We start from the raw sequence: 59786 nt of genomic DNA on the forward strand, positions 1-59786 counted from the left end.
GAAATGTGTACGTTTCGATCTTTACCAGCTCTTATGGAAAATCCTTTTTAAAGGATTTCTACTATATTGTTTTTCTTCAAAGATGATATAAAAAATTTGTTTAAATGGTCCGGGTTTTTTCATGCTCTTTTTTACATTTCCTATGATATTTCATGAGCTTTCTGTGATCTTTAGCACATTCTTTTACGTATTTTTAGAGACCATGTAGATGAGCTTTCGCAATAGAATCAAAGTTGTGATAGCATGTTTATTACTTGCATTCTAAGGAAATAGTGCCATGAATAAATGAGATGTGCTAAACTTCACATGGCCAAGTTAAGAGCATTGTTTGAGTTGATGTTATAAAGTAAATGATCTCGTAGAAAAATAAAACATTTGGGCACTAAGACACATACTTTATAAAAATAAGTTCCTTTAGGAAACTAAAGGTTATTACAAATGAACTTCCTTTTGGTAGATTTATTCATCAATAAAGACATTATGTAAATCACAATCAATTAAGACTTTGCAAAAACAGTTGGAAGACCTTTCTACGTGTTTTCTTCCTTTTTGATTTTGCTTATAAAAGATGATAGTTTGTTAGGGGAACTCACCTAATAATATTTACATGATGCCAAATATCTAAGCTGTTCGATTGGGCGTTTCGAGTGCAATCAGATGAGATCCCACATTGTAAGGGACTACATTGGTCCTCTTCTGATCAAGACACCGTCGAGAGCTCCGATCCGCCGTGGCCCCTCCCTTTGTCCCGATGATGGCTCCGCCGCCGCCGGCCGGATACTCTGGCGCTGTACGTCTTGGTGGTGCCGAGCCGAGGCGATCGACTGCAGGGATCTGGAACGGCAAGCGGCCAAGCCTACCTCATCGCCCTGCCGCCGCTGCCCGCTGGAGTCGATGAAACCCATGGTTGAAGAGCGGGAAGGCGAGGTCCTACTACTCGACCGGCCGACCCCTCCCACCACTGAACTTTGGTTTGGATCAGAACTCAGGTGATCGCCCACTTCCATCTCTCCTATGTATTCCTTTTCCATTTGTTCCAATAAAACACTATTATTGAACTGAAACCATCTCCCAAACGAACTGAACAAATCTCCTAAGAAATCCAGCAAACAACGGTGCATTTGCATTCCATTACCCGTCATTCCGTTGTGTGTATGAAGTAATAATCCGTAGCAGGCCTCAGGTTTCCGAATGTCATATGTTCATTGACATCTTGGATAGCATAATTATCAAACGAACTATGTTCACTTTAATACAGATTCTAAATGGGGGAAAACATGTAGACATGCAGAAAGGTGCAGGAAATACTCCTGGTTTACAAGAAAATGATACAACACTTGCAACCTATGAGGCTATTACTGAATTCAAATACGATGGAAAAAGTATTGTAGCTATAACTCAAGAGTGGAGTAATTTAGACAATGGAATGATAAGATACTTCAATGATCATTAAGGAAGGAAATTTTATGACTTGAGATGGACCACCTTGAAATATTCTTCATAGTAGTCTGGCGAACCAAATTATGTAGTAACTCTACTAGCTCACGAGAATCCTCCACTGAATGTTTCACCTTTTGCTCAAAAAAAAGGGCATCATAAACCATGGGGACCTATCTTTGGGTAGAAGTACATGGATCAATTTTAAATTTTTATTTTCACTTATCTTTAATTTGCAGTTATTGCCTTGTGCTATGAAATTCAGGTGCTAAAAAATTTATTAATTTTAGAGTTAGTGTTAGAGTTTTATTTGTTTCTGTAAAGGTGAGGCCGATATCCCTAAAGGTACAACAACTTTATTTAACCAACTCTTTTTTTGCATAAAATGGGCGACAGTAGTCAGAGCAAGTGGTTGATCATCACATTTATTTAAAATTGCTGCTGAATCAGGCTGCAAGTAATCTGAATATTCCCCTGGACAAGCATTTCTCAGAAACAATTGCTTTGAGTGTTTCTCATCAAGTCTTCTCATTTTGTGTATGTAACCGTGGGTTGAGCTGCAGGTATTGGCTACTGACTGGATTTTTGTTGTCACCACTATTCTACTGCTAACATCTCGAGGGAAGGCAGACTTTACGATACTCCATTGATCTGACCTCATGCCATCAATTACGATGAAGTACCTGGAATATTTAGAAATGAGGATATAAAAGTTATCAAAGAGTTATTCTGCAACAACAGTAAACTAATGGGTCAAGGAAGAAAGAACAGTTTTCTTATTGGACTGCATTGAGCATCACATATATAACATATATATAATTTCTGTAGTTTAAAGGAATAACTGATGTTTACTGATATATGCTTTCAAAGAATAACATACATATGCTTTAAGTAGTGACATATTCACACTTGGAGTATATAATATGGCCCAAATTAGCAACTGATTTATGCAGTTCTTTCAGATCCCTTTAGTTTTCTTAGCTATTTCAGAAATTTCCTTCCGCTTATCATTCACCCAGTATAGGGAGCACATATTTCTACATGTCACTTCCCAAAGAGAAGTCTCCTTTTCTTTTCTCCTTATACTAGAAGTCTCAGACATTAGATTCAAAGTGTTTGTAGGTAGTTCAACTGAGTGCATGAATCTTTTCTGAATCCTCAACATGTTCTGTACGAGAAACTATCTGAATCTTTCATTTCTCATAGCCGATGTCTTTCCTGACTATCTATGTTTATGGAAAGAATTTCATTTCGATGATAACATTCAGTAATCAGACTAATGAGTAAAGTACTATTTTCATTTTGCTAAAGGATGGTAGACAGTTTCTACCTCTTGTTATTCAGGAAGTTGCAAAGATCAGCACTGTGTTAGGATCTGAACTGTAACTCTCATCGAGAGGATGGCACTAGGAAGAGTTGGGGCAATTTTCTGGATTTTCTTTCCACAATACCATGTCCAACCAAGGGTTGGGGATACATATTTATAGCTGGCCTGGCAGCCAACCAGCCAAGCATCAAGGCATATGCTAGTCTAAGATGCCTTTGATGCTGTCCTATCTAGTCTAAGATGCCTATGACTGTCTTACCCTAAAAGTAGTCAACAAAGTGGTGCTGCAGCAAGCATATGCTGCAGCCCCACTGTCCTCCAGTCAAAAACAGCTGCAGTCCCACAAGGACCAGCAGCACAAGACCAAGTACAGCAGCTGGTCCTTGAAGACCAGCAGGACTAGTACAGCAGCTGGTCCTTGAAGACCAGCAGGACCAGTACAGCAGCTGGTCCTTGAAGACCAGCAGCAAGACTTATCCAGCATTCTTCCCCTAAGTCTTGTGCGTCGTCTTGTGGGAAAGTTGGACCATCCCGGTCCTGGAACAGAGCTCAAGGAACTTGATCCTCCCAAGGGGCTTGGTGATTAGATCCGCAAGCTGATCCTTGGTGTTGATAGAGCTCGCCTTGATGCTTGCTTCCTCCAAACAGCCTCGGATGAAGTGATACCTCACCCGGATGTGCTTGCTCCGCTCATGAAAAACGGGGTTCTTTGCCAGGGCCAGAGCGAACTTGCTGTCCACCCTAAGCTCCACCGCTCTAGTGTCTCTGCCAAGGAGATCACCGAGCAGTCGGGCAAGCCAAAGCGCCTGAGTCGAAGCAATGGAGGCCGCTATGTACTTGGCCTCGCAGCTGGACAGCGCCACCACCTGCTGCTTGACCGACTGCCAGCTAATGAGGCACTTGCTGAGGAAGAAGAGAATCCCGCTCGTGCTCTTGCTAGTGTCGATGTCGCCGGCGTGGTCGCTGTCGCTGTACCCGACGAAGTGTGCCGCCCCGGGACACCTCGGGTAGAAGAGATCATGGTCGAGGGTCCCCGCAACATAGCGGACGATCCTCTTCACGGCCTACTGGTGCTCCATCGTCGGTCGCTGCATGAACCGACTGACGTAGCCGACGGAGAATGCCAAGTCCGGTCGTGTGTGGGCGAGGTAGTGAAGGCTCCGCACAAGATGCCAGTACTGCGTAGGATCTACCTCCTCCGTCGTGCTGTCGCGGCTCAGCTTCAGCCTCTCCTCCATCGGAGTGAGAGCTGGGTTGCAGTTGGTGAGCCCGGCTAGCTCCACGACGCGCTTGGCGTAGGCGGTCTGTCGAAGCGTGATCCCGGAATCATCCTGGTGCACCTCGATCCCCAGGTAGAAGGAGAGAGGCCCTAGATCACTCATCTGGGAGGTGGCCTTCATTTCTTCCTTGAACGCCGCCACCTCCGCATCCTTGGTGCCTATGATCACCAAGTCGTCGACGTAGACACCTACCAGCAAGGCATTTTCTCCAGTGCCCCGCCAGTAGATGGCCGCCTTGTGCGGGCTTTGCTCGAAGCCCATCCCTTTGAGCGTGGAATCCAACTTGGCATTCCACGCCCTCGATGCCTGCCGCAGGCCATAGAGGGCCTTGCGCAAGCGTAGCACCTTGCCTTCCTTGTTGGGGATCGCAAAACCCGGCAGCTGGTGCACGTAGACCTCCTCCTTCAAGTCGTCGTTAAGAAACGCCGACTTGACGTCCATATGATGAACGCGCCAGCCTTCCTGGGTGGCCATCGCAAGGAGGAGTCGCACGGACTCCATCCGTGCCACGGGGGCGAAAGCATCGTCGAAGTCGATCCCCTCTTGCTGCACGAACCCACGTGCTACCAAGCGAGCTTTCTGCTTGACGATGGCACCGGCTTCATCCCTCTTCAGCTTGAACACCCACTTAATCGCACGGTGGCCACGAGGGAGGTCAGCAAGCTCCCAGGTGCGGTTCTTCTCAACCACGTCCATCTCCGACTGCATCGCGGCGTGCCATGCCGCGTGTCTCTCGGCCTCCGCGAAAGATCGAGGCTCGCCATCATCGCACACAAGGTGCAACTGTGCCTCCAGGTTGTGAGGCACCAGTCCTGGCACCGGCTGGTCGCCGAGGAGATCTTCCATCGTACGGTACCGCAACTGCTCGCCGTCGTGGTACACGTCGATGCGCTCCTCGTCGTGAGAGAGCGGAGTAGCGAACTCCACCGGGCTGTGCTTGACATGAGCTGGTGTCGGAGTAAACGTGCCCGGAGGGATGGCCGTCAGTGCTGGAATACGTGGCGTCGCCGGCTGTGGTGGTGCCGGCGAGAATCTCGTCGCAGCCAAAGTCGCGGCTGGAGAGCGTGGCGCTGCCGGAGTAGCAGGCATCGGAGTCGGTGGAGGTTCAGGGATTGGGGTAGGCACACTCGGCGAAGAAGAGCTGCCTACTCCCCCAGCTTCCTCAAAGTGGATGTACTCGACACTGAAGTTGTCGTACGTCGGAGTCAAGCTGTCGTCCACCGCCTTGTCCCACGCCCATCCTCACCCTTCGTCGAACACAACATCGCGCGCTGTGCGCACACGCTGTGTCTCCGGGTCGAGAATGCGGTAGGCCTTCAAACCCTCCGCGTAGCCGATGAACACTCCTGGAGTGCTCCTGTTGTCAAGCTTGCCGATGTGGCCAAGCTCCTTGGCAAACGCGAGGCAACTGAAGACCCGCAGGTGGGACACCGCCGGCTTGGACCCATGCCAAGCCTCGTATGGCGTCCTGCCGTCGAGCACCTTGGTGGGTGAGCGGTTGAGGATATAGACAGCCGTCACCACCGTCTCTCCCCAGAGAACAGCCGGCATCCCTATCTGCTTGAGGAGGGCCTGAGTCATCCCGACAACCATCTGGTTGTGCTGCTCGACGATGCCATTCTGCTGCGGGCTGTACGGCACGGAGTAGTGGCGCTGAATGCCCTCATCAGCGTAGTACGACGCGAACTCAGCCGCCATGAATTCGCCGCCGTTGTCAGTGCGCAGCACGCGCAGCTTGCGGCCGCACTCCGCCTCCGCAGCAGCCTGCGTGCGCCTGATGGCGTTCGCAGCCTCCCCCTTGCTGCCAAGGACCATCACCCACATGTAGCGGGAGAGGTCGTCGACGAGCAGCAAGAAGTAGCGTCGTCCTCCGGGTGTGGCCGGTGTCACCGGGCCACACAAGTCCCCGTGCATAAGCTCGAGCCACTCCTTGGCTTGGAAGCTCGCGTGCTGGGGAAAGGGGAGCCGCCTCTGCTTTGTCAACACACAGACATCGCAGAACTGCTCCACGTGATCGAGACATGGTAGGCCTCGCACCATCTCCTTGGCATTGAGCCGCTTCAGGGCCTCGAAGTGAAGGTGCCCGAAGCGCTCGTGCCACTGCCACGCCTTGTCATCCTAATGAGTAGCGAGGCAGCAGGGTTGTGCCACCTGCACATTAAGGATGTAGAGTCGATTTGCGCCTCTGGTTACCTTGGCAAGAAGGCGACGACGACGGTCCCAAATCTTCATGACTCCGTCGTCGATCACCACGCATGAACCGTTCTCTTCCAGCTGTCCCAAGCTGATGATAGAGTTTCTCGGCGTGGGGATGTAGTACACTCCGGTGAGTAGCCTGTGCTCTCCAGACTCGACGGTGAAGATGACGGAGCCGACGCCCTTGATCTCTACGCCGGAGGCATCCCCAAACTTGACGGTGCCTCAGACGCTAGAGTCAAGCTCGGTGAAGAACTCCCGCCGACCAGTCATGTGCTGGGTAGCGCCGGTGTCGAGGCACCACCCCTCAGTCTTATCGTTGCTGGAGCCATCGCTGAGGAAGGCGTGTGCCCTCGGCTCGTCAAGGTGGAGGAGAACCGCTGCGGCCGATGCCGCTGGAGTTAGCTCGATGCTTGCATGTGCCAGGAGCAGAGCCGGCTCCTCCTCCTCCGCTAGTGCGACGTGAGCCTGGCCGCGTCTTGGCTATTGATAGTCCTTGGCCTAATGGCCAAGCTTGCCACAGTTGCGGCACGCGTCGTCTCGTGGCGGCGTGTGCTCGCCAGCGGCACCACCCGAGGCACCTCCTCGCACGCCGCCAGCACCACCCTAAGCGCGTCCTCGCGTGCCGCCCTCGGCGCCTCCTCGTGCCTTGGGCGCCTTGCGTGGCTTGCCGCGCCTGCAGCTGCCTGTCGAGAAAGAAGGCTCCCCCTTCGTCCTATCACCTTGGCGGGCCTCCCACTGCTCTTGAGTGCAATGGAGCTTCTCGCCAATGATGACAGGCCTTGAGGGAGGCTGTGACTCGTCGCTGTCGACGACCTTGAGGCGGCCTATCGCCTCCTCAATCGACATCCTGGAGAGGTCTAGCAGAGACTCGATCGAGCGAGCGATCTGCTTGTACTTCTCAGGTACGCAGCGGAGGAGCTTCTTGACAGCTCTCTATCCGTAGGTGTCGTCGCCGTACTGCACCATCTTCTACAACAGAGTGTTGAGATGAAGAGCAAAGCCATCAACGTCCTCACCTGGCTTGAAGGCCAGGTTCTCCCATTCCTTGCGAAGTGCCTGCAGTGTAGACTTGCGGGCGCGGTCGCTGCCGATGCGTGCCGCAGTGATAGCGTCCTAAGCCTCTTTGGCAGTCCGCTTCTGGGAAAGCAAGAACTGCATCTCGAGCGAGACTGCAGCGATGAGGGCATCCAGCGCCCGTCGATCCTCATCGTAGTCGACGTCACCGTACCGGACTGCCTCCCACATGTGCCGCACCTATAGCCTCACTCTCATCACCGCGACCCACTCGACGTAGTTGGTCTTGGTGAGGGTAGGCCACCCACCACGGGGCCGACTTCCCTGACAACAGCCTGGGCCCCGTGGCGACCATGACGGCGGTCCGGGACGGGAGAGCTGCGCTCCCTGTAAGGGCCGCGCTCTCCGTCGACCCGGCCGCCGCGCCGCCGATCGAACTCCATCTCAGCCTCCAGCTGGGCAGCCCTCTCCCGCAATCGCTGGGCCTCCAGTGCGAGATCGATGTGTGGGTCGCCCTGGGGGTCGCGGCCACCATGTCCGCCAGGAACACGGTCGTCGCACGCGCCCCCGCCGGGAGCGCCGCCGGCGCGTGCACGCCCATCTAGGCTGCCGCCGCCGCGCCCGCGTGGGTGCACGACTGCCCACTGCACCGCCCGTTCCTGCGTCGCCTCCCTTGCTAGCACGAGCTCTACGTCGGTATCGCCATCGGCAGAGGTAGCGCTGCTGATGCTACCACCACGTAGAGTCTCGAGCTCCGCTGCCGCCGCACGTGCGACATCTGCCGCCGCCGCCGCTTCCGCTTCCGCCCTCGCTGCAGCCAGCTCCGCTGCCACCAGCCTCGACGCCCTTGCCGCCACCACAGCGGTCTCTGCCGCCACTCGGGTACGCTCCTCTGCCGCAGCGAGCTCGGCCTCCTACCGACGCCGCGCGCTCGAGGCGACTGAGTGCTGAGACTGTCCTACGGACATGGCACGCCACCGGGGGGCTACGTGGGGAAGAGGCTACTTCCGAAGGAGCTGCTGCTCGTCTGCGTAGGAGGAGAGGAGTGAACAGGGACAACCGGTGTTTCTGCTACCGGCTGGGGACGAAGGGTGGCTGGGGAGGGATGTGAGCAGGAGATGTTCAAGTTACAGGATAGTACGGCTCTGATACCAGTTGTTAGGATCTGAACTGTAACTCTCATCGAGAGGATGGCACTAGGAAGAGTTGGGGCAATTTTCTGAGTTTTCTTTCCACAATACCATGTCCAACCAAGTGTTGAGGATACATATTTATAGCTGGCCTAGCAGCCAACCAGCCAAGCATCAAGGCATATACTAGTCTAAGATGCCTTTGATATTGTACTTTGATGCTGTCCTATCTAGTCTAAGATGTCTAGGACTGTCCTACCCTAAAAGTAGTCAACAAAGTGGTGCTGCAGCAAGCATATGCTGCAGCCCCATTGTCCTCCAGTCAAAAACAGCTGCACTCCCACAAGGACCAGCAGCACAAGACCAAGTACAGCAGCTGATCCTTGAAGACCAGCAGGACCAGTACAACAGCTGATCCTTGAAGACCAGCAGCAAGACTTATCCACCGCACTAAGCTGATTGACATTGGAGGTAACCAGATCTGGCTTGTTCAGTTGACGGAGTATCTCACTTAAGAGCTCCCCTGGATCCCCATGCGTCCCATAAACCCATGCCCTTTCCTCAAACTGCTTGCCAATCTCGCTGTTGTACAACTCCCGGGCAAGGATGGTCTTCCCCAATCCAGAGAACCCAACTATGGAGATCACCCTCAGCTGCTTAGGTTGACCCTCCGCTTCCGCCAACTGCTCCAGAAGCTCCTCCAGGGGAGCATCGATGCCAACCAGATCACCAGGAAGGACATGCTGATCCCAGGATGATTGTGCCAGCTGGATGAGGATGAATGGGACACTGAATACCTCTGCTGCCGCTGGAGTGCTTCCTCCAGTCTGTACCTAAGGTGCTGCATCTCTTCGCCTAACTAGGAACGTGATTTTCTCTTTCTCCCAGATTTCATATATTTAGAGTACCATGGTTGCTGATCCCAAGACGCATCATACATGATGTGGTCTATACAATCCTCCATTTCATGAGCTACATGACGCAATTCTTCAACCGATAAACGCAGTATGTGATCATCCTGCCCCAAGAGCTGCCCGTCAATGGCACTAGTGATCATGGGAAGCTCTCTCATCAGGAAAGTCACATCTCCTTCAAAGCCCTTGTACAGCTTGTATTTCTCCTCCACCAGCGAGAACAATCTCGACACGAGGTTGTCTACAAATGCACTCAACAGGCCAGGGTCCTCCATCGATCACAATGGTTGTTAGCTAGGCACTGACGGTTCCTACTTCCTAGTGAGGAGATAAAGTGCTCCCTGTCTTGCAATGTAACAATGGGGTGGATAAAACAGACATGGAGCACATGGACCTTAAGGAGCATCTTGTAGCAGGGGAGGAGACCACATCTGGCTTTTCCTCTGACAGTAAATTGCAGTTGTTAGCAGCACTTTTTACATTAAATATATCATAAGTATGAAGCCATATTAAATTAGTATTAAGTCCAGCACAGAAATGCAATGGTTATATGTAGTCAATACTTCCAATGATTTTATTACAGTGCCGATGCTTATGTAGAAACACTGATATTCACACTGTAACCCCTGAAAATAAAAATTGTACAGTGACAAGGATGGATCATTGCAGAAAAGCTATAGGGATCAAAACTACTATACTTTTCTAAAGATGCAGTAGTAAGGTGGAATAGTGCAGTGTGGAAGGGGGAGGAGAGCAGGATTTGTGGAGCTTAGTTGCAACTGTAAACTCCTAACTGCGATTCAGTGATTGCTTCAAAGCATGATGTAAATTTCTTCAAGCCAACGTCAAATATTGAAGAACTGGGGTTGTATTACAAGATATTTAAAATAAATCTATGGTGAACTAATCAAGTGAAAAAAATTTCTTCAATTTCTTGTGGAAAAAAATCAGCGCATTATTATTTCCTCGGAAAGATGCAAACCTACAGAAAATGACAGAGATTTCTTGGCAAATAAAAACTCTGATGACCAAATAATAAGCTTGAAGATCTGGATGTAGATGAACAGCACCGGGCACACCGCACACAGGCATAAGACTTTAGAAGAGAGTAGTACACCTTACTACCTCAGAGCTTTTCCAGAATTAGACTGGGAGTGTTTGGATCCATGGACTAATTTTTAGTTCAGGTCACATCGGATATTTGGATACCAATTAAAAAGACTAAACGTGATCTAATTATAAAACTAATTGCATAAGCCGTTGGTAATTCGCGAGATGTATCTATTAAGCCTAATTAATCCATAATTAGCACATATTTACTGTAACATCGCATGGTCAAATCATGAACTAATTAAACTTAACAGATTAATCTTGCGAATTAATCTTCATTTATGCAATTAGTTTTGTAAATAATCTATATTTAATACTAATTCTAATTAGTATCGTATTCGACGTGATACAGGGACTAAAGTATTGTTCGATGTGACACAGGGACTAAACAGTTTGTGCGGCCGGCTGCTGCTCGAGCTCGCTGGTGGGGGAAGACTTTGACCCGGACTTGGGAGAGATGCACTCATTTGTTTTCTTTTCTTAATTTTTTAACGAAAGACAACAATACCCCTGTCTTCTTTCTCTTTCCTATTTGTAGTCTGAACACAAGAAAACAAAGCGAAGTGTTTGGCATAAATTTTGTACGCGCATCAGACTTCAGCAATACCTGTCAAAGCTCGCTGGCACCAACCGCCTCCCTCGCCTCTGTCGTCACAATTTTTTGTCAAAGCTTGCTGGCACCAACGAGCCCCGGACCAGCGCTGGTGTCTGATTGCCTCCAGGCAGTTAAATACATTCAGAGTCCATTCCTGGAGGCTTCATGGAAGCTTCGTCCTTGGATTTCTCAATGCCAGCAACACGGTCTTGATGTGGATTTGCAGGTTACAAAAATTTCGAGGGTTCAAAACCAGGCAGCCCATCTTCTTGCTGTCAAAAAGCTAGGACTTCATCTTCTTATACACAGCTCAATCCTGTTTGTACAAAACCAAGACATGATCCTGCTTGTGCTGCTCTCTCAGCACTTCTTTCTGTACAATTGGGTCACCTGACCCTCACCCATGTACACTGCTTTTAGCTCTTGAATGAAGTTCTTTTTCAAAAAAAAAAAAAAAAAAAACGAGCCCTCTTTACCAGCCACAACTCCTCTACGGGCTCCACTATCTCCTCGGCCACCACCAGATCCATCAACAGCATCTGACGGCCATAGTGGCTCGAATTTATCATGCCAAGCATAACTCGCCCAATTCATGCCAAAGAGGCTGGCACACCAAGTGGAAACCTCATTACTGGAAAAAATAAAAGAAATTGAGGTGTGACCGTGGGAGGGGTTTTCTGGTCTTTTAGCAAGCTATCATTTTCATTATCTCTTCTACATTTATTTTAATTGGGCAACATAAAACAATGCCTCACGTCCAGGGGCGGATCCAGGGCCCGGGCTGCCCGGGCTGCAGCCCGGGGCGAGACCATGGAGTCCCTTTAACCTATGTGTTGTTTAGCCTAACAAAATGAGGTTTAGGAGACAAAATTAGACTATTTTAGGTGTGATTCAACAGCTCAGCCCGGGGCGCAACCCCGTTCTGAATCCGCCCCTGCTCACGTCGGTAGGGAATGGCCAAGGTTTGATTTCTTTCTTTTGTGGGTCTACCAGTCTCAGCCTTGCTTCTGTCTTTTTGTTACGTACATAATTATAATATTTTGTTTGGTAGCCATTATTGGAGTTTGGCCTAGTCACGAGATGGCATAGTCCAAATAATCAGACAGAACTTTGTCAACCCCAGAACTCTATAAGCAGAGCCACTTTTGTTTCTAATTCCCTAGTTTTGCATCTGTGGTGCCAATCCAAGGCTACATGATACGGAACGAAGAATAGATTAATAATAAAAAACAAGGAATGGAATAAAGTGGCAAGGAGCATCAAGGAACGGCTGGTTCACTGCATTATTGAGTTGCATCTCACTGCAGCCCTCCTCACACTGGTACGGTGAGCTCCGGCTGCAGCTGCAAGACGACTAGCAGGTGCGTACTTGCTTCTCTGAATTCCCGCTTAATTGAAAGACAAGGCTGAACTCTGAATTCCTTTCTCTGGGTATACATATGATCCTCCACAACTGCTTCAGTTTATTTCTTTTTTGTGAACGTCCTGTGAGGCTGTGAGATCTATCAAATCGGTTTGGCAACTTTCATCGCAGAGAGATCTGCTTCTACTGCCATGGCATCCCCAACATCCAGTATGGTTTCATCACAAAACTCTACTACTTTTGCATCTATTGGTAATTGGTTTCGTGTTTCTTTCTAATTTCGTTCTTTCTTTTTTTTTCAAAAGATTGATTTGATAGGAAGTGGTAGGAAACGAATTGAAGAGAAGGTTTTCTTGGTAGTACCTGTACAAGGCTGCTAGTCTTGATGTAGAAGAATAACGCCATGAAGGGTTGGACAGATGACCATCCAAGGAAGCTACAATACTCACTAGTTAAAGAGATTACAAATAATTTTGCAGATGAACTTGGACGCGGTACATTTGGACGTGTGTTTAAGGTACCCCTATTAAATTAAAAATCTCCTTTGTAATGTTCGTTGTAAAACATACGATGTTTTTAAATTTATTTACATTCATAATCTCTGACCTCCTTCTATCTCTTACAGTGATTGTGGGTAAACCTTTAAACTAAATATCTCTTCTTGCCAAGCTAACATTTGAACCAGGGTCATGGTATAATTAAAAGTGTAGTTTATAATCCAAAGCTCTATTTGTTGCATAGGTGTCCTTTGAGCCATGGGAATGTCTCCAGAAAAACATATGTGGAAAATATATCAAAGATGGTTTCTGTTTCTAGACCTTATCATTAGCAGTTTTAAATAAAAGAACAATTTGCAATGAGCTCATATCACAGAAAGTATTACAAAATATATCGCAAATGGTTTTTATGTCTAAACCTTGCCACAGATACTTAGTTTTGAAAGCAAAACAGTCATTGGTGGCCTTGAGACTATCTGTAGTAGTGAATGTTGGATGATATTGTTGTTTATTGTCTTAACATCGGTTATATGAGGATGTGTGCAAAAGGAACCGAGCTAATCGTATTCATTTTCATTTATAATTCTCTGTTACTATATATCAGCATAGAAAAAACAAAATTATTATGTGTAATTAAAGAAGGTGTTTAATAGGGGCTGCTTGATGATGGAGAAGAGGTTGCTGTGAAGCTGCTTCGTTATTTCACGCCTGAGATCAGTGACCAGCAGTTCCAAAATGAATTTGGAAACCTTAAGAAGCTCAAGCATCCTAATATTGTACAATTGTTGGGGTTCTGCGATGAACCTGAGGAAGAAATTATTGAGCACAAAGGAAAATTAATACTTTGCTATAGGATACGCAGGGCACTATGTCTTGAGTATGTGCCCAATGGAAGCCTTCGCAAGTTTCTTTCAGGTAAGGTGCTCATGTGTTATTGCGTAATATTATTTCGGACATGTGAATAAAAATATTCTTTGCATTATGTATATTGAGAATATTATGTTTGTTCTTGTAGGTGGATGTCTTAGCAAGAATTGGCCCATACGCTACAAAATAATTAAGGGAATCTGCGAGGGTCTACAGTACCTTCACAAGATTCCCATTTTCCATCTTGACTTAAAACCTGATAATATACTGCTAGATGAGAAGATGTTGCCAAAAATCGCCGATTTCGGTTTATCTAGGCTCATTGGTGAAGGGAACACCAAAAGGACAATGACGCCTCTAGGGACAGTGTAAGATTATTGTCTCATGTGAACTTTTGATCTGCTAAATTGTAGTTATTCCTTAGTCTCACTTTGCTATGTCATTTATGTTCTGCTGCAGTGGATACTTGCCTCCAGAGTTCATTGACAATCAAATAATCTCCAGGGAATATGACATATATAGTTTAGGTGTTATAATTATGCAGATAATCACTGGTGTTACAAGCTTCTCTGATTTTGCTGACATGGAGCCCCAAGAATTTATTGAACATGTAAGAATAATTTAATTAATCTTAATTTATAAGCCTCTTAGATACTAGAACATGTAAGAATAATTTAAATAATCTTAAGCGGGTTACGTATAATGGATCGATTGTTATTGCATTGAGCCTCTCGGCTGGTACATATTAAGTACAAGATTTGTGGGGCAAGACTCCTCCAGATACATATGGCAGTCTACAACACGTATATCTACAACTACCAAATATACTCTAACACTTCGTTTTGGAGATTCTTATTGTATATAAAGTTGGCAGCACGCCATGTTGATAGTCCTGTTGGAACAATATCCATGAATTTATCACCATTTAATAGCAGATGCATGCAAGTAGAGTGTCACTCCATCAGCTTTCAACCACTTTAGATTCAAGGGAGATCTTTCTGTAAATCACACTGTGGACTCTACATGTTGTGGTTATTATTTCACTCATCACATTTGGTCAGAACTCTAAAGTTCATTATAGTGCACGAGCCCATATAAACGTGACAGGTCATAACGATTTACTGTTACAATCAATTCCTATATTCAAAACAAAACAACATGTATTTGCAATAGGGCGGAGTACTAAATTCCATAATATTAACCGCCCTTGTACTTGTTTTACTCTGTGTTTTAACTTCAAAGGTACATGACAACTGGAAAAGAAGTCTAGAAGAGATCCCAGAGTATGCGTCACTTGAAGCGGATTGCAAACAAGTGAAAAGATGTATGGAAATTGCAATAAACTGCAAGAAGAAGAAGCGTCATGAAAGGCCTACAATGGAGGATATTATCAGCAAATTAGATGAGATGGAAACTGTTAAAATTGACACGCAGTTGTCAATTAAAAAGGTACAACCTATCATTCATCTTATATATGTAAAAAATATAAAACCCATAGTTTATTTGTCCCTAAATATTACCAGTGGTCGAAAATATATACTTGGCTCTTTATACGTCCACATGGCAACTTTCACTATGTTTTTAAATATTTAAGTTGTAAACAGGGAAAATAAATTGCTTGATTTGTGTCGGAAATATGCATATATCGGATATAAAAGTGAGCAAAATACTCATATGACTCTCAGTATATTAATGTCTCTGTTTCTTGCCACTGTTAATTTTGTGTATGCTGTAATTCTAACTAGAGGTGTGTGCGCGCGTTAGAACTGCAGTTTAATTTCCCAACCAAACAGCACCTTAGTTTTCTGATATAAAATAAGTCTACAACAGATCCCAGAGTATGCCATCATGTGAATTCATACCGACACAAGTCGATGAGATATCAGCCACGGCCCTTGCAATCGTAGAATACAAGACGAAAACAGTAAGGTTCTGTTGGGATACAGTATGAGTATGTTAAAGTTTAACGAGGTGTTAAAGTTTAACACATGTGGGATGTTTGGATGGTCTGTTAAATTTTAACACCAAAGGTTGGAATTGACACCATTGCCCCTCAATTACTCCTCCTTTCTCTTCTCTTCTTTGCCCCTCCTCAACTTCTTCCTTTACCGCCGAATCCCCCGGCCCCGCGGCTCCCGCACGGCCAAGCGCTGCCGATGCCGCACGGCCAGATCCCGGTGGAGCTCCTCAATGGCCGCCGCACCGCCGCTCCTCCGCCGTGGTGGCCCCCCGCGTGTGGCGCGTCGACCCAATGTTCGCCGCGGTGGGCAACCGCGTCGTCGCGCTTGGCGGCGCGTGCCGCCTCCCGCTGGCCGAGGGTGAGGACGAAGTGGTAGTGGAGGTCCACGAGGGCGGTGGGTGGACGGCCTGCGACCCCATGCCCGACGCGCTCAGGGACTCGGCGTCCGCGACGTGGCTCTCAGCGGCGGCCACAGACCAGCAGGTGTATCTGGTGGAGAGGGCCACCGGATGGGCATGGCCGGGTGGAGGTGGCGGGGCCTGGCGGAGGAGCTGAATCAGGGGCCGCCAGATCGGAGAGGGACCTGAGCATGGCGGCCTTGACTGCCATGCTAGAGAAGGAGGCCTCGCGCATGACGCGCGCCATGGACGGGTCGTCGAGGATGGCGAGCACGAGGTGAGGCATGCCGACGCGGAGGAGCTGAATCGGGGGCCGTCGGATCGGAGAGGAACCTGAGCATGGCGGCCTTGACTGTTGTGCTGGAGAAGGAGGCCTCGCACATGACGCGTGTCACGGACGGGTCGTCGAGGATGGCGAGCACGAGGTGAGGCACGCCGACGCGGAGGCGGCGGGGCCAGGCGGAGGAGTCGGGGCCGGCGGAGGAGATGCGGATGGGGATGGTGCCGGGAGGGGAGAAAGGGCTAGCGGGGATGGGAGGACTTGTGGGCGGTGATGGCGGCCGGGAAGGATGGACGGCTGGGGGAGCTGGCGGCAGGAGGGGAGGATGCAATGCGGGAGTAGCTGGCGGCAGGACAGACGCGATGGGGCGACCAGGGAATTGGGGGCAGCGGAGGAGATAGAGAGGGGCAACCAAGGAATTGAGGGTATTAAAACTCACTAGGGGATCACTTTTAACAGTTTAACATCCTCTTTATAAAATTGGGAGTGTTAAAGTTTAACAAACTCTTTTAACACATCTGTTTGGATGGGCATATGTTAAAAAAGTGTTAAAAGTGGAGCATTAAACTTTAACACCCCTATCCAAACAGGGCTTAAGTTAAGCAGCCATGCACAGCCTGTGCAGATATAAACGAGAGGCCGACGTCTCTGGAATTAGCCACCGTCTCCTATGCGAAGGAATGAACCACGACGAAACATGATTAGATCAGTAGACGTCCGTCTGTGCAAAATCACTAACAATGTGCCAAAATTAAATTAATTAGCTTTAGGATCCGTGCTATTTTTTTTAAAGGAGCGCCGGAGCAAAATCCACAATGTAATTTTTACTATATTTCGTAGGATGAGCAAACACCATTTTCCTAAGATTTGCCAATTGTTTTTATTGACAGGGTTACTTTGAAGAATCCAGATTCTTATCTAGTGGCATCCTGGGCAGGCCATATCAATGTTAGTAATGTTACATTTTTTTAGATCCCTTCATTTACTAAATATTTAATTTATTTTTATTGAAGTTTGATATTGATATAATGTAGCATGCTGTGTGTTGGTGTAATTGTGTTGTTCAGTACAATCGGCTGGAGCGGTAATCCTTGCTGTCACGAAGATTGGTTCCATTTTAGGAGATGAAACCTCCAAGGTTGTTATAAATAAGCTGTCTGAAAAAGTTCAAGCTCTGAAGGAACTGCCACGGAAAGTCGATCAAATAAGGATGAAATTGACATCAATGAGTGATACTATACAAGAGATCGGCACAGACTACCTCACAGATGAGCCTGTCAATAATTGGATCGGGGAGGTCCGGAAGGTGGCTTACCGTGTTGAAGATGTAGTAGACAAATACTCATACCATGTTTTTCAACTGATGCAAGAAGGGTTCCTGAAGAAGTACTTCATCAAGGGCACCCATTATGCCATTGTTTTCAGCGCAATTACAGATGAGATAGCTGATATAGAAGAGGAGATTAACCAAGTTATTCTGATGAAGGATCAGTGGTTGCAGCATTCCCAGCTTGTTCCTGACAAACTTGCCGTGATTGAAAGGCAGCGGTCCCAAGATGGTTTCCAAGATTTTGTCAAAGATGAAGAACTAGTAGGAATTGTAAAAAATAGAAAATTGCTGTCTGGATGGCTGTACTCGGATGAGCTGGATAGCACCGTGATAACAGTTTCGGGTATGGGTGGGTTGGGAAAATCTACCCTGGTAACAAATCTTTATGAACGAGAAAAGGTCAACTTCCCTGTGCATGCTTGGATTGTTGTGTCACAGATCTGCCCGGCAGACGCTCTGTTGAGAAAGCTACTCTGGAAGATTGAGGACATGGTACCACCAGTACCATCAGAAATTGACAAAATGGATGTACACGACTTGAAGGCAGAAATAAAGAAAAAACTCCAAAATAGAAAATGTTTGATTGTATTAGATGATGTCTGGGAGCAAGAGGTATACTTCAAAATACATGATGCTTTCCAGAATCACCAAGCAAGTCGTATTATCATTACTACACGAAAGGATCATGTTGGAGCCATCGCTTCATTGGACCACCACCTTGAGCTAGAACCATTGGATGGCCCTGATGCATTTGACCTTTTCTGCAGAAGGGCTTTTCACAACAAGAAGGACCACAAATGCCCCAAGGAGTTTGAGAAAATTGCTAAATCTATAGTGGATAGGTGTCATGGCCTGCCGCTGGCAATTGTTACTATAGGCAGCTTTTTGTCATCAAGACCACGAATAAACATTTGGAATCAAACATATAATCAGCTAAGGAGTGAGTTGTCAGCAAATGATCATGTCAGAGCAATATTAAACCTAAGCTATCATGCTCTATCTGGAGACCTCAGAAATTGCTTTTTGTACTGCAGCTTGTTCCCTGAAGACTACCCCATGTCACGAGAAAGCCTCGTGCGGCTGTGGGTTGCAGAAGGCTTTGTTCTGAGCAGAGAAAAGAATACACCAGAGGAGGTGGCTGAGGTAAATCTCATGGAACTGATTCACCGCAATATGCTTGAAGTTGTGGACTATGATGAGCTCGGAAGGGTTAGCACTTGCAAGATGCATGGTCTTATGCGGGATCTGGCACTCTCCGTTGCCAAAGAAGAAAAGTTTGGTTCTGCAAATGATTATGAAGCAATAATACAGGTGGACCCACATGTTCGCCGATTGTCATTATGTAGGTGGAAAGTTAATATTTCACTTAAGGTTAAATTTCCACGTCTTAGAAGCCTTGTGGCTCATGGAATGATTTCGTCCACCCCTTATTTGTTATCCTCAATTTTGTGTGAATCAAAGCACTTGACTGTTCTAGAGCTGCAAGATTCTAATATCACCGAGGTGCCCACATTTATAGGGAATCTCTTTAATCTGCGGTACATTGGGTTAAGGCGCACCAATGTCAAGTCACTCCCAGAGTCCATTGAGAAGCTCTCCAATCTCCACACTCTGGACATCAAGCAAACCCAAATAGAGAAACTACCACGAGGTATTGTTAATGTTAAGAAGTTGAGGCACCTTTTGGCTGACAGGTTAGTTGACGAAAAGCAGTCAGATTTCAGATATTTTATCGGAGTCGAATCACCTAAAGGGCTGTCGAACCTGGAAGAACTGCAGACTCTAGAGACAGTGCAAGTGAGCAAAGACTTGTTTGTGCAGCTGAAGAAACTGATGCAGCTCAGAAGCATATGGATAGACAATGTAAGTGTTTCTGATTGTGCAAACCTTTTTGCGACCCTATCGACGATGCCACTTCTTTCCAGCCTGCTTATCTCTGCAAGAGATCTGAACGAGACACTCTGCCTCCAAGCCCTTGATCCGATTTCCACAAAGCTCCACAGGTTAATTGTAAGGGGCCAGTGGACTTCTGGGACACTGAGGTATCCGATATTTCGCAATCATGGGGAACATCTCAAATATTTAGCGTTAAGCTGGTGTCAGCTTGGAGAAGATCCACTGGGTGTGCTCGCTCCACACGTGCCAAATCTCACCTATTTAAGTCTTAACAGGGTGAATAGTGCAAGCACTTTGGTTCTTTCTGCTGGGTGCTTTCCTCACCTGAAGAAGCTCGTCTTGAAGCGAATGCCGGATGTCAAGCAGATGGAAATCGAAGATGGTGCTCTTCCACGTATTGAAGGTCTTTACATTGTGTCCCTAGCACAGCTGGATAAGGTTCCTCAAGGCATCGAGTTGCTTCTTTCTCTGAAGAGGCTTTGGCTGCTGTACCTGCACGATGAGTTTAAAACTCTGTGGCAAACCAGTGGGATGCACCAGAAGATGCAGCATGTTCCAGAGATTCGTATCTAGGAAACCTAGATGGTAAATTCTCCATTGGCATGCTTGTATGACGTGTCTGCTCAGAACTGTATTTGTTGGGCACTTTATCCCTTTTTATTCCAATAAGCCATGAATTCTTCCTTTTGATTTTTTTTATTGTACATTGAAACACCCATGCATGTGCTGTGTGTTGGTTCAGTTGCTTTAGGAATACTACTTTTGTTCAAGAACACTTCCCTTTTGTATTTAACTTTTATATTTCCCATGATATTTCCTGAGCTTTCTGTGACCTTTAGCACATTCTTTACGTCTTTTTAGAGACCATGTAGATGAGCTTCCGCAATAGAATCAAAGTTGTGATAGCATGTTTATTACTTGCATTCTAAGGAAATAGTGCCATGAATAAATGAGATGTGCTAACTTCAAATGGCCAAGTTAAGAGAATTGTTTGAGTTCATGTTATAAAGTAAATGATCTCGTAGAAGAATAAAACATTTGGGCACTAAAACACATACTTTATAAAAAAATAAGTTCCTTTTGGTAGATTTATTCATCAATAAAGACATTATGTAAATCACAATCAATTAAGACTTTGCAAAAACAGTTGGAAGACCTTTCTACGTGTTGTCTTCCTTTTTGTTTTTCTTATAAAAGATGATGGTTTGTTAGGGGAACTCTCGTAATAATATTTACATGACGCCAAATATCTAAGCCGTTTGATTGGGCGTTTCGGGTGCAATCAGATGAGATCCCACATTGTAAGGGACTACATTGGTCCTCTTCTGATCAAGACGCCGTCGATCGCTCCGATCCGCTGTGGCCCCTCCCTTTGTCCCGATGATGGCTCCGCCGCCGCCGGCCGGAAACTCTGGCGTTGTACGTCCTGGTGGTGCGGAGCCGATGCGATCGACTGCAGGGATCTGGAACGGCAAGCGGCCAAGCATACCTCATCGCGCCGCCGCCGCTGCCCGCTGGAGTCGATGAAACCCATGGTTGAAGAGCGGGAAGGCGAGGTCCTACTACTCGACCGGCCGACCCCTCCCACCACTGAACTTTGGTTTGGATCAGAACTCAGGTGATCGCCCACTTCCATCTCCCTCTGTGTATTCCTTTTGCGTTTTTTCCAATCAAACGCTATTATTGAACTGAAACCATCTCCCAAACGAACTGAACAAATCTCCTAAGAAATCCGTTGACGTACCAGCAAACAACAGTGCATTTGCATTCCATTACCCGTCATTACGTTGTGTGTATGAAGTAATAATCCGTAGTAGGCCTCAGGTTTCCAAATGTCATATGTTCATTGACATCTTGGATAGCATAATTATCAAACGAACTATGTTCACTTTAATACAGATTCTAAATGGGGGAAAACATGTAGACATACAGAAAGGTGCAGGAAAGAATCCTGGTTTACAAGAAAATGATACAACACTTGCAACCTATGAGGCTATGACTGAATTCAAATACGATGGAAAAAGTATTGTATCTATAACTCAAGAGTGGAGTAATTTAGACAATGGAATGATAAGATACTTCAATGATCATTAAGGAAGGAAATTTTATGACTTGAGATTGACCGCCTTGAAATATTCTTCACAGTAGTCTGACGAACCAAATTATGTAGTAACTCTACCAACTGACAAGAATCCTCCACTGAATGCTTCAGCTTTTGCTGCAAAAAAAAAAGGGCATCATAAACCATGGCGACCTATCTTTGGGTAGAGGTACGTGGATCAATTTTAAATTTTTATTTTCACTTATCTTTAATTTGCAGTTATTGCCTTGTGCTAATTCAGGTAGCTGCAAAAATTTACTAATTTTAGAGTTAGGACCTGTTTGGCAGAGCTCCACGTAGCTCCAGATCCTCAAAAACAGCTCTTCTCCTAATTTTTTCAGCCAAACAGTTTTAGCTCCAGCAACTCCACCGTAGAGCTGCTCCACGAAAACGGTAGATCTACCCCCAGATCCATGGATTTGGTGGAGTTGGAGAAAATTACCCACCACTGCCACTCATTAGTGGAAAATAACCGGTTCGTTCAATTTCCTTTTCTTCTTCTCCGTGCGACACGCTGCCGTCCTTCTCTTCCGTCGTTGTCCGCCCCTGCCCGCGGGAGCGCCGCCCGCCCCTGCCCGCCAGAGCTGCCGCCAGCCCCTGCTCGCCCCCGCTCGCCATGCTCGCTCCGCCCGCCATGCTCGCTCCGCCCGCCCAGAGCCCCGCTCGCCTCTGCTCGCCCCGCCACCAGAGCCCCGCCCGCCAATGCTCGCCCCGCCCGCCATGCTCGCTCCGCCCGCCAGAAGCCCCGCCCGCCAGAGCCCCGCTCGCCTCTGCTCGCCCCGCCCGCCATGCTCGCTCTGCCCGCCAGAGCCCCGCTCGCCTCTGCTCGCCCCGCCCGCTAGAGCCCCGTCTGCCCCTGCTCGCGTCTGCCCGCCCCTGCCACTGGAGCCCCGCCCGCCCCTACCACCGGAGCCCGCCTCGCCGGAGCCCCACCCGCCCTTGCCGCTGGAGCCCCACCCGCCCCTGCCGCCAGAGCTCGCCCCGCCGTTGCCCCGCCCGCCCCTACCGTCGTAGCCCGCCCCGTCGTAGCCCCGCCCGCCCCTGCTCGCCCTTGCCGCCGGAGCGCAGGAGGGCGGCGGGTCCACAGGCGCGGCAGGGAAGGTAGCGGAGGTGTGGGGAGGTCACACTCGCCGCGAAGAAGACGTTTTTTCTTTTTTTTTAATTCTGATGCATGGGTCCAAATTGCCAGTGAGACAAAGACAAGAGTGGAGCTGTACCAACCGTTTTTTGAGATTTCAGATTACGGTGGAGCAGCTCTATGGTATTACGGTGGAGCAGCTCTATGGTGGAGCTAGCTGGATCTGGAGCTGTTTTTTCCGAGCTGGAGCTCTGCCAAACAGGTACTTAGTGTTAGTGTTTTATTTGTTTCTGTAAAGGTGAGGCCGATATCCCTAAAGGTACAAAAACTTTATGATAAATGAATTGCACGAATCCTATGTGAAGTTGGGCATAGTTGGTCACACAATATTGCAAGCACTAAATGTGTGCACTTTGCAGCCCTATGGCTGGTTGGTATCTGCATGTGGCATGCTACGAAAGTACCTCTGACATCTGAACAGAGCAAATTCGAGCTAAGTACCGTAAAATAGGTACGTCGATAGATGTATATGAGAGAACTGACCCGATTAACTTTGCAAAAGATAGTATATTAGATATTTCTGGAGGGAAATTGGCTGCACATGAGAATAAAAAGAGAAGGGAAAGAAAGCTGACCGTCATGCTCCCACAAGGATCAGAATCCTTGTCATGCATGTATGAAATGAAGAACTACGAAGCCACTCGGCCATTGTTAGCAATGGATGAACCAGTTAAAGCGGCACAAACCACTTGCTGTCCCATATTATTGAAAGCAGAATCTGTTTCGTCGTGTGGCATTTGGGTGTGAGTCTCCTGTACCTGTTCCTCTGACAGAACAGAACAATCTACAATCTCATTCTCAGTTTTCCCTGCTGCAGTGGAATCTCCTCCATGATCTACCTTAGGTGGTATAGCCCTTTTGAGGACAACTATTGGCCTGTTGGGATGTTCCTTAGCCGCCCTCACCCAGTTTGCTTTAGTACCATCAGTGACTCTACAATCAAGCATTACTTCGCTCAGTCGTGTGAAACCATTGATCTGGATTCCACAGAGGCCATTCATATCTTTACAGAGCAGCTGAAGAGATTTAAGAAATGGCAAAGCACCTTTTTCAACCTTTGGAAATGTTGGACGCTGCAGCACAAAACATAGGCCGAGCAGCCTTGGCAATGCCTTGTCCTTAATGTGGATCTCTTCAAGTTCATCTGCAATAAGCTTAAGGTACTGCAGATGCGTCAAATTGGTCAAAGCTGTGAGAAGATCAGCTGTCATTTTAGTTGATTGAAGGTACAGCTCCCTGAGTCGGCGCAGTGCCGTGACAAACCCAGGAAGTTCTAGTAACCTGCCCTGTAATTTCAGTGACCTAAGATAGCAGGGAGCCTTTAAATCTTTCAAAAAATCCTCAGAGCATCCATCAAAATAGAGTGACAATGAACGAGGGTCATTGCTTGCATCCTTTTCATCATGAATGAACTCTTGTATGGCCTTCTGAAGAGTAGTCAATTTAGTACTAGTCGCAGATGACTCACACCAGATCTTGACCTTTCGCATTTTTTTCATATACCCCATAAGTTCTGCAAATCCTTCACTTTCATCTACGAGAAATCCTCCTAGTGTCTGCAACTTACATTTTCCTGAAGCCAGAAATTTCTGCAGTTCATCTTGCATGGCTTTATCTCGAAGCTTAAATTTTCCAAACAGGTGAATTAAATAGGGAAGTTGAATAACTTCTGTTGGAAGGATCTTTACATTCGTTCTCCTTAGGTCGAGCGTCTCCAAAAGCTTCAATTGTTTTATCTCTTTGGGAAGGCTGGTAACATTGCCCCCTAGGCTCAGATATTTAAGAAGCAATAGGTTGCATACTTCTCTGAGATGATCGTTTTGCAAGTCTGTACAGTCTTCAAGATCCAAGACTCTCAGCAGTTGGTACTTGTTGAAATTCAACATATCTTTACCTGCCTTGCCAAATACTATCAGAGACCTGACAAGAGATAGATCAATGTTGAAACTGGCTTCATCTGTAATACCGTTATGATGGAGAGAAATGCGACGGGCATGGTTAGGTTGGAGCTCCCCTCCATCAAACAAAGTAATGAAGTTTTCACAGAGAGACTTGAGCGTAATGAACTCGTGCATCATGCCATAAGTTTTGCAAGTTTTCACTTTGGTATTGATGCTTACATTAATGGGTTGGATGATGTTCTGATTCATTAGCTTCTCAAAATTTTCAGCAGCTGGATCATTGCATAAATTTGTTGGCTGCAGAAATCCCTCAGCTATCCATTGGCTCTTTATCCTTTTCGCCCTGACTGGATGATTACTAGGGAACATAGCAAAATATAGAAAGCATGCTTTGAGGGCATGGCTTGGAAGGCTGGCATAGTCATGGGTCAACACCTGATGCATCCTGTCCAAGGTATCGTCACCGCTCTGCAGATCATAGAAACGAGCCTTGTTGCACACATCCTCGCAGTCTTGTCCTGTCGGCCAACTCTTTTTTCGCATAAAATGGCCGACAGTAGTCAGAGCAAGTGGTTGACCATCACATTTATTTAAAATTGCTGCTGAATCAGGCTGCAAGTAATCTGAATATTCCCCTGGACAAGCATTTCTCAGAAACAATTGCTTTGAGTGTTTCTCATCAAGTCTTCTCATTTTGTGTATGTAACCGTGGGTAGAGCTGCAGGTATTGGCTACTGACTGAATTTTTGTTGTCACCACTATTCTACTGCTAACATCTCGAGGGAAGGCAGACTTTACAATACTCCATTGATCTGACCTCATGCCATCAATTACGATGAAGTACCTGGAATATTTAGAAATGAGGATATAAAAGTTATCAAAGAGTTATTCTGCAACAACAGTAAACTAATGGGTCAAGGAAGAAAGAACAGTTTTCTTATTGGACTGCATTGAGCATCACATATATAACATATATATAATTTCTGTAGTTTAAAGGAATAACTGATGTTTACTGATATATGCTTTCAAAGAATAACATACATATGCTTTAAGTATTGACATATTCACACGTGGAGTATACAATATGGCCCAAATTAGCAACTGATTTGCAGTTCTTGCGGATCCCTTTAGTTTTCTTAGCTATTTTAGAACTTTCTTTCGGCTTATCATTCACCCAGTATAGGGAGCACATATTTCTACATGTCACTTCCCAAAGAGAAGTCTCCTTTTCTTTTCTCCTTATACTACAAGTCTCAGACATTAGATTCGAAGTGTTTTGTAGGTAGTTCAACTGAGTCATGAATCTTTTCTGAATCCTCAACATATTCTGTACGAGAAACTATCTGAATCTTTCATTTCTCATAGCTGATGTCTTTCCTGACTATCTATGTTTGCCATTTACGGAAAGAATTTCATTTCGATGATAACATTCAGTAATCAGAGCAATGAGTAGAGTACTATTTTCATTTTACTAAAGGATGGTAGACAGTTTCTACCTCTTGTTATTCAGGAAGTTGCAAAGGTCAGCACTAAGCTGGTTGACATTGGAGGTAACCAGATCTGGCTTGTTCAGTTGACGGAGTATCTCACTTAAGAGCTCCCCTGGATCCCCATGCGTCCCAGAAACCCATGCCCTTTCCTCAAACTGCTTGCCAATCTCGCTGTTGTACAACTCCCGGGCAAGGATGGTCTTCCCCAATCCGCAGAACCCAACTATGGAGATCACCCTCAGCTGCTTAGGTTGACCCTCCGCTTCCGCCAACTGCTCCAGAAGCTCCTCCAGGGGAGCATCGATGCCAACCAGATCATCAGGAAGGACATGCTGATCCCAGGATGATTGTGCCAGCTGGGATGAGGATGAATGGGACACTGAATACCTCTGCTGCCGCTGGAGTGCTTCCTCCAGTCTGTACCTAAGGTGCTGCATCTCTTCGCCTAACTGGGAGCGTGATTTTCTCTTTCTCCCAGATTTCATATATTTACAGTACCATGGTTGCTGATCCCAAGACGCATCATACATGATGTGGTCTATACAATCCTCCATTTCATGAGCTACATGACGCAATTCTTCAACCGATAAACGCAGTATGTGATCATCCTGCCCCAAGAGCTGCCCGTCAATGGCACTAGTGATCATGGGAAGCTCTCTCATCAGGAAAGTCACATCTCCTTCAAAGCCCTTGTACAGCTTGTATTTCTCCTCCACCAGCGAGAACAATCTCGACACGAGGTTGTCTACAAATGCACTCAACAGGCCAGGGTCCTTCATCGATCACAATGGTTGTTAGCTAGGCACTGACGGTTCCTACTTCCTAGTGAGGAGATAAAATGCTCCCTGTGTTGCAATGTAACAATTGGGTGGATAAAACAGACATGGAGCACATGGACCTTAAGGAGCATCTTGTAGCAGGAGAGGAGACCACATCTGGCTTTTCATCTGACAGTAAATTGCAGTTGTTAGCAGCACCTTTTACATTAAATATATCATAAGTATGAAGCCATATTAAATTAGTATTAAGTCCAGCACAGAAATGCAATGGTTATATGTAGCGAATACTTCCAATGATTTTATTACAGTACCGATGCTTATGTACAAACACTGATATTCACACTGTAACCCCTGAAAATAAAAATTGTACAGTGACAAGGATGGATCATCGCAAAAAAGCTCTGGGGATCAAAACTACTATACTTTTCTAAAGATGCAGTAGTAAGGATGGAATAGTGCAGTGTGGAAGGGGGAGGAGAGCAGGATTTGTGGAGCTTAGTTGCAACTGTGAACTCCTAACTGCGATTCAGTGATTGCTTCAAAGCTTGATGTAACTTTCTTCAAGCCAACGTCAAATATTGAAGAACAGGGGTTGTATTACAAGATCTTTAAATAAAATCTATGGTGAACTAATCAAGTGAAAAAAATTTCTTCAATTTCTTTTGTGGAAAAAAATCAAGGCATTATTAGTTCCTCGGAAAGATGCAAACCTATGGAAAATGACAGAGATTTCTTGCCAAATAGAAACTCTGATGACCAAATAATGAGCTTGAAGATCTGGATGTAGATGAACGGTCTGGGCACACCGCACACAGGCATAAGACTCCAGAAGAGAGTAGTACACCTCACTACCTCAGATATTTTCCAGAATCAGACTAGGACAAACTAAACAAGCATATGAAGTAATTCACCCTGGACGGGCTAGCTACATATGAATACATGATGTTTAGTTAAGCCTGGTCGATTGAAAGGGTCCGCTATTACGCACCTGATTGTTGTGCGGCCGGCTGCTGCTCGAGCTCGCTGGTGAGGGGAGACTTTGACCCGGACTTGGGAGAGATGCACTCATTTATTTTCTTTTCTTAATTTTTTAACGAAAGACAACAATACCCCTGTCTTCTTTCTCTTTCCTATTTGTAGTCTGAACACAAGAAAACAAAGCGCAGTTTTTGGCACAAATTTTGTACACAAGCATCAGACTTAGCCCTTGTTTACTTCACTCCCAACTCTCTACTTTGACACTACGCAAAAAGAAGATTTCCCATCACATCAAACTTGCGGTACATGCATGGAGTACTAAATGTAGATGAAATTAAAAACTAATTGCACAGTTTTATTGTACTTTGCGAGACGAATCTTTTGAGCCTAATTAGTCAATGTTTGGACAATAATTCACAAATACAAACGAAACGCTACAGTGCGCTACAGTGCCAGCACAGTAATTTTGGCACTCCCAATTTTGACAACTAAACAAGGCCTTAGCAATACCTGTGAGAGTAACTCCAAGAGTTTCCCAAAAAATTCTTCCCCAAAATTACGTATTGGGATTCTTCCAAAAAGTTTTTTCCCCTAAAAACATATCAACCTATAGCAGATCGCTAATAACTAGCCTCAATATTTCAAAACAGACTACGTCATCGAAATTGGGCCCAACCCGGCGCCTCCCTACTCTCTCCTTATCTCATTCTTTCTTCTTCATCATCCAGCAACCTGAGCCAAACACCCTTCAACCACAGAACTCTGTAAGCAGAGCCACTTTTGTTTCTAATTCCCCAAGCCTTGTTTAGTTGCTAAAGTTTGGAGGTGACAAATTACTGTTACAGCACTGTAGCACACTGTAGCGTTTCGTTTGTATTTGTGAATTATTGTCCAAACATTGACTAATTAGGCTCAAAAGATTCGTCTCGTAAAGTACAACAAAACTGTGCAATTAGTTTTTAATTTCGTCTACATTTAGTACTCCATGCATGTACCGCAAGTTTGATGTGATGGGGAATCTTCTTTTTGCATAGTGCTAAAGTTGGGAGTTGAGGGTAAACTAAACAAGGGCCTAGTTTTCCTTTCCTCTCAGAGATATTTTTCAACGAGTCCTCTCTCAGATTTGCATCTGTGGTGTCAATCCAAGGCTAGATGGTGTGGATTAGATAATTACGCCGCCTCTCGATGCCTTGGTTTCCTCCCCATGAAACATGGAGGTTCAGATGTTCAGTTCTTCTCTGGGCGCCATGGGCTCCCTTCTTGGGAAGCTTCGTTCTTTGTTGGTCTCTCCCGGGGATCAGCTGCCAGAGCCATTGAAGCCACAGGACAAGCTCGAGCTCCTCAAACAAGATCTAGAAGAAATACATACCTTGCTTATGGATCTTTCAAGGGTGGAAGCTCCCAAGACCATGGCCAAACTCTGGATGAACCAGGTGCGTGAACTGTCTTATGACATCGAGGATTGCATTGACAAGATGATGCACCCCCCTTCCAATACTGGCGAGGAGAACCGATTTGATGTCGAAGAATTTAATACTCTAATGAAGCAGGCAAGCGACGCCCGCAAACGATACCACAGGTATGATCTTGGGCGTTGGGCATCCAATCCTACCTTTAGGGTCGTCAACAGGCAAGTTTGGGTTCCAACCATGGACCTCGTTGGTATTGGTGATTCGAGGGCCAATCTTATCAATTTGCTTAGCAACGAAGCAGAAAAGTTGATGAAAGTAATATCTGTACTTGGACCTGTGGGTGTTGGTAAGACTACACTTGCCAAAGAAGTGTACCGTCAAATGAGAGGACAATTCAAGTGTCGAGCTTTTGTGCGAGCCTCAAAGACGCCTGATACAAGGAGGCTTCTCCGGAGCATCATCTCGCAGATCCAGCGCCATCAACAACCTCCTCATGGTCTCCCCGTGCAAGAGCTTATTGATTACATAAGAAAACATCTGCAACAGAAGAGGTATATATGTTACACCCTAGTGCTCCATCCTATATATCCAAAAGCAAGTAGTAACCCTTTCGGACAATCTGTGTGATGCAATTGATTGAGGGTCACTGAATTTACTAAAAATCTAGATGTACTAGTCGTTTTCCATATGTATATAATCTCAAGTTCAGCTTTCTATTTATGAGTAGCAAAAATGGGAAATTTGAAAACTTTTATATTGAAAGGGAAATATGTTTATTAACAAAGACAGATATTACTACAGACAACAAAAAATTTTTGCTTCTTCGAAGGCACTTGGGCTTGTAGTTGAATCTTTTAAAGTTTGATAAAGTAAATACCAATATTTTGGAGCTTACAAACTCCATTGCATGCAAAGATTGTGAGACCAAATAGATTGAAGTGAGTCTTTCAGAGATTGTGAGACCAAATAGATTGTGAGCCAATATTCCTTCAAAGTCATAATTTCTAATTTGAATTATCAATTGTCCTGGCACAACATATTTCTAACATCTTAAATTATCTGGCAGGTATTTTATTATAATTGATGGATTATGGGAAACAATTTCTTGGGATATTGTTAATGGTGCTTTTCCAGAGGGTATTGATTGTAGTAGAATATTAATAACGACTGACTTTGAGGAGGTAGCTCTCGAGTGTTCTGATTATCAATCTGATTGTATTTTTAAGATGGAGCCACTAAGTAGAAATAATTCAAGAGAATTGTTCCTCAATAGATTGTTCGGCTCCAAGCATGAATGCACTGAACAACTTAAGGATGTTTCAGAAAAAATTATTGAAAAATGTGGTGGTCTGCCACTAGCAACAATTTGCATAGCTAGTATTCTAGTAAGCCAATCGGACAACTCAGAGCTATGGCTGCATGTCAATGAATGCTTATCTAGCTTTATAAGAAAGAATCTTACTTCAGAAGGCATGCTCAGCGAAATAGTAGGGATGAGCTACAATAGTCTTTCGGACCATTTGAAGACATGCCTACTATATCTTAGTATGTACCCTGAGGGGTACACATTCTTGAAGACCGATTTGGTGAAGCAATGGATGGCCGAAGGTTTTATCAGTGCAGTAGAAGGAAAAGATACAGGCGAAGTTGCAGAGTTTTATTTTGATGAGCTTGTCTGCAGGGGACTCATTCTGCCAAACTGTATAGGTTTCTCAGATGAGGATATCTTCTATACAGTGCACTCCACAGTATTTGAAGTTATTAGGTGCAAGTCAATGGAGGAGAATTTTGCTACTGTTATAGACTACTCTGAAGCCATTACAAAGCTTTCTGCGAAGGTTCGTCGCCTGTCACTCACTTTCAGCAGTGCAAAGTATGCAACGAAACCCGATGGCATCGCACTATCAGAACTACGATCTCTCACCTTCTATGGGCTTGTCAACTGTCTGCCTTCAATTATGGAGTTTAAGCTACTTCGAGTTCTAATCCTTGAATTTTGGGGTGACAAAGAAGAGTTAGACATCATTGGAATCAATAAATTGTTTCAGCTGAGGTACTTGCGGATTAGAACAGATATGACAGTAAAACTACCAGCTAGTATGCAGGAACTTCTATGTTTGGAAACACTCGAAATGTATGCAAGAGTAACGACATTCCCATCAGATGCTTTTGTTCTCCCGAGATTGTTGCATCTATGTCTCCACGATGTGATAAATGTGCCTGAAGGTATTGGACACATGAGATCTCTTCGTACACTTCAATGTTTTGACCTTAGCAGAATCTCCAATGGCATTGTATGGAGCCTTAATGAGATGACTAACCTGCGCGATCTTCGGCTTACCTGCACTACAGCATCGCGTGAGCATCATCTAAAGAGCAACTTGATAGCTCTGATATCTTGCCTTGAGAAACTTGGCAACCTAAAAACTATGATTCTTGCTCCTTCTGCTTCTTGCACGAGCATTAACTTGTGTTGCTCAGGCATTGTATCTTCTCTGCCCATTTCTCTTGGGAGACTTGAGTTGTTACCACCCATTTGTATCTTTTCAAGACTGCCCTTATGTATGGGACAGCTCCAAAAGCTACGGATTTTGAAAATTGTTCTTGGGGAATTGACGGGAAGTGATATTTACAGCATCGGCAGACTACAGGAACTCACAATTCTCTCTTTGTATGTCAGACAACCAACTGGAGAACTCATTGTCGTCAACCGTGCAGCATTTCCAGTTCTAAAGTGTTTCAAATTAAGATGTGCTATTATGCGCCTTGCTTTTCAGGCAGATGCAATGCCTGGTCTTCAGAGTCTGAAGCTCGAATTCAATGCGCACAGTGGAGAGCAAAATGGCAATATGCTTGCTGGCATTGAACACTTGTTAAACCTCCAAGAGGTCACTGGCCGAATTGGGGCAGCACCAGGTGCAGAGGAATCGGATAGAGTGGGTGCAGAGTCTGTGTTCAAGGATGCCATTAGCAAGCATTCAAGACTTATAAGCTTCAACCTACGAATTGTCCATTCCGTCGACCAAGAGTATGGGGCTTTCTTCTTGAATTTTCATTGGACCATTACAATATTCTGTTGCCCGCTACTTTCATTGATTGTGCAGTGGCTTGGTGGTTTGCCCATCCTGCTTTCAAATTCCAGACTTTTGACTGAGAGTTCAAAAAATCAAAATCAGGGATGGCAAGATGCAATTGATATTTAATACCTTGCTTGATCATGTTTAATCCATTGGCTTTAATCATGGTGCCGGTTCTTGAGTTCCACCTATTTGCCGATATGTGTGCGGGAAACCAGTTTTCTTAACAAATCTGATAATAGTTTGTTCCGCTACTGCTTTACTCCCAACGCAATATGAATCACTTCTTTTAAGATAAACTATAAAAATAGACCAACTACTCCATTCATTATTTCATTTTTTTTCATGCTTTCTATTTTTAACCATTAATCTTTTAGTTTTTTAGTCACGATTATAAAGTTTTCGTGGCGCGCATGCAATCTAGTTCTTGTGATATGTGTGGTGTGAGATCTGTACTCGGGTTGGACCATATCCGGTCCCAATGTATATTTTTCTCTATCTTAATGAAATAACAAGCCGTCTCCTACGTTGTTCGGAAAAAAAGCAGATTAGCTCAAGTAATAGCAGGAGTAAACCAATGTTTGTTATTGTTTGGTCATATAATTCTAGTTGGTATGTTAGAAATTTTGATTAAAGTTACCATCAATTCTAATGTCTGTGGCTAAATATATATGTGATGTGTATATGTGACACATCCAATGTATATACAGAATTATAATATAGCACTACCGAAATAAGTATACTTCTATAATATGAATACTTAAGCTACTGTGTGATATATTTATTTGTTTCGTAATCTGTTGTCTCTTCTTGTTCTAACATAGTGGACGTTGTTGTTGTCAGGATTCCCCAATTTGCTGATACTCCAGAAAGCTGTTCTGGTTCAGGTAATAAAATTTCATTCAACTTACGAACTTTTTGTTATTTTTCATTGGAAAATACATTTGACGTACCAGATTATTAATGATTATGTGCAAAAGTATTAAGAAGATATATATTTAAAAATGGTAAATAAACTCACAACTGTGGTTTTCTTCTACCTTTGGTTTTCGTTTTCAACTTCCCACAGAATGTCAAGAATCCTGATGAATTTTTCAATGGTCATTTTTATTTGCGGTCCTTTTTTACAATTCCCCTCAAAATGTCAAAAGGTTTTGTAATCTAGATCGGGGATTTGATTATTAAGTCTTATTTACTAGATGTCCAATGGTGTCGTTCGTTTGTCAAGAATTATCAGTGTTTTTTTGTTGCTAATTTGTTTTCCCTGGCCCAACATAAAATTAAATACCCCGGCCTATGCAACTTAAGGAAATTTGTTAAGGATAACAAAACCATCCGCCACTTACAAACTAATTAACGAGGGAATTTCTCTGTTTTCTTTTTAAGAAAAACAGTAATTATTACAAAAGTTAAATAACTTGGACATAAGAAATTGCTTATAAGTCTCATGTTTGTCACTTTTGTTTTCAATATATTATAACTGCGAACCTTGAATACCTTGAACATCGGTTTGCCCACAATTAAAATAGTGGTATTGTAATCTAATTTCACATAAAGGTTCTGTTTCACAACTGGGACATTTTACTTTGGTTAGAAACCTAAAATATATTTTATATATAATGGGAGATACACAATTACGAGTTACTGTATTTGAGATTAGTAAAAAGTGTCCCACCATGAATTACCGTGTCTTTCTTAGTAACCATTAAGTGTAGGTGAAAGGGCCTCTAGTGAAGTGGTTAGACCACCTGAGTAATATTTAGCAGGTCTGGGTTCAACTTCCTGTAGGAACAAATTAAACAGATTTAAAATAAAAAATTATAAAAAGTAGGTTGCACTTCCCCTACTGACTTCAATCAAAAAAGACTATCAAGTGTAGAATAGTATTGTACACAATGTATTAAAGAATGAAACCATATGAACTCAACTATTTTATGTTTACATAGTTATAAAAATTAACTTTTAAGCAAGGAAAAGCTAATAATGCTCCTTCCAATAAAAGAAAATTGAATATCTAATTATTTTTTTGTTTTTCCAGACGAGACACTCAATTGTTCGTCGATATCTGATGGCATCAATGAGGTACACGAGGTAGATACTGTTCAAGAATTGTTGCCATTCAACAATGCAAGTTCAACGGATAATATAGTATTGTTACCGAAATATCAGGTATATCCTTAAATCCATACTGAATAGTGTAGTCATAGACTCCAAGGAAATTTTCACATTAATCTGATAAAAATAAAAACATCTAGCCATTTATTTAATGAGAAATTTTAGAGTGCTTGAAAAAAATGAGAACCATCCATCCGGCGAACTCGAACGGTGAAAACAAAGAAAGTACCGTGAAGTACCTAAAGAGAAGTACCAATTTTGTGAGAGCAAGTACAAAAATAGTGAGAAATTACTATGATGTCATTTTAATTATGTGTAAATCTATTTAATTCTTTTTTAAACAAAATAAGAAAGGTACCTGCAAGGACCACTGGTATTTCAGGTACTTTCCTTTCTTACCCTTTTTACCAAAAAAATTAAATAGATTTACACATAATTAAAAGGGCATCATAGTAATTTCTCACTATTTTTGATACTTGGTCATACCAAATTGGTACTCTTAGTACTTCTCTTTAGGTATTTCATGGTACTTCCTTTGTTTCCACCATTCGATTTCGCTGGATAGACGGCTCTCGTTCTTTTTCAAGCACTAAAAAATTTCTCATGTTTGAAATGTTAAAACCAATTGAGCACCGCTAATTTTAGATTATCTTTAGGGATGTGCATCCTCACGGTCGTTCCCCATATGGTTACACAATTTTTTTTTTGCGCAATAAGTATCCATATACCGGTGAGGTATCGATGATGGTTGCCTTGGTTGGTATATCAGGGGCCAGCATAGATAGGCATGTAGGTATGGTCTGAGTAAGAGCTTTTCAGTATTAAGGATAAACCATCTTTACACGAGGCTTAAATAGGCATTTAACCAACTGCATGTACAAGTGCGCAAACAACGGTCTTTGGAAATCGTTTCTACAAGTGATTGTCTTAAAACAACCAAGTCTAAAAATGTATTTCAGCAAAAAAAAAAAGAAAAAAGTTAAGATTTGTCAAGCACCTATACCCGGCCGTGCATCACAAGTCACGCATCTTTTCGCTAGAGGTATATAGGATTCAAACTTAGGACCTATCTGATAAAATTTCATATTCATTTTGTATCGTCAGACAGCTTAATCTGGATCCCACAGGAGACGCCAAATTTCTATGAACAAGATATTTGACCATTGCCATTCACTATCAACACCCTATAATAACAAATGCGAGAAACAGCAAATAGTAATGGGACGTCAAAGATACGCTAAACACTACTATAGATATGGTGACGGTAGTGCCTCAGGCACTACTGTGTTTCTCGGCGAACTTAATTTGACGAGCAATTCGCGAGGGAAAGCCGTCGGCCACTACATTTCCCGAGAGGAAGCAAAGGTGTCCGATGGTTTTTAACCGTCAACAAAAATGGTGGCAGATCTAGTAGTGAAAGGTTAAGTGAAGTACTCCCCTGTCCTAAATTATAAATTATAGATCGTTTCGGCATATTTAAATTTATAACTTTTACTATATATCTTAACATAGTGTATATCTAGATAGATAGTAATGGAGTGAATAGTTAACTAGAAGTCACATTCTATCCTAACAGAAGGAAATTTATGCACCATTTTTGACTTGTCGTTGCAGATGGCGCCTGTGGGCGAAAAGGCCGCGACATCAACGACCCTCCCGCAACCGATTCCTCCAGGCTACGGATGTCAGGAGCAGCCATCGGACGGCAACACGGCAGCCTTCAGCGTGCCGTTCCAGATGACCTCGTCGGACGTGACGACGGCGATAGCACCGCATCATGTTGTTGGGAGCAACACGCTATCGGAGTGCCGGTCATCGGACGACGGCTACAGCTGGCGCAAGTACGGGCAGAAGCTGGTGAAGGGGATCCGTGAGCACCCGAGAAGCTACTACAGGTGCACCTTCCCTAACTGTCCCACCAAGAAGAGGGTGGAGAGGTCGGCGCTGGACGGCCAGATCATAGAGATCGTGTACAATGGCACGCACAACCATGACAAGCCACAGAACACAAGCAGGGGAGGATCTAGCATGGCTGCGCAGCCGATGCAGAGCGGCGGCAGCGAGGCGTTCGAGGGAAAGTTTGGCGGAATGTCGGGCAGGAACGACGAGGTTGGGGTGAGCTCGTCGCGGGCCGGAAACTCCGAGTTTGACGAGCACGAGGAAGATTTCAAGAGATTGTGAGTGCTTTGGTCACAAATTGATAAGAGTATATGGGAAAAGTTCCGATACCTAGCTTGAATAATTAATACACTGTTTATCCCTTCGCAGGAGAAAAGACAATGAGGGCGAGGGGATCTCAATGTCCGGCAGCCGGACGACGATGGTGCACGAGCCGAGAGTCGCTTTGGTAACCAGGAGCGCCATCGACATCCTCGATGATGGCTTCCGCTGGAGGAAGTACGGGAAGAAGATGGTTAAGGAGAACCCATATCCGAGGTAAAACACCCCAAAAAGAGTGCATTCTTTTAGCCCCCCTGGAAGCTGGAAAGCTTGCATAAAGTTGCACTTATCGTAAATGTTGCATGGTGACCACAGGAGCTACTACAAGTGCCTGATGGCGGGCTGCTCGGTGCGCAAGCACGTGGAGCGCTCGTCCCGCGACCCGAGCACCGTGATCACCACGTACAAGGGCAAGCACAACCACGGCCCGCTATATCCACCGCCGGCTATGGCAAATCAGAGCAGCGGCGCTGGACAACAACAACATGCCCATGGATTCGGGGGCCAGGGCTGGAAGGGCGTGAGCGGCAGCGCGTCGGGGCAGGGCACCGTGGGTGGCAGCTTCGTGGCATCCACGCCCGACGGCGTCGAACTTGAGCTAACTCCACGCGCCTTGGCCAAGGAGGAGCCCAAAGAGGATGCGCTTTCTCGGTGCTCACCGTCCATTCTCGAACATGAGGAAAATCAAGGCAAGTAGCTATGCTTACTTATCCTACTTTTCTAAATGAATTTGTTACTATGTATAGCTATAGGATGCATGTGGGTTATCTATCTTATTACATTATTAGAACATATTCCTTGCTTTGTTATCATATACCTTGTCGCTCGAGTAGTATGGGTAATAATGAATTGATCTTGTTAATTATTTAGCCATGCTTAGACATAGAATGATCACTTTGGTAAGGAAAATGATTATAGGTTAATCAACACCGATTCTAATATGACTCTCTAATGTTGTTGAATAAACGAACATGATGGTTAATTGGATACGAGATTTGAGCGGTGTGTACGGTCACGAGAATGGAGTCTCAGTGACAGACCGCTTGAGTCGATTAAGGACCGTCCATTGTTGATGTTGGTTTGAGCACCCTTTTTCGTGCTACCACATGTTCCTGAATGGGATGAATAAGCCTAATACCTTACTCGCTCTATGAGGTACGGTTCTAGATGTGTGCTCCTATACAACACGATTGCATTACCATCTGTCCTTACAATCAACTCATTAAGCAAACAGCCAGCACAAAAAAATGCATACAGTCTCACTAAAATTTAGGAACGTCACTCCCTTTTATCATGTTCAAATGTCCAGATTTCATTCAGGAAACAACAGGTAAAACAAGGACACTTTTTTTTTCTGAATCTGAATGCAATACAGAACATCCGTTGCACTAAGCGAGCCAGCCGCTATTGCAAAATAAAGCACATGATTCAGACTTCCTCACCTCTCGATGGTAGCACCAGTGAGCCATCATCCGCGAATCATCTTATGATCCAGCACAAGCCAGCTGTCCTCCTCGCCGTACCCGTCGCCGGTGTGCTGAATGATCGATTTTCAAACCTACACCAACGCCGGCCAGTCGGCGGTCCTCTGCGCCAGAGTCATGGGTGTTCAGAGTCGGCGGTGCGGCGCGGAGCGCAGGCAGCGGCTCCCCTCACGGCACCGCTTGCGGTCAGCGGATTGAAGGGGGGGCGAGCGCGAAGGAACGGAGGGAGGGAGTGGACTCACCTGTCAGCCTATTGCCATGGGGATCCTTGAGAACAACCAAATAAAATTTTATCTCAAATACCCTTATATCGGTAGAATCTAGAGTTTATTCTATTTCCCTGCGGTGCTAATTTAACATGCTATATGAAATTTCAGGTCCCCCCCTTCCTAGCGTCCATGAAACATGGTCTTTCCAAAGAGAAATCGATGTCCAAGATGAAGTCAAACCTGCTGTATGATCTGTAGACGGCACTAATTTTCTTCAGAACTAATTGAGATCCTTCGTTAAATTTCTCTCTTACTGGCAACAATGTACACTGTATCATCGGAGTACTTTTGCCTCTGTTGATCTCATCTTAAAGTAGAATTTATGTACCTCAAATGTTTTCAGATTGCGCGTGTGCATATTCCCCTGCTCCAAAATCGCAGTATATTCTCAAATGTCTAGATCAAATGTGATCAGTTGATTAGGCATTTAGGGAATCTTTGAGGAGGTTGAAGCCAGAATTTTCTTCCATTATCTAAAAAATGGCATTTGGGGAATTAACAACTCACCTTGAAGAGTGATCAAAGCGTCAGTAGATGAGCCGAGTGCGTCTGGCTGTCTGCGGTGCATTCGGGATACTTTTAGCCCCAATGTCGCCGAACAAAGCTTGCCTCGGTCAAATCAGAATGGCTTGTTGAACTCACAGAAGGCGGCGCAAAGCTCCCAGATGTCTGCTAATACTTGGCGTTAAGGAGCTCCTATATGTAGCTGCCGCCCTTTGACAATTGTGTTCCCTGTTCCTGCTCCTTTTTAGTCTGTGGATGTAGGAAGAGCACGTAGAGGGCGGAGGAATGATTGTTTGGGAATGAAGATGAATTCAGTTACAAATTTGTTGCCCTCTCCTTCGGTAGACATAGTTCAGCTAGTACATTGACTAGTTAACTACGATTGGGCTTAAGCCCGCTGTGGGTTTGACACTCTAGTGATCACTTGGCCAGCCTGCGAACCAGCAATCCTATATAACTTTGTATTTTTTTTTCTTATTCGGATTCCATTGTTCGAGATTTGTGTAGGCAACCTCATCCGTCAGATGCTAATCCATCTTCCTTCAGCCCTAGCACTGAAAAGTATGGCTACTTGGCTAGCTGGCCCCTGCCGCCCCGCGTGCCTGCCCACTTGTGATGATGAGTCGTCCAACTGCAAGCATCGGAAACAGCGCCCGCAGAACGTGTGGCTGGCCCCCTCCTGGCCTACTGTTTGTTGCTGCAGCCGCCTGCAGACAGCCGACGACTTTGCCAAGTCTTCGGACTCCAATTCCAGAATCTTTTTTATGAGGTTGGAAGCGACAACGAAGCACGACCAGACCCAGAAAAACAAAGAGGAATAAATAGTAATAATAATAAAGGCATAACGCAGGAAGGAGCCATCCATGATCCATCCACCAGCATAGCTGGCCCATTATTGGCATTGCATATTTGCATCTCCTCCCTCCCACATCATCCAGGTCAAGGTCTCCAATCTACCTACCGTCACCCTCTCTCCAGCGGGCTCAACCTCCATTGCTGCAAGCAGGTGCGTGCATGTTTCTTCCTTGTTTTAGCTCGCAAACATGAGCCGCGTTTCGATCAGATTGTTCTTCTTTCGAGCGGAAACCGTTTTGGATCGATTCCCCCAGCCGAATCAGGTTGCCATGCTGCTCTGTCTGATCTGAGGTGTGTTCGATCAGAGCTAGACTCCCCTCTGAAAGCCCTGTCTGTGCCCTTAGAGGCTACCACAGCCTCTGCGCGTATATCCATGAACCCAAGTGATGTTTCCCCCCTGACCATATTTCCTTTCTTCATCTGCTGGAGAAGATGATTATTTTTTTGACGTTTGTTACCATATCTTAGAAGAAGGAATCATGGTTCGACCGATTCGATTTGCATTTCACGCTAGTTAGTAGAAGCTAGTTAACTTGCAATTACAAAATCAGAGATCCACGCGAGATTTGTTTTTCTTGGCCCTGTGATCCCTCTCTACCCTTGTGCATGGTTCCAAGTGTTCTACCGCCTTTCTTACGTGATCGTGTTGGCGTGAGATTTTATTAAGTCTGAAAGCGCAAAGAAAGCCCCTATGAAAAAGAAATGTTTAACCCAAACACATTTCCTATGTACATACGGTTCTAGCTCTACAAATCATTGGAGATTTCTTGTACATTTATACCTCAAAATTATATCCACCTAAGGTGTGTGCATGTTAATTTGGTAGAGTTCGAGCTCCAACTCGAAATCCCTTCTAACTAGGTATTGTAGTCAGAGAGGAAAACCAACAATTTCTGGAGTGGAACGATAGTAACTTTCACTGATTAGTTTTTCGGGCTTTCATCTGGACTGGGCTGGGCCGTGCTCACCTCCCCGATGAGCCCACAATGCCGACCCTTCCTCTTCCCCCTCGAACGGACATCTCTTGCGCGTTGCGCCGCAGGCGATACTGCACCCCGCGGTCGAGAGGCCAGCCTCATGCCGGCGGCGAGCTGGTAGAGATGGGCAGCCTGCACTCCCGTGGCGCGCCTGCGGGATGCGCAGGGATGGCCAGTTAGTTACTGTAACAGACCCTGAAATGGATCCCGGCTAATTAGATTTCATCCGATTCTTGCCCCTTTGTTTTCTTTATTGGCTACAATCTCTTCTGTAATCACTCCGTCTTCAATCTTCATGCTTCCTCGGTTGCATTTTCATCCGTCCTTACTTGATGCTGCAGAGTTTTGCTGACCTGAGTGCCCGGACTGAAGGCCCCTTCGTAGTCCGCCAGGGAGTCTCCAGCAGGTGAGCTCTAGATCTATTCTACGCATCTACATTTACGACAGTAATTGAATTGAACCTTCAGATCCTAGCTTCGTGCCTTGTTTACCGGATGGATTTCTTGGGCAGTTGCAGCCGTGTTCCAAGTGTTTATACATGCCTATTGACTGACGATAGTTCATTTCTTAATGCCTGTTGATATTATTGTTCACTTGAATCTTCCCTCCGTGGGATGAATCGCGTGTCTTTAGTCACATCTTGTATCAAATAAAAGGATTTTGATTTTAGTGTTTCCCTATGCGATAGTTGAAGTCGGCCAACGCCTGTGCAATTAGACTGGCCTAGGCGGCATCTAGAGGAACCCTTTATGGTAGAATCAAGAGTGAAGTTTCAGAAAATAAATGTTATTTCATTTAAAAGAGAAACTGCCTACCAACTATTGTGACATTAAGATGCAGTTCTGCTCTCATTGCAGTGTGGAGCAAGTTGTGTGGTCTGCATTCAGTGCTTGCTTCACATTTAAATTTATTGAATATAGTTTCATTTCTACTGGTTATTTGTAATAAAAACTATAGATGAACTCCTGCATTGGATTAGGAAAAATAAAAAAATGACTTACGTAATGATGCAGAGTGTATCACATGATTGCCACTGATCCATGCATTTCCCGATATCATAGCTACTTTTCCTGTTTAGTTAACAGTTTCACTTCATTGACAATTCCACCAAACTGTTTTGCACATATATTTCCCATGTTTAAAGAGATGCTAACAATCCATTGACTTTATGACTGGGCACTACACTTTGTTAGTCAACTTGGCACTGTGTTTGAATAAGCTTTGAGCTTGCAAGTTACGCTATCCTGATTGGATTGGTGTAACCAGGTGTGACAATTGGGTACGAAGATATATGCCCTATATGATGCCACAAAAGTAGCAAAACCTGGATTAGAGAATTCAGGAGATACGGTGATAGTTTCGTCCATCTTTTTAACGCGTGCCTGACTGTTATTTCATTTCTCTCAAAGATATTTTGACCTGAACATTTTATGTGATACAATTTTTTTAGTGATATTATGGCTGTTAGCTAAACCCCTCGTATCTTCCTTAATTTGTTAATTTGTCTGTTTTGATTTTCAGTAAAAATTACATTAGCCACTCAGTGAAAGAGGCCGCATTAGATAATTGCATTAGGTACTCGTACTTAATATTGCCTGTTAGATCTCAAGATGATGAAGTTTGGTTATACAGTTTCTGCTGTACTGACACTCTACTTTGTTGATTGATATGATTCTTTTCAGCATCACCATTCCTTGAGTTTTTGTAAAACAAAGAAAGGGAACAAGCTACACATTCACACACTAACTATTAAAATTGAATATCAAAGAAACCATAAATTATTAGAGAAAACTAGCAATTATAAATGGCACCATTCAAGAAAAATGCTGCCTGGACTTTCAAGTTAACTTACATCTCAACGAATGTTTTCTTTATATGTTGTAACGTGAATGGTTTCACTTTTTCAGCAGAGATGGCAGAAGCTGTGCTCCTTGCTCTCGCAAAGATTGGTAGTGTTTTAGCAGATGAAACTGCCAAGGCCATGCTGGCCAAACTATGTGAAAAGGTTAATAATTTGAGGGACCTGGAAGCCAAGATCGAGCAAATAAGGATGCAACTGTCAGCCATGAACAGTGTTATACGAAAGATTGGTACGGTATACCTAACTGATGAAGTTGTCAGGGGTTGGATTGGGGAAGTCCGAAAGCTGGCCTACCGTGTTGAGGATGTAATGGACAAGTACTCATATCACACACTTCAAATGGAGGAAGAATGGTTCCTGAAGAAGTATTTCATTAAGGGATCACATTATGTCTTAGTTTTTAGTCAAATAGCAGAGGAGGTGGTCAAGATCGAGAAGGAGATCCAGAATGTTATAGAACTTAAAAAGGAGTGGTTGCATCATTCACAGCTTGCTCCTGACCAGTTTATGGAGATGGAAAGACAACGGTCCCAAGACAGCTTCCCCCTACTCGTCAGAGATGAAGATCTTGTGGGGATTGAAGATAACAGGAAAACACTCACAGAATGGCTGTATTCTGATGAGCTTGACAGCACGGTGATAACTATATCAGGTATGGGCGGACTTGGAAAAACTACCCTTGTTACAAATGTTTATGAACGTGAAAAAATCAACTTTCCTGCTTCTGCATGGATGGTTGTGTCCCAGACCTACACTATGGATGCTCTGCTTAGGAAGTTACTCATGAAGCTTGGTGGTGAACAGCAGGTGTCACCTAATATTGACAAATTGGACGTGTATGATTTGAAAGAAAACATAAAGCAAAGGCTCAAAAATAGGAAATGTTTAATTGTATTGGATGATGTCTGGGATCAGGAGGTGTACCTCCAAATGTCTGATTCATTCCAAAATCTCCAGGCAAGTCGCATCATCATCACAACAAGGAAGAATCATGTGGCTGCTCTTGCTGACCCAACACGTCGCCTTGATCTCCAGCCTCTGAGCAACACTCATGCATTTGATCTCTTCTGCAGGAGAACATTCTATAACAAGAAGGACCACACATGCCCCACTGATCTTGTGAAGGTTGCTACTTCTATAGTAGATAGGTGCCAGGGCTTGCCACTAGCAATTGTATCGATAGCTAGCCTATTATCTTCGAGGCCACGGACATATTACATTTGGAATCAAATGTACAATCAGCTTCGAAGTGAGCTATCAAACAATGATCATGTCCGAGCAATTTTAAACCTGAGCTACCATGATCTATCTGGAGACCTCAGAAATTGCTTCTTGTACTGCAGCCTCTTCCCTGAAGATTACCCTATCTCACGTGAGAGCCTTGTGAGGCTTTGGGTTGCAGAAGGCTTTGTGGTTAGCAAAGAAAACAACACATCGGAGGAGGTGGCTGAGGGAAACCTCACGGAACTAATCCACCGCAATATGCTGGTAATAGTGGAAACTGATGAGCAGGGAAGGGTGAGTACTTGTACAATGCATGATATCGTGCGAGATCTTGCCCTTGCTGTTGCAAAAGAGGAGAGGTTTGGCACTGCAAATGACTATAGAGCAATGATACTTATGGATAAGGATAAGGATGTTCGACGCCTATCATCTTATGGATGGAAAGATAATACATCACTAAAAGTTAAACTTCCACGTCTTCGAACTCTAGTGTCACTTGGAACTATTTCATCCTCCCCAGACACGTTATTGTCAATTTTGACTCAATCCAGCTACCTAACTGTTCTTGAGCTACAAGATTCTGAAATTACTGAAGTGCCAGCATCTATAGGAGCTCTGTTCAACCTACGTTACATTGGCCTGCGCCGTACCAAGGTCAGATCACTCCCTGATTCTGTTGAGAAGCTCTTGAACCTCCAGACTCTAGACATCAAACAAACAAAAATAGAGAAACTGCCACGAGGGATCTCTAAGGTTAAGAAGCTACGGCACCTTTTAGCTGACAGATATGCTGATGAGAAGCAGACAGCATTCCGGTACTTTATTGGAATGCAAGCACCTAAAGATCTGTCGAACTTGGTAGAACTTCAGACTCTTGAGACTGTGGAAGCCACCAAGGACTTGGCTGAACAGCTGAAGAAACTGTTGCAGCTAAGGACTGTGTGGATTGACAACATTAGTGCTGCTGATTGTGCAAATATTTTTGCCTCCCTATCAAATATGCCACTCCTTTCCAGCTTGCTTCTTTCTGCAAAGGATGAAAATGAGGCACTTTGCTTTGAGGCTCTCAAACCTAAGTCGACAGAACTTCATAGGTTGATTATCAGAGGGCAATGGGCTAAGGGAACCCTGCAGTGCCCGATATTTCGAGGCCACGGGAGACATCTCAGGTATTTAGCTCTAAGCTGGTGTCAACTTGGGGAAGATCCATTGGAGATGCTCGCTCCACACTTGCCAAACCTCACAAATCTGAGACTTAACAACATTCATAGTGCAAAGACTTTAGTTCTTCCTGAAGGATCATTTCCCAACCTGAAGATGCTTGTCTTAAGGCAAATGCCTAATGTCAACCAGCTGGTGATAGGAAAAGGTGCCCTCCCATGTATTGAAGGCCTGTACATTGTGTCACTGGTGGATCTGGATCAGGTCCCTCATGGCATCGAATCGCTTCACTCCCTGAAGAAGCTCTGGCTGGTGAACCTGCACAGGGGCTTTCTAACTCAGTGGAACAAGAGTGGGATGCACCACAAGATGCAGCATGTTGTAGAGATTCGTGTTTAGGCTGCATTACTATTCTTCTATGCATGTAGTACTTGCAACCATCTCCAACATATTGTTACTCAGTCATTCACATCGTCGGCAGTGCTCCACACTTCAATCTGAATCATATTAATGGTGACAGTAGCACAACTTAATAATTGTGAAATGTTTTTGTTCAATGTCTTGGGAAGCTGGCCTGAATATTTGTGCTGCCTATTCAGTTGCTCTCTGCTTGATTTTATTGTAAGAACAAGTGCCATATGAATTCAACTTGTTTTTGTCAATAATGCATTCAATATTTTTCATCTCCGTTGCTTTGGGAAATCTCTCAATCTGTTGCTTCTACACCATCCCATGTCAAATTTGACTACATTATCCTTTTTCGGTAATTCTTTTGTGCGTCGTACAGATGTTTAGATACTCAATTCTGACCAATAGAATTTGACTATCATTGCTATCATTAAACTTTAGGGGGCAGATAGATATAGTAAGAAGTTACTATATCTCTCAATCTGTTGGCCAAGCAAGCTGCGAGTGTTCAATCCAAATTTTGCAATCTCTGGTCTTCCCGACTTATATAGGTGAGATACCATTCACATATCGTGCAGAGGACATGGATCCTATGAAGTATTGCACTCTGCAGTTGAGTTCATACGCGTGGGTTCGGGACCACACATCAAGAATGCAGAACCGCAACTGCAGACGAGCCCTGTCCCACGCAGCGCGAAGTGGTAGAGCGCGCCTAAAGGATTGCAATGGATACATGTGCGGTTAGATGTTGCAGAAGGCGATAGATCTTCGATCATCACCTCAAGTAGCATGTAATGGGCCACATGTTAGGGAATGTTTGGTTTTCACGAACTAAAAATTTAGTCCCTGTCACGTCAAAGGTTTAGATACTAATTAGAAGTATTAAATATAGACTAATTACAAAACCAATTGCATAGATGGAGGCTAATTCACAAGACGAATCTATTAAGTCTATGATTTTATAATTAGCTCATGTTTAGTTCTCCTAATTAGTATCTAAATATTTGATGGGATAAAGACTAAACTTGTCCGTGGAATCAAACATTCCCTTAATTAGTTGGGTTCCGCATGCACGTAGTATACCGTTTATTGAAACAGAGAGTACATGAATGCAAAAGGACAAAATGATGACATCACCCATTTGGCCTTTTACATGCAAATTCGAAACTAAAAAAATTATAAATATTTGCACCATTGTGTTTCTTATGACAGGAGCTTCAAAATAAGATCACACTTAACTATATTTAGATGATATTTTAACAATTATTTTTAATATGGGATAATTAATTTTTTTTTACCGAAGTTAGTAGGAAGCCGTAGATTATTCTTGTATATAATTTTTTTATTGCACACCTTTTTAACTCGCACCTACACCCACAGGGAGTTCAACCTAGATCTGCTAGATGCTACCTAGGTGCTCTAACCACTAGGATAAAGACTCTTTCACGGGATAATTAATTTTGACTATTGTGAACACACGAGTTGACTTGGAACGAATGATTATTTCCGTTGAACAAAAGATTAAACAGGACAGAACAAATAATAATACACTACGAACAAAAAGATTGAATATTACGAATAAATAACTCAACATCACCGGAAAAAGTTAGTCTGCAAAGCTAACAAATTACTTTGGGAGGTGCACAAACAAATTACTCTAGGAGGCGAACTAAATATATACACATGGCGGACAAATTACTCGTGATAGCGAACAAAATATGAAACCGCGAACAAATTATCTCATCAAGCGAACAAAATATGTACAGGTTATGAAAAATTAGATTGTAAGATGAATAAATCAATTTGCATCACGAACTAATGCAATCGAGTAGTACCACTACCGGGACAATAAAATATAGATTTGTTAACTTCCAATTATATAAGAAATAATGATGAATATGAATGATAATCCTAGGAAAAACATTCACATAAATTTTAGAATGAAAAGACAAAAAGTAACAAAAAAGAAAATGAATAAATAAATAAATAGATATACATAATAGTAGAGGAAATAAAGAAAAATAAAATTAAAATAAATGAAATAGAAAAGTACAAGGAAACATAAATGAGAATAAAAACTATGGCCAACTCATTTCCACAAAAAAAAAGAACAAATTGCTAAAAGGTGATGAATTACATAAGTTAAAAAATACCTAAAGAAATATTAAATGATTAGAAGGAAACAAGGAAATAATAGAGAGAAAAAAAACCACGGCCCCATTCCTGCTACCCACCAACGCACATGGACTGAAAAGTATAGTACAACATACCAAGTTAATGGGCTTATACCTGCTCTTTGTTTTGGGCCGTGAGAACGAAAGATCAAATCGAAAACCGAAAAAAGCCTGTGGTTATAATAGATCGGAATGCAACCCACGGCTGAATTCATGCCACCGCCCCACGCGAAATCCTTTAGGCGATAAGTGGAGATTTGTAGCATACGCGGTATATAGCCTTTGCCAAAAGATATAGTACTGCAGAAAACATTTGTGATTAATCAAAGATTGGTTAGTAACAATATTTTGATGTTCCCACACCCATCCAAAATAAACTTGTTTTGTAATATAATAAAAATTGATTCTAAAAATATATAGATAAATCAAGGGTCCAAAAACATGTTTATTATTTTGAAGAATATAAATACTAGCATGTGTCTGTTGGCAAGTTGGATGGGATGGGTATGTTTCCATGTTTGTGGCCCACCATCACCCTAATGGGCTGGAAGCTTATCCCGTCTGGTAGGTCATGGCGTAGATTGCTCGATGATTTGCCATCAAATAATTTACAAGCAACTAAACAAATGGGCCCGTGAAAAACCTCATAACAGAAACCTTACTATTCTGTTGTGACTACCAACAATTCGAAGTGGGGGGCTGCATGGCCCCCGCATACTAACTGCCTGTGCAGTAGTAACAGGGGGCGAAAATCGATTTTGTAATAGTGTTTCTAGTACCAAGCTCAGAAACAACCTGTGGAGTAAGAATTCGATGCATGGCTGAATTCCAAACACATACCAATCAAAATACTAGGACTAAAAATTCAAAAGATCAGGTTGATTCCTCACGAACCCACCCCTCTAATAAATCCCAGTCCCTACAGCTTCCACAAAAAGAATTTGAGTTCCTATGCTGAGTAGATTTCTTGGTTTTGGGCTGACTACACCTATACTGGTCCATGTATGGGGATGCCTCCAAATAGTCGGTCATTCCAACCTGGTCCAAAAGGCCATGAAATATTTTAAGAATAACAAAAAGAACACGATCAGGATGCAGCTATTTGTCCCCTAACAAGGTATATGCCTGGTGACCTTTCAACCTATCGAACCAAATTATGCTACAATGCTTTCTGAACCATATGATGTCATGTGTAATGGAGCCCCCGCGTGAACCATATGATGTGATTTTTGTTAGGAGGCATATGATTTTACTCACTTAGGCTTCAAATTAGTTATCTAATTTCTTCATAATACATTCCATTTATGATGTTTGGACTCTCCTAAAACCTTGTCCCAAGCTCATACCTCTGCTGGTGGCTGTAGTTCGTGTATGGTATAAGACCACAAAATCAACCTTGCAATCCGAGCAACCCATCATGTTGTCAAACCAGAGGCAGCGCCACGCTGTGCTTGGGTGGTGCATCGGCAACATGGTAACATAAAGATTTAATTACCCTTTTGAATTCACATTATTCGTTTCCTTCAAATCAATCAAATTATGTACTTGTAGTGAACAGCTATTAGTTGTAGCTCCAACCGAGATGTAAATGTTATCACAGTGTGCGCCACCGAGGATGCACATTACCAGGATCACACCATGCTTGCCAGATCTGGCATTTTCATACAGATCGAGAGGCAAGCAGCGCAGCCGCCTGATCAAATAAGTCAACGACGGCCTGCGTTGAATTAATCACCTAGCTTAATTAGTGTCTTGATGGCTGGTTACATTTACATCTTAGATCTAATCGCATTCTTCTGTTTTAAAGACTAATTGAACTGGACTGGAGTCTACCTCGAATCTTCGATGAGATCATGAGCGTGACTGCTTATATTAATTCCACAGAATTAAATAGTATGATGCCAGATCATTAACAATACCAGTAAACTGAGCTAGTACCATTAACAACTGGCTGCAAACTGACAAATAGGTTGGGGTTACATGATAAGTGGAACAACAGGACAACCGACGAATATCTCCGAGAGTGAAGGTTCACTAGACTCGACTTTGCTTAAGACTTGCGAGCATAAACTAATGGTGGCCACATCACACTCACTCTCCAGAGCACGTTTAACTGTCTAATCAAACATGACTAAGCTCAGATTTGCATTACTTAATTGCCTGCGACTTTCTTAGCTCTAGCTTTGCAGAGGCATATGCTCGCATATGGGAGTGCTCTGTACTTCTACATAACACGGTCTCATGAAGCTCTGGACCACCAATGCATCTGAAACTAGTTTGTAGAGACAGAAATAGAAGCTCAAGGGTTTTTGTAATGTTAGCACATACACAGACGCCCGGGCATGGCGGTTGAAGACTACGTGGATTGGAGAGGAAATGCAGTACGTGGATGGGAAGAAGCATGGAGGCATCCGGCCCGGGCAACGCTCTTTCTCTACGGTAAGCGTGCAAGTTCTAATATGTCTGTGTTAGTACGGTAGCAACGTGTGGGTTCATGTACATGCCTTGATCTACCTTCCTTTTAGTACATAGTTGGCTATATATCTATGCCGTAAGTTTCAAAGTTTCGCAGATCAGGCAAATTTAAATGAAAAGAATCACCATATCAACTCAAACACTAGTGTAGATTTTAACTTTTGGAAAGAATATGATTGTGGTGTGTTTCATGTCATGCACAGTTCATGTACCAAAAATAAAGATTGATCTATAGTCTGTAGTATACTTGTACTCCAATTATGTTAATTAACGTTGCCTCTATATTTAATTACACCTCATTAAGCAAATCCCCAGGACTCACAAATTTGAAACTGTTTTAATTTATTTATAGATATACTAGTATACAAAATGCTCAAGCACATATGTGGTGCTGCTAAAACGATCACAAACTATTGAACCGTACAACATTAGATAAAATGATCAGAAGGGATCCAACGGAATCACTATACATTTGTGGTCACTTGATCATATTTGCATGACAGTGAGCCAACAATGCATACGCCTGCCCTTTTCTGCGAGCTTTGCTTCATCAGTTTTTTCGTGCTTTAATTTTGTGTGCACCCACACCTGACAACTGAGGCAGGGTTTTACGTTTTCAGTTTATTATCAAATCTTTTGATAATAAATAGATTGATCGTCAATCTATGATATTTTCCATTTGAAAAAGTACACATAGAAGTCAAGGCCGCTGTCCTGGAGCTAAATAAAAAAATCGTTGAACTCTTAACGTATCAACGTACTAATGCAAACTGATCCCATCAGAACAACCACAACGCTTGTAACCGTAGCTGCCAATTAAAAATCTAAAATATTATAAGCATGGCGAGCTGAGTCGAAAGCTTGATAAAAAGCCTGCTCAGTTCACCAAATAAGTCAACATAATAAGATTAACACATATGCTCAATAGTACAAATTATTAGACACAAATAAGAAATTTTTTTATCTCCATTTTTTGTTATAAATTTTAAATTTTTTTGAGACGCACCACATACATTCTGTCATTTTTCTATGATTCAGGTTAGGCAGAAGGTTCACCGTGTACATTCTGTAATTTTCCATACGAACAATTTGAAAAAGTGCATGGAGTCCTTTAATGACAGAATTGAAGATTCTGATGCCCAGTGCTCAGCAGATGTGGGACATTGACTTTTTATTTAACTCCGTACAACATAAACAATAAGAAGGGTCCTAATGAAACTGCTAATCCCACGATGCGTTTCAAAAAGAAAAATCCCATGATGCTTGCTATCTTTTTCATCAATTCAAATTAAGTATCCAATCCATGGACCTTGGAAGAGATGGTGCGCAATATCATTCAACTAACAGACAAACAAGTGAGCTGGCTCACAACTTGCAAGACCGCCAGGACATCGACAACAGAAAGAAACTCCTTCTCGTGGCCCAAAGAACAATACAAAAGTCATTTCTAAAATGTTGATGCTATCAATCTACCATCATTTACTCCCAACTATCAACAAAAGGAAAATATATAGCTCATAATATGTTGATTTGTAGTTTTATGGTTCCAAATAATTGTATTTAATTTCTTACTGTCGCGACTCACTGCTTAATTAGCCTAGCTTTGGTTCAGCATGCTCAATGCCTTGGCATCATATTGGATGTGCACATATATATGACTAATCATTTATTATTTTCAAAATAAAAAACTGATCACCTGCAATCGTCTGACCTTTAAAAGAAATATTACATGCTAAACATCATATATTTAAGAACTGAGGTAGTAGTACATAAACATGTTCTTACGATTTAACTAGGAAATTAATAATATGTATTGTATCATCCTAAACGTCATATAGTACTGAGGGAATCAACAAACTTTTCCATGTCACATGTTTCAACAGTTTTTGCTGTGATTTCCTAGTTAGATGAGCATTTAACCAATACAGACGTACTGATAGATTGAAAAGGTGCAATCGTTTGATAACAAGAAATTCTGACACTCATCTCAGCAGAATGGCCCTTTTTTTTTACTTTCAAACACATAGACTGCTAAAAGGGATATAAAGGATTCTAAGTGTTGATTGATCTCGTGCGCCTAAATCAACTACATACTAAGATAAACAAACAACGGAATAAAGAAAAATCCCATGATGTGTGTTACTTGCAATCTTCAACTGCCAATTGTATAACTCAGCCATGGACCTTTAAACTGATGGGGACATCAATGGAACCAATAGAAAAGCCAGTGTGTTGGCTCACAACACCTACGCGAGGTATCATCAGGTGCGGACAACAATCCCTCGCGCGGTCGTGCCCCCTCCTCAACCCAAACAAAACCTTTTTTTTCTTCCTACCTATAATAAGTCCTGGTTCTTGACCTTTGAACAAATGGAAGAATATGATTTTTCGTAGTATTGGTTCTTTTATAGTTTAGTTGTTGTTCTGCAGAGAGGCACTTGCTTAGACAACACATATAAACTAAACAGCATACTATTTTGCAATGCAGTTTTGGCTCTGCTGAGGAGCTGCCCGAGCAGTGCCAACTTCAGTTTGGTGGCCTATTTGCACCGTACGCTGCATCTGGGAATTGTGAGCTCATCAACCGTGATCATCTTCTCGGTGGGCGCTGTATCAGTCTCCACTGCCCTGATGAACTTCATCTCTCATTAGTACATCAAGCGCTCCACTGCTATTTTGTGTTCGGACCCTTTGTCACGCCTGGTTTTAAAGGCAAAATTAGATGAATAAATTACATGTGCATTAAGATCAAGTTCACACATGCAATGACTTCAGTAAATACTATAGACAATGCCAAAACATAGAGAGAGTATTAAATTTATTCATAACTGAAAGTCTTTAATTCGAATAGCAAGAGTCTTTATTCTAGCAGCGGAACTCCAACAACGACGACGACTTCAGAGGCAGTTGACTGGTGCCACACGTACACCTAGAACTCCTCAAAGTCTTCAGGAACATCCTCAAAGTAGACTTGGTCTGAGCAGCGGTTTTAGCAAGAGTGAGTATATTTATGGTTGGTACTCAACAAGTGTGAGGAATGTGTAGTGTAAGGGTATGTAAGGATAGGCTAAGGTTTAATAGCATTTCAGCATTTTAATTGGTTGGTCAAGTTTTATTAGCAATTACTAGGTATAAGTTTATTCTACCCACATTAAGCATGAACATAAATAAATAAATAAATAAGACAACAATAAATAAATAACATCAATTTAATTCAACTTTCATTAAATTAATCATGTGAGGGTTCAGGCCGCTCTTGAATGTGAGCACGGCTGATCGATTAGTTTTACACTCTGCAGAGGTTGTACACTTTCACCACAAGTCGCGTAAAAGTTTAAAAGAACTTTGGACCCAATCAAGTTGTGTTGGCCAAGCACATATCACACTACCGAGGTGTGACTGCATAGGGACGCTACGAGACCTTTACAAAGATTCCCTAATAAGGATAGCTCGCTAAGGTTTCATGGTCAGCGTAATGCATAAACCTCTCTCAAACTGCAAAGCTACCATAGAGCATATCAGTTTGAGAGCTGGGCTATACACCAACTGCTATCTCCCCCTCTTGCCCCTTTCAGGTAAAGCTACCACAAACTAGAGTTTCTAATTAGTGATCCAAGACTAGAGCCATATAGTTCTTGTGGTTGTAGTTATTTCCTAGGTGGTTCTCAATATTCCAATTAAGCATGGTGAAAGGTATAGCATAAATAAAACAAGTTTAAGCATTGGTTCATTAATACCACCGTAACCAAGTTGAGCAACTAAGTAAGAACTACCTAACATTATGTAAACCCACCTTAAACAGGACCCATCATGTTTAAACATAAGAGTGCATAGCATATGTAATTCAACATAAAAGTAAATGTTGCATAGGTTCAAGCTGTGATCAAGAACACGACTTGCCTTCCTGAACTTGCTCTTGTTGCTCAAAGTCTTCAAAGCCTTGCCCTTCAAATCCCTCGAACTGTGATCTTTCTATGCACATCAAACAAGTACATACAAGCAAACAAACGACTCTGGTTGCAAGTTTAAACTGAAGGTTTATGCAGAAACTGCCTTATGTTTTTATAGATTTATTATCTGTTCTCAGTTGATAGCAAGCTGAATAATAACAGTTTTACCTTTTCTATACGTGTTGTGATATGCTTATAATTACTATTATCTAAGGCAAAACTTTGTGATGTTAAAATTGAACTAGATCTCTAGATTTATCGCAAAGTCACCTATGTATTTACTCTTGGCTTTATTGGGTTCATGAATATTATTATATCAAAGTCGTCTTACATTAGAAAGTTTATCTCTTTGTTTATAGGGTGACCAGTGTATTTATTTTTCCATGGCAAGAAACATTTTTTGTTCCATTGCTTGTAAGGTCAGATTATAGAATCTGCTATAAATAGCTGTTGGATCAGCATACAACCTACATACATAAGTTAATTAAATACATCTATTTTTAAATCACCAAAGTACTAGACAGATCCAATATGTTTGCTTTTGAGATTGAGAAATAATATGCCAAGGACATACTAAATTCCATAAACACTTAAATAATGCAGGGCTATATGCTTCTAGCTTTACAAGTGCATCTGCCATCACTTCATCCTCCGACTTGTTACATAGACAAAGAGAAAAATAGCTGCCAACCTGCACATGGCTGGAGTTTAGCATTGCTCTACATGAGCCTACTGCTGTTTGCTATTGGCGAGGGCTGCATGCGAGCGTGCATACCATCCCTTTGTGCAGATCAGTTCAGCAGCGATGATCCAAATAGTGGATCACTTTTCAAGAGGAGATCCCTGAACTTGCACAAGCTTGCGAATTCTCTCGGGGCAATCTTTGGACTGGCATTCTTAGTTTGGGTGCAGAACAACCAGGGTTGGAACATCGGCTTTCTTGCTTCTGCCCTGGTTGTTCTTGTAGCTAGGTCTGCTCGTGGCAGCCTGTGGACTTCCCTTCTATCAGATGCAAAACCCTGCTGGTAGTTCTCTAACTAGGATACTACAGGTACAAGTTCATTCAGTGCTAAAATCTATCTGACTTGCACATAAAGCGCATGTTATTCCGCATTACATATATTTTTCAGGTATCACCTGAACACTATGCTAGTCAGAGCTCCAATAATGTATTTAGCTTCAACAAAGTGCATAGATCCTTATATAAAGTAATAGAAATTGTCAACAATTGTAAGTTACTTTCTTGTTGCATCACAGGTGATTGTTACTGCATTGAGGAAGAGGCATTCTGTTATCCATGACAGCGTGGCCCTGCAGGAGATTGGTGAAGCAGTTTGTGTTGATGGAGAAGAGAACTTACAGACCAAGAGAAAAGAGTAAGTTTCGTGGCAGTTCTGTAGAGGGAATGAGATTCCAAACAAGGTTAAACGATATCTTTCATGAGAGTGAAAATGCTAGCGTGCTAAACATACTAAAGTAGTTAAAGTTGTATGTCCCGAGATAGCATGTATTCATATTTATTTTCTGATCTGAACAAAAAACTCTTAACAGGTTCTTAGACAAAGGTTGCACGTATGCTGGTGATACAAGCCCATGGTCATTCTGCAGTACCACCCAAGTGGACGAAACAAAAGCTGTCCTCCAAATGCTCCCAATCTTCATTAGCAGTTTGCTCATCTTCTTGCCTTTCACCCTGCTAATGACTTTGACCATACAAGTTGAAAGAACAATGAACAAAAGGATCGTCACGTTCCAGAAATCTTCTGCCTCACTCATAGCAGTACCTATCGCATTTCACATGTTGCTGCAGCCACTTTCAAGGCAAATCATCACACCATTAATTTCTGAGAAGGATGACATGTGACAAACACGGCATCAGTCCCCTGCAACGGATCGGTGCTGGTTCCGTGTGCGGAGTGGTGGCAGCATGTGTAGCAGCACTGGTGGAATCAAACAGAATGGCAGTAGCTGAAGAGCACCACTTGATACAGACAGAAACCAATGTCCCGATTTCTGTTTTCTGGCTTCTGATACAATTCTTTCTGCTAAATGGCATGGAACTAGCATCCTTCAACGGCCTAGTAGAGTTTATAAAGCGAGAGGCGCCCCCGGGATGAAGCCAATTGCACCAGCAGTCCAATCTGCCCTGGTTGGATTGGCAACTTGGTTGGCATGCGTCTTCATTCGGCTCGTCAATAGACAGACAAGATACTACCAAGGTGGAAGAGGGTGGTTGGATGGATCAAACTTCAACAGGACTGATCTTGATCGCTTCTTCTTGCTGCTTGCCGCCTTCGAGTTCGTTGCGTTGTTCAACTTTTGTTTCTGGGCAAGGAAGTATGTTAAAGTGAATAGAAATTTTGTTCCAAGATTAGAAGATGAAGGGCATAACTAATGTGAACAGCAAGCAGTGGTAGCAACCAAGACTACTCACTGTACTATTGAAGTGAAGTGGTTATGGAAACTCCGTAGATGTGCGTTGAAAATGCAGTTAAAAGTAAAAGCCACAACAGCACACAAATGTAACAAGGACATGGACCTTGCCTTGCATTGGTATAGTACTGGGCACACAACGACTAGGCTACCAGGAGGGCTGTCCCTTGAGCCTTGGATAGAGGAGCACAGGTACACAAGGAGCAAAGCAACAACGACATGAGCATCAAATAACAGATAGACAAAATGCCTGTTGCACCCAGCTTCTGTCCTCTGAAAGGAATGCATCACAAGAACGGGAGACAGTGAGTTAGAGTATATGGAAGAAATTTGATAGGATCGGGATGTTATGGAAGAATAGAAGTTAGGATTGATTGTGATCCTAGCCCCCAATTAGTTTCTTTCTCTATCTCTAAAATTGGTTGAGATCCAAAGCCACCATGTACTCTATAAACAGCCCACAAGGCTCATACAGATCATCCAATATTTACAGTATTTATAATCTCTATTGAGCTGTGTAGTTCTTATTAGTTAGGCCAATGAGCTTAGAGCCCAGTAGCTATGTCGGTGTGTGCATTATATGTACAAGAGAAAGAAGCAAGCAATAGAGTTCCAGACTTTTCCCCAATCAACTACATGATGTCAGAGCCGTCCTGGGCGATGGCTGTGGGAAGGACCGCTTGCTCGCCTAGTCGGCGTGACAGGCCGGCGAGCAGCAGGCAACCTGCTCACCATCAGCAGCGAGCGCAAGAGGCCCCGTGGAGGACAACGTTGAGGGCAGGGCCTGAAACCCGCAAGCAGCAGACGGAGACGCCTGCCCGTGTGTGGGGCGGCACGGAGACGCGGGACGCGAGCGGGAGGAGGCCGGAGAGCAGAGAGGCGTGCAAGGTGTCGAGCGCCCCGACCAAGTGAAGCTTTGCATTCCCCGGCCAGAAGTTGGTGACGGCGGCCCGCTGTTGGCAGCGGCTGGCGGCCTCAAGAGGTGAAGTTGGTGGGCGAGCAGCAGCAGCAGAAGTGCAGAACTGCAATTGGAGGTAATCCCAATTGGATTTGTGTTTCGTTCTGATCTGGGAGTATAAAGAAGGAAATCAGCTACTTAGAGGGAAGCAAGGTCAGTGCTTAGCTAATTGGGAGAAGAAGCAAGGCTATTAGCCTGCTTGTGCGTGTGTGCTGAGAGGCTATGGGAACTGCAGCTGTGCTGAATTAGTATAGCATCGACAGAAGAAGAGAAGGGAGATTTTACCAGATTATTACTAAGCAATGGGGGATAACCAAGGAATTGAACAACTGCTTGGAAAATTAGTGGAATTGCTCACAGCAAAAAAGGATGAGGCTCGAAGTTAAGGACATTGTGGTTCACACGGAACCAATCCAGAAGATTGAGTTGATACCAAATGATATCAAATTAGAGGGCACAAAAAATTATTTGGCTTGATCTAGAAGGGCAATCCGGCTGTTGAAAGCGAAAAAGCTTGAAGGGTTTGTAAATGGGGAATCATCTGAGCCAGAAAATAAGTCAAGTCCTGAATGGAGCACAGGGGATGCTACTAACTCCTTGGTAGCTGCATGGATGTTGAGCTCTATGACTCCGACCATTGCTAGAACCGTTGATACAATCATTAGTGCAGCTGAGATATGGAAATCCTTGGACAAGATGTATTCTGGGACAGGCAATGTGATGTTGATGGTTGAAATAGAAGATCACCTCCATGATCTCAAACAGGGAGGGCGATCTGTGATAGACTATGTTGCTGAATTAAAAAGTTTGTGGGCTGATGCTGATTATCTTAAACCTATTGAGTTGCCACACTCTGATTATGTGTGAAGTAGTGGATAGAAGAAAAAAGAGTCATTCAATTTTTGAGAGGATTAAATCCAGAGTTTGAAGCAAGATGTTCCACTATGTTCCATCAGCCCAACCTTCCCAGCCTTGAGGATGCCATAGCAGCTATAACACGGGAGGAGTCTAGGCTAAATGTGATGAAAGGAAATGCTCCATATATGTCTCATCCTTTTTTTTACAGCAACAAACATTAAAGAAGACAGACGGTGTTTCAATTGTGGTGACACAGGACACTTGATTCGTGAATGTCCTAAACCACTCAAGGCCAACCGTGGAAGAGGAAGAGGCAGTGGCAGAGGTGCTCCGAGGGGTAGAGATCGTGGAGGTAGAGGTGGCTATAGAGCCAATGTGGTAGGAACAGAAGAGGAACTTATCCGAGCAGAAGCTTCATCTGTGAAAAATGAAGAAACAAGGCAATATGGAGGGAATAAGTTGAGAGCTCAGGAGGTAAAGATCAAGATGATTATGTTGGGGACTTTGCCAACTTCGCCTACATAGATGAAGGTAATTATGCCCATGCATCAATACCTACGCACAAACCACAATTAAATTGGATTTTAGATTCAGGAGCGTCAAAGCACGTCACAGGTGCATCATGTGAAGAAACTATACGCCCACACGTAAAGAAACTATACAAACAGCTGATGGTACTTCACAATCCATTCAAGGTGTTGGTAAAATAAAATGTACTCCATCTATTAAATTGTCATCAGTTTTGCATGTGCCAGCTTTTCCGGTCAATTTGGTATCACTAAGCGCATTAGTTGATCATTTGGACTCTTGGGTTATACTTGACCGGGATAATTGTTTAATTTAGGAAAGGCGAATAGGGAGGAGTCTTGGGACTGCGACCAGGCGTAGTGGATTGTGGTATATGGATCATGCAGGGACAAATGATGCATTATGCACTATGTTGGCAGCAACAATGGGAGAGAAAGAAGCTAGCTAGTGTGATGTTGTTACATTGTAGACTTGGGCATCTTTCTTTTGATAAAATATGCAAAGCCTTTCCTGATGTAATGTGTGGGGTGGATCTGAACAAACTATTTTGTGATGCCTGTGAGTTTGCAAAACACACAAGGGCATCTTATTTTAGTAAGGACATCAGGAAGCATGTCCCCCTTTGTGCTAGTTCATTCAGATGTTTGGACATGTCCCGTGGTTTCTATAAGTGGAATGAAGTACTTTGTTACTTTCATTGATTGCTTTTCTGAGATGACATGGGTATATCTCATGAAACATAAAGATAAAGTGCTAAGATGCTTCCAGGATTTTTGTGCCCTTGCAAAGAATCAATTTAATGCACATGTCCAAATAATAAGGACAGATAATGAAACTGAGTATGTGAACAAGGAATTAA

General features: G+C 43.6%; 4 protein-coding genes across 11 annotated transcripts; 3 read left to right on the top strand and 1 right to left on the bottom strand.

Moving 5' to 3' along the window:
- Positions 1–12098: 12098 nt before the first annotated feature.
- LOC101767283 (disease resistance protein RPM1) lies at positions 12099–20418 on the top strand. Of its 2 annotated transcripts, none has more exons than XM_004978986.3 (9): positions 12099–12367; positions 12469–12579; positions 12675–12886; positions 13520–13781; positions 13882–14101; positions 14193–14343; positions 14976–15182; positions 17262–17319; positions 17439–20418. In XM_004978986.3, the coding sequence occupies exons 3-9, from the start codon at positions 12773–12775 to the stop codon at positions 20168–20170; spliced, it is 3744 nt and encodes a 1247-aa protein (XP_004979043.1). In that variant the 5' UTR covers positions 12099–12367; positions 12469–12579; positions 12675–12772; the 3' UTR covers positions 20171–20418. The 2 variants fall into 2 exon arrangements, with proteins under 2 accessions (XP_004979043.1, XP_004979044.1); XM_004978987.3 differs by having other exon boundaries at positions 12499–12579.
- Positions 20419–21391: 973 nt separating this feature from the next.
- On the bottom strand, positions 21392–28130 carry LOC101768351 (disease resistance protein RPP13). 3 transcript variants are annotated; one of them, XM_022829112.1, is made up of 5 exons: positions 27995–28130; positions 26234–27174; positions 23412–25581; positions 22920–23027; positions 21392–21815 (listed from the first exon to the last, which is right to left on the bottom strand). In XM_022829112.1, the coding sequence occupies exons 2-3, from the start codon at positions 27004–27006 to the stop codon at positions 23466–23468; spliced, it is 2889 nt and encodes a 962-aa protein (XP_022684847.1). In that variant the 5' UTR covers positions 27007–27174; positions 27995–28130; the 3' UTR covers positions 21392–21815; positions 22920–23027; positions 23412–23465. The 3 variants fall into 3 exon arrangements, with proteins under 3 accessions (XP_022684847.1, XP_004979045.1, XP_012703838.1); XM_004978988.3 differs by lacking the exon at positions 22920–23027; XM_012848384.2 differs by lacking the exons at positions 22920–23027; positions 27995–28130 and adding an exon at positions 27717–27943.
- A 974-nt stretch (positions 28131–29104) lies between these two features.
- On the top strand, positions 29105–38903 carry LOC101768751 (putative disease resistance RPP13-like protein 2). Of its 2 annotated transcripts, XM_022829198.1 has the most exons (9): positions 29105–29417; positions 29535–29947; positions 30463–32424; positions 33317–33360; positions 34512–34642; positions 36203–36765; positions 36857–37024; positions 37124–37497; positions 38670–38903. In XM_022829198.1, exons 1-9 carry the CDS (start codon positions 29196–29198, stop codon positions 38750–38752), a joined length of 3960 nt encoding a protein of 1319 aa, XP_022684933.1. In that variant the 5' UTR covers positions 29105–29195; the 3' UTR covers positions 38753–38903. The 2 variants fall into 2 exon arrangements, with proteins under 2 accessions (XP_022684933.1, XP_004979046.2); XM_004978989.3 differs by having other exon boundaries at positions 29105–29947.
- Positions 38904–39858: 955 nt separating this feature from the next.
- LOC101769158 (disease resistance protein RPM1) lies at positions 39859–45830 on the top strand. 4 transcript variants are annotated; one of them, XM_004978990.4, is made up of 3 exons: positions 39859–40071; positions 41239–41303; positions 42805–45830. In XM_004978990.4, exon 3 carries the CDS (start codon positions 42810–42812, stop codon positions 45540–45542), a length of 2733 nt encoding a protein of 910 aa, XP_004979047.1. In that variant the 5' UTR covers positions 39859–40071; positions 41239–41303; positions 42805–42809; the 3' UTR covers positions 45543–45830. The 4 variants fall into 4 exon arrangements, with proteins under 4 accessions (XP_004979047.1, XP_004979048.1, XP_004979049.1 ...); XM_004978991.4 differs by having other exon boundaries at positions 42808–45830; XM_004978992.3 differs by lacking the exon at positions 39859–40071 and adding an exon at positions 40864–41072.
- The last annotated feature ends 13956 nt before the right edge of the window (positions 45831–59786 follow it).

The sequence above is a fragment of the Setaria italica genome, chromosome VIII (assembly GCF_000263155.2).
Source record: "Setaria italica strain Yugu1 chromosome VIII, Setaria_italica_v2.0, whole genome shotgun sequence".
In the NCBI taxonomy this organism is placed as follows: Eukaryota; Viridiplantae; Streptophyta; class Magnoliopsida; order Poales; family Poaceae; genus Setaria; species Setaria italica.

Bases quoted from the DNA above. Each gene is read 5' to 3' on its own strand.
- LOC101767283 (XM_004978986.3), top strand. From the start codon at position 12,773: ATGAAGGGTTGGACAGATGACCATCCAAGGAAGCTACAATACTCACTA. The intron at 12,887-13,519 runs GTACCCCTATTA...GGTGTTTAATAG, and splicing joins CATTTGGACGTGTGTTTAAG to GGGCTGCTTGATGATGGAGA. The intron at 13,782-13,881 runs GTAAGGTGCTCA...TTGTTCTTGTAG, and splicing joins CCTTCGCAAGTTTCTTTCAG to GTGGATGTCTTAGCAAGAAT.
- LOC101768751 (XM_004978989.3), top strand. From the start codon at position 29,196: ATGGAGGTTCAGATGTTCAGTTCTTCTCTGGGCGCCATGGGCTCCCTT. The intron at 32,425-33,316 runs GTATGGGGCTTT...TGTTGTTGTCAG, and splicing joins GTCCATTCCGTCGACCAAGA to GATTCCCCAATTTGCTGATA. The intron at 37,498-38,669 runs GCAAGTAGCTAT...ATGAAATTTCAG, and splicing joins CGAACATGAGGAAAATCAAG to GTCCCCCCCTTCCTAGCGTC.
- LOC101769158 (XM_004978990.4), top strand. From the start codon at position 42,810: ATGGCAGAAGCTGTGCTCCTTGCTCTCGCAAAGATTGGTAGTGTTTTA.
- LOC101768351 (XM_004978988.3), bottom strand. From the start codon at position 27,006: ATGAAGGACCCTGGCCTGTTGAGTGCATTTGTAGACAACCTCGTGTCG. The intron at 25,582-26,233 runs GTAGAAACTGTC...TAAATATTCCAG, and splicing joins AACTTCCTGAATAACAAGAG to GTACTTCATCGTAATTGATG.